General features: G+C 44.2%; 1 long non-coding RNA gene across 2 annotated transcripts; it reads left to right on the forward strand.

Moving 5' to 3' along the window:
• The first annotated feature begins 21532 nt into the window (after positions 1–21532).
• Positions 21533–28681, forward strand: LOC110257548 (uncharacterized). Of its 2 annotated transcripts, XR_014833325.1 has the most exons (3): positions 21562–21684; positions 24504–26994; positions 27510–28681. It is a non-coding gene; the product is annotated as an uncharacterized LOC110257548 (long non-coding RNA). The 2 variants fall into 2 exon arrangements; XR_002340321.2 differs by lacking the exon at positions 27510–28681 and having other exon boundaries at positions 21533–21700; positions 24504–25706.
• Positions 28682–72089: the final 43408 nt, after the last annotated feature.

Below are 72089 nucleotides of genomic sequence, written 5' to 3' on the forward strand. Positions count from 1 at the left end.
CTTAGATCTATAAATCCTCTTTCACCTTTCAAATATCCTGTTAGTTCTTCTCTGAGTTACCGCTTTCATCTTTCTCTTTCTGGTCCACTTGTTTCATTCTATTGCTCTTCACTTAAATTGTTGAAAATCTCTTATATTCCAAGATAATATATAAAACGACTTTTCCCTGAGAATCAAAAGAAAAAGAAAAAAGGAAGAGGTTAGATAAAGGGGAAAGAACTGACTTTGAATTTTGTTTCAGGGTCTTTCTGGAGAAGGCTGAGCTAACCTATGTCTTCGAGTGCTGGTGAGCATCTTAGAGATTGAGTTACAGAACTGTACGTAGGAAAAGTGAGATTTGAGAAACAACATAATTAGAAGAAAAGAGAATCAGTCTGTGACTATGTAAGTTTTCTCTTAGCCATTTCATGTATCAACTTGACTAGGCCATGATACCTAGCTTTTAGTCAAACACCAGTCTAGATGTTGCTGTAAAATTATTTTTAAAGATATGATTCATGTTTAAGTCAGTAGACTTTGAGGAAAGCCTATTACCCTGCATAATGCGAATGGACCTCACTCCGTCATTTGAAGCCTTTAAGAGAGGTCTCTGAGAGTCCTCACTGCAAAAAAAAAAAAAAAAAAAAAAAAAGAATACTTTTTTCTATTTACTTAATTTTATATCTGTATGAGATGATGGATGTTCACTAACTTATTGCAGTCATCATTTCATAATGATATACGTAAGTCAGATCCCCGTGCTGCCCATCTTAAACTTCTGCAGTGCTATATACCAACTACATCTCAATAAAACCGGGAAAAAGGGGGGCTTCCCAGAGGAAGAAAAATAGACTAACTTCAGGCCTGAGACTTCAGCACCAACTCTTTCCTGGGTCTTCAGCCTGCTGCCCTTCTCTGTAGATTTTGGAATTGCCATCCTCCACAAATGCATGAGCCAATTTCTTAGAGTAAATCTCTCTTGTCACGCATATATAGATATAACAGATACAGATAGATAGATAGTCTCTATAGATTATGCAAAATCTACGTGTGTGTGTGTGTTTATATCTGTATCCTATTTATTCTGTCCCTTTGGGAACCCTGATGAGTCAGCCATGGATTTCTTCAAGCTCCTTTTCTAATCGCTCCGCTCTCCCCCTCCCTGTTTCCATCCTTGAAATTGACCATCCTCTGGGTTAAGACTCATTCCTTTTCCCCAGAACTTTCTGTGTCAAGCAATTTCTATGTTCCTTCTCACTTTGTAACAATACTCTGTGTGGTTACATATCAGAAAATTTGCATTCTGGTACATTTTGAAAAATCACGCCCACGTGGTGTGTGTGTGTGTGTATACATATATATTCATATATACCGTCCTATCAAGAAAATGGAAATTATGATAAATTCCATGAATGCCTCACTCAGGATTAGGTGAAAGGATCATTTGCAAGAATATATGTCAAGCAGCTTTTCAGACAAAAACTTTACCGCATAGTTTCTTTTTTCTGCCTTTCTCTATTCTCGAATTCCCAAGGATGCCGCCTCTCTTCCCGAAGAACTGTTCTCCAGTACAGGTAAACCATCAATTCGCTGACATCCAGCGCAGTTCCCGTGGGACTTTGCCTATGCAGAAGCTCACAGACTGGTAGAGGGAAGGGTCCTGTAACCATCTGATCACTCTGGGACTGGTAGATCTGCGGGAAAATGCTTTAGGGGATTTCTACGCAGTGGACAAAGAGAATATAAGATAACAATGATTTCTAGAGAAATCCGAACAGAGGATTTTTGAGGAGGTAGAATACGTGTTTCTCTCTAATTGGATCATAGGAATACAATAAGCAAATATCCAAGGAAAAGACGTTATAAGCAGTTCTAACAGTAACTGACATTCACAGTGTCCTCTGTGTTCGCTCTAGAGGGCTTTTGGAGTGTGTCTCCCTTGCCACACATTATCTCAGTCGATTGTTGCAACAGCTTCGTAAGAGTTCAGAGCCTCATTGTATCGATGCAGAAACGGAGGTCTTAAAGCTAAGTAAATGGTCCAAGGTCACATACTTAGAGCACATGTTTGAATTCAAGATGTCTGATTCCCAAAGTCAAGGTCTTATCTGTCATTTATCAAAACCTTTTCCATCAAGAATTGACAGAATCAGTGCCCAGATGTGGGAAAAGATGGGATGTGGTTTTTATGTTTTTAGCGTAACTGAGAAACAGCATGATTAGACATGATTAAATGGATCCTTATTTTTTTTTTTTTTTTGCCTCTGCCTGCATCATGTGGAAGTCCCCAGGCTGGGGACTGAACCCATGCCACAGGAGCAACCTGAGCCACTGCAGTGACAATGCCGGATCCCTAACCTACTGTTCCATAGGAGAACTCCCTACACGTCTACTTAAAAGTAATATGGGAGACCAGATACTCAGGTATGTACTTCCTGAGACGATATACCTAAAATGCTGACGTAAACATTAAAATAATCCAAATAAGTGAAATAGATTCCCTTTGAGAATAGAGGTCATTAACCTGGAAAGGTAAGCAAAATTCAGAGCTGGTGGGTATTGACTCCAGCAACATCGGCTAAGGCCTGTTGGCCTAGAACTTGTATTTTATTGGTGGATACCAGTTGGAGACAGGGAACAAAGCCTTCAGCTGGAGCAGAGCAATGGATAAACGAGAAACTTCTGCACGAAGGTCGGACTCCTGAAGGGTGATGCTCCTAATGACGGAAGAACAAAACTCCTTGAAAGTTGACAGTAGGAATGAAAGCGAGCAGCACCCTGGAGGCTCCTGGGCACAAAGACTTTTCTGTGCCCCCCATTTCTTGGTAGTCCATGCCCTTCCCAGAGTTCCAAGGGGCAGGTTCAAACAGTTTCTAATCCGGGAAGAGGGGGCAATGCAGAGAGGAGAGGAACAGTCAAGAGACAATAGGGCAATCTTGGGCCAGGCTCCTGGTTCTGCCTCAAGGGATGGACACACAGAACAATATCTTTGAGCTCTTCTGCAGAACGCATCCCCTGCCCCCCAAATGGAAGATGTCAACTACTTGATGAGGCATCCTTCTTTCCAGAGAGAAGGTCATGGTGCGAAGACCTGAAGGACCCCCAGAACCCCATCCAGGGACTGCCTGATGCCAGCTTTGAAGAAGAATGCAAGCTTGCATCTACTCTGATCCTTATCTGTGGCCCCATTTTCCACTCCTAAACTATAAGACCTCTTCAAATGAGGGCACAATCTTTAGAGCATTAGCCTACTGTGACCTCCTTTGCCTGGCAAAGCAATAAAAGCTACTCTTTTCTACTTTGCCCCAAACTCTGTGTTCGCATTTCTATTTGGCACCAGTAAACAGAGGCTAAGATTGGCAGCGGGGATATGTGCTTTTCTTAGCCTTGGCTTTGGATGGAATGCAAAGAATAAAAGCAAAAGACTCTCCTGACGATTCCTAGTCCCAAGCCTGTATTCACGGTTTAGAAACTAGAATTCAAATATCCACAAGGGTTGGGAAACCCCATAGATGGTGGAGAAAACAGTGACTTTGAGGCTGAGAAGCTGAGTGGAGGTTTCAGCGGTTTTAGGGAACTTACCCATAAGATGCGAAACCCAGAAAATATCCCAGATTTTAAATTAAGAAGCCCCAAAAGCTATACTCAAAGAGAAATAATTAGATGATAATAAATTAGCCTTCACAAGCAATAAAACTCACTCCAAATCAGCTCAATATGAAACTACATGGGGAGACCTGCTTTTATCCTGACAAATGCCAACATATACCCTCTTTGGAAGAAAATTACATTATCAGGAACTTCAAATTAGCTCTTTAATTTTTTTATTATAATGTTTGACTTCCATACAAAAATTATTATATGTTCCATGAGACAAAATAATTGGCTAAAAACTAGAAGAAAAATAGACAAAAGAATCAACCCTTTTATCAAAGGATATATTAGAATAGATACAGACTTTAACAGGATGATTACTGTATGTTCAAGACGATAAATAGAGTATTTTAGTAGATAACTAAACTCTAAAGAATGATTAAAGTGGAAATTTTAGAAGAGAAAAAATATAATTAGTACAAGTAAGAACTCAGGAGACAAATTAAGAGCAAAATGTATCAGCTAAGTGGAGGACTGATGAACTGGGAGATGGAGCCAGAGAAAATATCCATACTGAAGAATGGAAAATCAAGAGAAACAAAAACAAGTGAACAAAAAGAAATCCAAATATTGTCATGAGCTATGTAGGACATGGTTAAAAAAAAAAAAAACAGACTCTTGTAGGTTCATGAGAATCTCAGAAGCAGAGTAGGAGAACGTTGCCAATTTTTAAGTGCTACCAAAAATTTTTCAGATTTGTTAAGAGGCATCAAACTTCAGATTGAAGTAGTATTACAAAACACAAGTATAATAAAAACAGAGCAGCAACAACAACAAAAACAAAAGGAAGCAAAGCAAACATGTCAACGTACATCATTGTAAAGTTCCTGGAAATCAAAGACAATGAGAAATATTAAAAATGGCCAGAGAGGAAAAAAGACACATTACTTTCAATAATAAAACACTTTCATTACTTTTAAGACCAGATTCCTTAACAGATTCCTTAACAGAAATGATGGAAGCCAAAAGACAGTTGACAAAAAATAACTGCCAACTTAGAATTTTACACTAAGCAAAATATCCTTTAAAGATGTACTAGAATTCTATATCAGCCAAAATGTTTTCATAAAATGAAGGCAAATAAAGACATCTCAAGCAAAAAAAAAAAAAAAAAAAAAAAAAAAACCTGAAAAAAAACACAAAAAACTTATCATCAGCAGACACACTCTTTCAAAAAAAAAAACAAAACAAAACAAAAAAAACCCTCAAAAACAAAAATAAAAAAAGACCCAAATCTAAAGGGAATTCTTCAGGCAGAAGAAAATGATCCTGAATGGGAAAAAGAAAGATGAAGAAGAAATAAAGAGCAAGCGAAAGAAATATATGCACAAATCTAAATGAATACTGACTCACACAGTATCATCGGTAGTTCATGAAGGAGTTTAAAAACATGTAGAACTAAAGTATAGAACAAGAGGGAACATAATGGAAAGAGGAAATGTGTTTTAATGCCCCTGAATTGCACTGAAAGTGGTAAAAATAATTATTTGAATTAAACTCTAATAAGTCAAAGATGCATGCTTTAATTTCTGGGTAACTATCAAATGAAAAGTAGAAGAATGTATAATTAATAAACTAATAGAAGGTGGAATAAGATCATTTAAAAATTAGTTGATTGCTACAAAATAAGGCAACAATAAAGAAGAGATTTCACATAATATAAGTGGGATTACTAAAAATAAAGCAGTCAAATGGTAGATTAAAACCTAAATATATCAGTAATTTTTAAAAATATAAATGACCAAATATATTGAATAAACCATCAAGACTCAGTAAGTAAGAAAAGGAAAACCACAGTATATGCTGCCTATGTGGGATGGGTTAAGATAAAAAATGGAAGTAAGAAGATATGAAATTCACCACTCATACATTGTCAAAAAGAAACCCAGGGAATTTACTATCATCTAACAAAGTAGATTTATGTCCACAGGTATAATGAGAAATAAATAGAGATTATTAGTAAATATACACGAGTCAATCCAGCAGAAAAATAAAATAATTTAAATGCACAGGGATCCAATAACCTAGCTGTAATATATTTAAGAAAAAAAAATGATAGAGCTAAATGGAAACTAACATTGGCTTTGTAAAATAGCAACAGTAATGTCTAGTTAATGGAGTTCAAAAAAAAAAAAAATCAGTTAGGAGATCCCGTTGTGGTGCAGTGGTTAATGAAACCGACTAGGAACCATGAGGTTGTGGGTTCGACCCCTGGCCTTGCTCAGTGGGTTAAGGATCAGGCGTTGCCGTGAGCTGTGGTGTAGGTTGCAGATGCGGCTCGGATCCCGTGTTGCTGTGGCTCTGGCGTAGGCCCCTAGCCTGGGAACCTCCACATGCTGCAGGAGAGGCCCTAGAAAAGGAAAAAAAAAAAAAAAATCAGGTTATATTTAAAATTCAATGGCTGGAGGGTAGTACAAAGTTCTGAGGTTCTTGCATAATCTGGAGAAGAAAGTAAATTTATAGGTAAATTTAACACTTTACATGAGTTAATACACAAGTTAAAATTTCCAGAGTAATAAAAGAATAGACTAAAAGAATAAACTCTATTGAAAATAACATCCAAACCAAGAGAAGAATAAACTAGAATGAAAGAGGAGGGGTCCTCAATTAATCTGAAATTTTTGGATGAAAGGAACATAAGATAATAAAAGGGGGAAAATCTTCACATTCAGTGTGGTGGCTACTTTAAAAACATAGGAAGTGACAACTGTTAGGGAGACTGTAGAGAAGTTGGAATGCTTGTGCACAGCTGGTGGAACTGCAAGAGCACAACTTTTTGAAAAACAGTATGGCATAACCCCCCTCAATTAATACAACTATCAGAGGATCCACCAGTCCCTCACGGCTGGATATAAATCCTAAAGAACTGAAAACAGGGTCTCAAAGAAATGTTTGCACACCCACATTTACAGCAGCACTGTCCTCAGTAGCCAAGAAGCGAAAGCTACTCACATGTCCACTGATGGCTCCACGGATCAACAAGACGTGGTCGATCAGCCTTAAGAAGGAAGGAAATCCTGTCATGAGCTACGACGTGCAAGAACGTTGAGCACATAATGCCAAGCGAAATAAACCATCCCGAAAAGACAAATGTTGTATGATTCTACTTATAAGAAATGGCTACAACAGTCAAACTCATAGAAACAGAAACTAAAATGGTGCTATCCAGGGGCTTTGGGAGGAGGAAGAGTGAAGGTGTTGATTAATGGCTACAGAGTTTGTTTGCAAGCTGAAAACGTTCTGGAAACCTCTTTTTACAGCAATAGGAATATATCAGTATACAGCTGTATACTTAAAAATGGTCAAGATAGTAAATTTTGTTATGCATTTTTATTGCTGTCGAAAAGAGGGAAATTAAGAAGTATAAAATAAATTGAAAGGAATGCATCCAAATATATTGTTTATCATAATCAGTATAAATGAACTAAATTGCCAGTTCAAATAAAATTGTTAGTCTACTTTAAAATTTAGCCTTGACAAATTGAAAGAAAAAAGAGGGAGACCCAGGTAGTATTTAGTCTTATAAAGACACACAACTGCAATATAAGGACTTTAAAAGATTAAGAGGGATAAAACATGATAGACGAGGTATGTACTGACTATAATCGAAGCAGTATGGACTTATTAATAGCACACAAATAATTTTTATGGCAAAAAGATTTACTAAGGTTTAAGACAATCATCACATAGGAACAATAAAAGCATTACATGAAGATTTACAGTTCTCAAACTGTATGCACATTATAGCACAACTTCAAACATAAACCAAAATGCTAACAGCAACAAAATGAAAACTTGCCAAACTTACTATTGTACAGGGACATTTTAGTATAACTTTCTTGGTAATTAATAGGTCAAGCACACAAATATATCATTATGGATACACAAGATTTGAATAGCACGATTAATAAACTTAACCCAGTTGACACTTGCCAAGTACTGTCTCTCCCGAAATATTTATTCTTATCAAAGCACACATATTAATATTTACCAAAACTGACCATGTGCTTGGCTATAAAGTGAGTTTCAATGGAGTCAGTATTATATTTCTACATAATTATTCTAAATTTCAAAAATTATGGTCATAGTGAAACTACTTTAGAAATTAATAACTCAAAGACAACCTAGAAAAGCCCACATGTTTAGAAATTGTAAAATATTTCCCAAATATCTCTGGAGCAAAGAAGGAATCACACAAGAACTTAAAAATACTTAATTCTGAAAAATAACGAAAATATAAATTCAAAACTGGGATTTAAGTTAAATGAAATTTAGAGAAAATATACAATTACAACTCTAAAGATAAATGCTTCTATTAGAAATTCTGAAAGATAATGAACTACTGATGAATAACAAATCAGGCCAAGTTTAGCAGCTTAACACGTTTATTGTTTACAGTTTCAGTGGGTCTGGAGCATGGAGTGGCTTGGCTGGTGATTCTGGTTCAGTCTCTTTCAGTTTAACTCAAGATGCTGACCAGAGATACAGTCATCTGAAAGCTTAACTTGGGTTGAAGGATTTGCTTCCAAGATGGGTCACTCATGTGGCCATTGGCTGGAGGCCTCAATTTCTTCCCATGTTAGCCTGTTCTAGGGTGATCAACGATTCCAGTTCTCCCAGGGCTAAATTTTAATCAGGGACTTTCAGTTGTAAAACTGAGCAACTCCCAGACAAACTAGGACAGCTGGTCACCTTAACTTCTCCATAGGGCTGTTTGACTTACTCTGGAGTTAGTAATTCAAAAAAGAGCAAAACCGGCGTTCCCCTTGTGGCTCCGTTGAAATGAATCTGAATAGCATCCATGAGGACACAGGTTCAATCCCCGGCCTTGCTCAGGGGGTTAAGGATCCGGTGTTGCGGTGAGCTGTGGTATATAGGTCGTAGATGCGGCTCGGATCCCGGGCTGCTGTGGCTGTGGTGTAGGCCGGCAGCTGTTGCTCAGATTCAGCCCCTAGCCTGGGAACCTCCATGTGCAGTGGATACGGCCCCCAAAAGACAAACACACAAACAATCAAAACAAAAAAGAGCAAAAAAAAGTCACAGTGTCTTTTATGATCTAGTCTCTGAAGTCACACACTATCACTCCTGTGTAACTGGTTCATCAGAAGTGACTCAATGAGTCCAGTTCCTCGTTAAGGGGAGGCCTCTACTTTTTGAAGGGAAGAGGACTGATAATTCGTGGACATATGTTTAAATTGCTGTACCATGTGTCCAACTGGAGAGGTTAGAAAAATGCAATAGAATAAACACCACGTGAACAAAACAAAGGAGTTAATAAATATGAGCAGAAATTAATGCGGGCAAAGCTATTACAGCCATGTTCTGTTTTAACTCTCTCTTCTTCATTACACTTCATTGATACTGCATTTTTCACAAACTAAAATTTTGCGGCAACCCTGAATCAAGCAAGTCTGTCAGTGCCATTTCACCAACAGCATTGCTCTGTCACATTTTGGTAATTCTTGCAAAATTTCAAACATTTTAATTATTATTATTTTTATGATATGATTTGTGATACTACTTCGATTTTTCCATTATGACTCTAGTCAGATGATGGCCAGCATTTTTTAGCAATAAAATATTTTTTATTAAGCTAATTTTTTCAAAGATGCAATAAATACTGTTGTACACTTAACAGACTACAGTATAGAGTAAACATGACTTCTATACCCATTGGGAAAACAAAAATGCATGAGTGATCTGGAGCTAAACTCCCAATACCCCTGAGGTCTGCCTATATTCAATGTCCCTCCACCCCAAAGTAATTTATAAGTTTAAGATAATTCAAACAAAAATTGCAACAGGACTTCAAAATAAAATATGACAGCTTATTCGAATAGCCTCTGAAAAGATACTACCTATGACTAGATAAGAAAAATTTTTAAATAAGACACAGTCTTTTTTCAGCATACAAAAATCTATTTTATTTAATTCAAACTTGTTAACTGTGTCTTGACAATCTTTACATCCTCAATTATTTTATTTTATTTATTTTTTAATTAATTAATTTATTTTTTTTTGGTCTTTTTGCCTTTTCTAGGGCCGCACCTGCGGCATATGGAGGTTCCCAGGCTGGGGCGGGGGGTCTAATCAGAGCTGTCGCTGCGACCTACACCACAGCCACAGCAACGCGGGATCCTTAACCCACTGAACAAGGCCAGGGATCGAACCCACAGCTTCATGGTTCCTAGTCGGATTCGATAACCGCTGAGCCACGACGGGAACTCCATCCTCAATTATTTTAGATGGGTCGATGTACCACAAGCCAAGAGAGGAATATTAACAATCCTTGTCTAAGGCACACTGTGGTGATGTGGAATGACTGGCCAATGGGTGCCTGCTGTACAGCATGGGGCCTCTACCCAATACTCTGTGGTAAAATCTATATGGGAAAAGAATCTGGAAAAGAGTGGCTGTGTGTATAAGTTTAACTGAATCGCTTTGTTGTACAGCAGAAATTATCACAATGTTGAAAACCAACTACTTCCATAAAACCTTAAAAATGAAACAAAGCAAAACAAAATAGCCAAGGAAAAAAATCTGTCTATATTTGAGCTTCTATGGGTTGTTCCTTGTATATCTCATAGATTTCCCCTTATACACTGTGACACTATGTCACTAAGTACGTGGAGTCAGGAGTTACACTTTGATCATGAATTGTAATATTTTGCAAGTGAAACTTCTTGTGTATGTCCTGTTTAATGCACCCTTCCATTGCTGAGATAAAATACTTTAATGCGTATCTGCATACGGTATTTTACAGATTTTAGATTAGATTTTTCTGGTCCAGGCTTATTTGTCAACTCGGGCTTTTCCTTTCCAACTGTTCCTTTTTCAGGTTTGAATAAACTGGAAAGTGGTTAAATTTTTTAATTCACTCGTCCAATGCCTTCACGGTAGGTCTCTTCAGTTTTATACTAATATACTACTTTATATTTGTAGGTTTGGGCTTTTCAATTCTTGAAAAAATACCTCTGTTTGCAGTTTTCAAGTATGTTAGACAAATGTGAATGGGATTTTCTTTTTCTAATATGGTTAATCTTCATATTTTCTCATTTCTAATTTACCGATAATTTATTCACAAATGGGCTTTTTCATTAGTGTTTAGAAAGTACAAGTTCTTAGATATTTTTCTTAATTTTTCTGGTCTTGTGCTTTTTATTTGTTTGTTTTGGCCCTTATCCTTTATTAAAGCTTTCCTTTTATTTAAATTTGGGATTTTTTTCTATTTTTTCCCTAAGTTTTTAAGTAAATATTTAATTCTTCTTTCTTCCTTTCTTTTTCTTTCTTTCTTTTTTTGAAAATAAACATCCTCAGAGTTATGCTGTGATGATTCTTCATAAATTTTGATCTGTAAGCTTTACATTGGAATTATATTTTATTCCCCAAATACTCAGTTATAGTGTTCTTATCTTCTCATTTGATGCTATTGCTCTTTAGGAAATATTTTCTCAAAGTAATTGGAAATTTTTAAAAAAATGTTAATTCATTGTATTTGTATGTATTATATAATCCATTGTTAGACAAAATGTATGCTCTTAAATTTATTCAGACTTTCCTCTGGTCTAATGGTCTGGTATGGATTTTTGTAAATAAGACGTTGAATCTTAAAAATAAGGAATACTCTGCTTTGTAATCTAAAATTAGGTGTAACATGTTCCTGTTGTGGTGCAGTGGAAATGAATTTGACTAGTATCATTGAGGACTGGGGTTTGATCCCTGGCCTCGCTCAGTGGGTGGGGATCCAGTGTTGCCCTGAGTGAGCTGTGGTGTAGGTTGCAGACGTAGCTCAGATCCCGTGTTGCTGTGGCTGTGGTGTAGGCCAGCAGGTGTAGCTCTGATTTGACCCCTAGCTAGGGAACTTCATATGCCATGGGTACAGTTCTAAAAAGCCAAAAAAACAAAACAAACAAACAAACAAAAAATTTTTTTAAAAAGCCAAAAAAAAAAAAGATAATAATAATAAAATAATAAAATTATGTGTAAGTATATTAACTTTACCTTATTAACAGTATTGCTTATAATCAACATGCCTTTATTAACTTTTATTTACGCAATAAATATAAGCATCCAGTGATCGCCCTCAGAGAGGAGAAACTAATATTTTATTTCTAAAGATCCAAGTTTCTTCTTCTCCAGGTGGAGGAGATAATTTTCCATCCTTTTGTATTTCAGAGCTAGAAAGAAAAAAAAAATTACCAGTTAGTCCTGGTTCTCCAAGGTCCTGCAAGTTGAAGAATTTGGCAGGGATTTCGGTGGGGAAAATAACTATGGAGCCTACACAGTTCTTCCTGTGGCTTTGGAAGCTCCCATAGCAGGCTTCTGTGGTGGCACTTAGCACCGAGAATGTGGGACCACTGATCCATTTATCCCTAACTTCCCCATCCCTGGAAGGTTTCCCTTTCATTCTGGAGCAATGAATTTCTACCGACAGAGCTTCTGGGATTTTCATGCATCCTGTCTCTTTAGTTCAGCATCAAAAGGGGTTTTCATAAAGAGCAGGAAATTCTGTCTTCAGAATGCTTTTGTATCCTACTCAGTGTTTGCCTATAGTAGGTACTCAATAAATATCACTAAGTAGGGTAGATGAGTATTAAACTACACTGTGCTTCTGCAGTCCTAGGGCAATTTGAACATATGAATCATGAGTGAGTAATCATTATTTTCATTATTTCCATTATGTTTCATTGTTATTCAGGAATAAATATTAGTCTCCTATGACTCCAAAACAAGGCACACATTTTACAGATGTAATGCTGGTATTTTTTGTGTGTCACGCCAATTGTTTTTTTAATGAGTAAAGCCTGTTATTTTTCAATGGGTGCCTCAAAACTCTGGGGAACTTAGCAACACTTAAATCAAGAGATCTGTGTTTTCTCCGATAACTTTAAAATGTCCTAAATATATTTCATAGGATATGGAGATGCCGATGGAGAATTTTTTTTATCCCGCATTTTTACTTCCAAATTACCAAATATCACCCTTTTTAATGGTACATAACACAACAAATTGTAGAGATTCTTGTGCAACACCCTCTACACTCTTTGAGGGTCAGGCTACTCCAGTGCGGTGCATCCAAGGGATTCTTTCATTTCTTCTTTGAAACCTCACGGGCAGGATTTGGAGATTCCACTCTATGGCTGCCTTCTTAGAGCTGACATATCAAACTGAACATTCAGTGAGACTCTTCCCAGAGTTGTTGACTCGCCCAACCTGGGTTATCGTTTCTCTACTCCCGAGAAAAAGCCCTTGTGCCTCTCACCGTTGATGAGCATAACTGTGCTTGTAGGGAGACCTGTCCTTTCAGGGGTGACTCCTACTGTGGCTTTTGGGTTTGCCTGAGATTTGCAAGATCTCTTCTGGGAAAAGATGAGCAGCGCTATTAAGCCAGAATACCAAGTCGTTTTTAGCGACCTTAAAGAAGTTTCCTTCATCTTGGGAGAAAATGAGAACGGTTTGGGAATACTCTGAGAGCGGTGCAGTGATAAATGCTCTTAGGTCCCCCTCTCCTCCTCATCTAAGGCCGGGGCCAGGCCAGCCTCTGAGATCCACGTGGACCCACAGCAAGAGGGACCCACAGAGCTCCCTCCCTCCACTGTGGTAACTCAGTATCTCTTTACTCCTAACATCAGTCCACTACCTGTGCTTCAAATTACATAATTCTTGTTCTTAATTGGTGACCCTTGTGGGTTTTGTTTTGTTTTGTTTCGATTGGATATTGTCTTCCTCTTGGTAAGGCTCCAAGACTTGTTATGGTTGTTTGTCTTTTTTTTTATTTTTTGTTTTTTGGCCGCCCTGTGGCGTATAGAGTTCCCAGGTCAGGGATCAGTTCCAAGCCACAGTTGCAAACTTCACCGCAGCTGCGGCAACGCCAGATCCTTTAACCCACTGTGCTGGGCTGGGGATCGAGCCTGTGTCCTGGTGCTACAGAGATGCTGCCAGTCCTGCTGCACTGCAGCGGGAACTCTTGTCTATCTTTTAGCGAAGGTTACTTTATTTTGGTGAAGTCTATTTCTACCAGAGTGTTCAGCCTCTGTTTCCAGCACATGGTGCTCCTCAGAGAGACTCAGCTTTAGACGTGCTCACAGTTGTGGTAGAGCTTTCTTCCTCTCTTTCCCTGACCACTCTCTACTGTTCAAGGACACTAATTTCCTTCTGATTGCTCTACTGTTTTCAACAAACCCTGGGGGCACACTCCCTCTACACATTAATTCAAATCCTAGCACCCTGGAAGGAGTAGTTTCTGAGGTCCCTGTTTAGATATTTATTCTGACCCCCGGGCTCTTCCTCACTGTCCTGTTCTCCGCTTATCTCCTGCAGTTTTGCACCCACGAGTCTCCTTCCAATTGCTTTTCACACAGCCTCCTTTGTTCTTAAGAGTACGCTTGGGTCTGAACTTCTCTATGCTCTTTTGCAACTTCTGCTTTTTCAGATCTTAAGAGCTGTCTGCTGTTTTGTCTGCTTTTACCCTCAGATAAATCTCAGAGTCAGGACTCTGGAGCTGGGAAGGAGGACAATGACAAGCTTATCTCTGAGCCGCATCCCTCCTCTAGGGACTAAATGTTCAGTGAAGGGTGGCAGCAGGCTGAGGTCCTCTCAGCATGTAACCACCACTTCTTGAGCTGGGCAAGGATGCCTGGGCTTCTGTACGCCCAAGGTGCTGTGCTCAAGGTAGAATTTCCATCCCATGAATGAGGGTTCCGCTGAAAAAAGGAGCTGCCACCTCTTGCCCATGCTCACCCAGGACTTGGTCTCAGCAACAAGGTCGGGAGACAAATCCTGAAGTCCTGCTTCTTGTAGGAAGAGCGCCCTTGGACGGGGAGCTGGGCTTGGAGGGAGTCCTGTGTTCTTAACTGCAGCAGTTCGGAGGTGAATCCTCGCCTCACTGTGTTGGAGCGGGAGGTAGAAGAGACCAGTCTTGATGCACATACTGTAGCCTCTTGCCTTTCTGATAAAATTCTCATAGATTTTCTCAAATAGATGTTTCTTCTTTTATTGTTGCCTTAACACCATTTCCAGAGGCTTTACCTGGCTGGGTTTTTTTTTTATATATTATTTTTACCAATTTTGATAGGACTTGAGTAGGAAAGTTATACAGGTAGTTGTAGAAGTCCCAGTAGGGGACCAGAGCTAGAGACGGAACGCCAGGGGACTTTGGGAGACACTGTAAGTTAACAATTGCTCAAAAAGCCCATCAGAGTGAAGTAGGCTTGCTCAACTAATAAAAGTACAAGATGTGCTGCAGGTCATTGAGTGAAAGATAAAATGAGGCCTGCATTCAAGTTCACCAAGGCAACGACCCTTAGGACCAAGGGCAGGAGTTTAAGGACCACCCTCCTGCTGATTTGAATAAGCGCCATGACAGGCCTAGTTTGACCTCCTAGGGTCCAATGCTCTCTTACTGGGTATGAAGGAGGAGCTAATGACGTCAGCCTGATGTCTCCTCGAAGAAAGAGTTCTGTGGCAGGAAAGAAGGGACCATGAGCACTGCACAGTCAAAACCAGCCTCAGAGATAAGCAGGGAGTATAACTCCACTATTCATCACCGTGTGCCCCATGTTGAGTAGAGCCCCTATCAGAAAACAAACATTCAATAAATAATAAATAAAGGCAGCAGAAGAAACAAGGTGACAGAAGAGTAACAAAGCATCGTCACGTGACATGGATTTGTTAACATAGTGGGTCTAAGGGCAAGGGGGCTTATGCATCCTGTATTGTGACTCTTAACTTGGGTCGCGGTATACCCAGGATGAAGGATGTGTACCAGGGTCCTGGGCAAGAAGAACTTAAATACGTCCAGAGTTAAATAACTTCCCCAACATCGCAAGATCATTGGCGCCCAACAAAATAGAGAATATGGCATTATAACAGGAAAAGAATTTTTAAAATGTACTGTACAACCAGCAGAATAAAACCGAATAAATCACACATTTTCAATAGAGTTTTTAGCAGACCTAAATCATGAAAATTTAGGAGTCAAAGTTGCCTTTGCACATATATTTCCTGACACTTCACCTAAGAAATGTATCTTTAAGAATCACAGTCTTCCTTTTCTTTTCCAGAAGAGTAGAGACATATGGAGAAACGTCTACAATAAGTGCTACCAAAACGAATAGTAGAGGATAATTCAAGGCACTTGCCTTCCTGGTGGAGTGGCCTTTCATGGCATTGGAATGAACGTCTTGCCTAGCTGGAGTTCACAAACAAATAAATTTTAAATGTGAGAACTCGTCCCGGAAATGATTGCATCGTATTCTGTAGATAAGAAGGTTTTTACATTATCTTCCCATCTTGGCTTACCCAATAACTCTTTAAGGGTTATATTTTCTGTATTTTGCTTGGCATCTGTGTCCTTTGAAATCCAAATTCCCTACCCCCTACAGTCCTTTTGGGGTTTAGTATTATATTGTCTCAGATAACTCAGGATTGGCCATCTGGTTTGTTCTCTCATTAATGGAAGAGGCATTCAGTTGCAATTTGCAAGGTGAGAAGTCAGGCAACTAAATGGCCAGTGACCTTGAGCAGAAGTTCAAAAGTGGGGAAAAATTCTCGAACGGTGACCTTCCCCCACAGTAAGTTCCATTCGTGACCTTCGCCCACGTAGATGAGACTCGAAGGGCAAGTCTTTAGACCTTCAGGATTGTCTTTGAAATAGCAGGTATGTCTAATAAACACAAGGAATTCATAAATAAGCAAGTCATTTGGCTGAATAGGATGGATGCAGAGAGCGACCCAAGGGCAACACGGTTTAGGGGGAGTAGCACAGACTTCAACACGGGTCTCCTTACAATGCTGCCTTCGTGGCTGCACCTATGCTTGGGTCTTTTCTTCCTAATTGAGACCCGATGGGCATGTAGCATTGCATTAGTTTTGGGTGCACAACATAATGGTTTGGTGTGTGTATGGACTGTTAAATGCTTACCACAAATAGCCCACGTCCGTCACCACACATAGCGACAATGTTTTTCTTTCGATGAGAACATTTAAGGCTTTTTTTAAAAGACTTTTGTCACTCTTAGCAGCTATGACATAGACAAAGCAGGACTGTTAGCAATTTAGACACCATACCCTACGTTACACCCCACGACTTACTACCTTACGAATGGAAGTCTGTATCTTTGGACACCTTTGTCCAATTCCTCCACCCGCCCACCCCCACCTCCAGCAACGACCAGTCTGTTCTCCGTATCTATGAGTTTATTATATTTTATAGTTTCCCCACACACGCGATATCATACAGTAGTTATCTGCATCCCCTCTATTAGTCAATAGCCTACAAGCATATGGCAAGGCCTGCCAGCTTTCCCCTGATATAATCTATCCTCTTCTTCCACAGTCATGGTGACAGGATGCATTTTCAGCTGCCCTGACTACTGGCTGTGACCACATGACTCGGTCCAGACCACTGAGACTAAGAAACATAGTCAAGGCCGTCTCGGGACACTTCAGTGAGGACCTCGGGAAGATGACTCCGGCCGCCGGGGACCAAGGGGTGCAGTTAGGATATGGAGCCACATGGAACGGGAGAATCCAGCGTTTTCCAGCTACTGCAGCCACACAGGCGGAAGGGAAAAGGCAAGGGCACCAGTTGTGCCCTGTTCCCTGGCCGCCGAGGACCTGGGCGGTGACAGCCAGATGGCAGGCAGCAGAAGGTGACTCTCTCATTGACCAGCAGCCCTGAGCAAATAGCTCCTGCCTTTTCCTGGAGGCAGGGGCCCAAGGGAGGGGAAAGCAGAAGCAAGGAGACGGAAAGCACCGAGTCCCTGTGGGGCAAATGCCTCAGCCGAGGCAGCTGGCTGGTCAGGCGTGAGGTCGCCCAGGGCCTCAACCGAGGCTTCCGTGGGGAGACCTCGGAGTGGAGGCATCTGGGGTGGGATGCAGGCGTGCGTTTGAGCCCGGCCTGCCTGGGCCAGGAATGGGGATGGGGACGGGAGGCCAGGCCCTTGACGGCCAGACAAGACCTGCAAGACAAGGGCTCCGCACCAAATCCTGTGTGAAGAGGGCGGCTTTCCCCTGGGGGCTGGACAGGAACAGCCCGGCCACCGCTATGACGGGGCCTGAAGGATCACACATAGAAGTGGGGCCTGGGGCTGGTCTCCATAAGTCTTTATTTTCCTCCTTTTCACTAATCCCGCAGCTGCGGGTGTGGCTCTAGCTGCCCTCTCGGGTGTTGAGGGTGAGAGTCTGGGCTGAGGACAGCAGAGGGGTGAGAGGGAAGGAGGCTGTCTCCCTGAGGTCTTGGGGGAGCAGGATCCCCAGCCCAGGTGTGCCTGGCTGCCTTGGGGCTCTCCCTCCCAGGGACCCCAACACACACATTTCTACCTTGTTTAACCACAGTTTCTTCCCGAGTTGAACCTCGTCTTGATGATACCATTAGTTTGAAATGCATGGCCTTTGACAAGCGGCCAAGTTAACCTTGAACTGCTAATTCAACGAATGTCTCTGGGCTTTGCGGTTGGGGGTGGCCACGGTGTATGGCGACCATTTCATGTGCTTGAGAGGAATCTTTCATTGTATGGCTTTTGTTGTTGTTGTTGTTTTGGCTAACCAGATAGAAGGAAAAGGCCCACCATTGTCTTATGATTGAATGCTTCCTTTCAACTCACAGTTTTATTTCACCGTTTTCCATTAGTTTTCTTATGGAAAATATGCCCCTTCCCTGCCGCCTCTGATACGATGTCATGGGGATTCTGAAAATGACCTCTGCCTAAATGGCACTCTCAGTAATGCATAAATGCGCTCTCCCTCCATCCGTGCTGGGTTTCTAGCAAAATCCCTCCCAACGGTGACCACTTTCCCATCCATGAAAGCTGGACAGGCCATTTTCCCACAATCGACAGCTGTTTCTGGTTAAGAAGCTTCATCCTGGAACTGGATCCACCCTCTGTGCTATCTGCCTTTTGGTAGGACTTGGGCCAGCGCTGCCTCGGATTCCTCCAACAGATTCTCTGTTCTGACCGTCTTTCTTCCTTCCCTTTAAGAGCGGAAAGGCCGCCCACTCCCAGATTTTATTCTGCAAGGCCTGTTCACCAGAGAGAGCCAAGTGATTCACGCTCATTGCTGTTGAGGGACCCTGATGGTGCCCAGGTAAGACGCTGTTGCCTCCATGGCTCCTATTTGGGAAATCTCCAGTCACAGGACTGGGCCGGAGTGGGGAATACTGGGACAGGCCAAGTCGCTGCAATTCAACTTTCAACACTTCGTTCTCTGCCCCATGCTGTCTGCTTCATAATGAGTGATCAGTTGATTGGTACCATGCTCCTTTCCAAGGAGAAATTAGGTCTGATTCTTTTCCTGCCTGTGAAGTATTTGGTTTCTGGCGGATTCCGACCACATTTCAGCTGCTTCCTTCACACAGCAAGTGTCCAGAATAACACTTTTTTTTAAGGGGCCTTGATGATGGGCCAAATAATGCCACTGAAGAAAACAAAGTGTCAGCAACAATCACAGTGTCAGTGAGGGGAGCTTCTTCCCGGCCCATTGGGCGAGAAACTATTGCTGTTATAGCTCAGGAATTTGTTAAGAGTAAATATTCTACTCAAGAAATTCCTATGAACCTCCTAAGAGGGAGGTACTGTCCTAAATTCAGGAGTGGTCACAGCTAACTAGACGGTCAAGGTCCCCCAGTGGAGACAGACGAGAAACAAGTAAGTCAGGGATGGGACAAAGCCCCGAGAGGCTGGCGGTCAAGGATGCGGGGATGGGAAGTGAGGAGAGTCAGAAAAGGCTTCCCAGTTCCCAAGGCGGTGCTGCCTCCTGCTTATTCACTGTAGATCTTAACGTAAAGACTGTTTCCTGGGCCTTCGTCTCATCAGTTAAAACAAGTCTCATCTTTCGGCAAACAGGAAATGATTGCGCGGAACACGTCGAACTGATGGTCTCTGTGAACAAAAGCTCCGTAAAGCTGTGGGGGGGAAGCTCAAGAAATAGGCTGCTGTGCTACAGATTTAGCTCTTCTCTACCGCATGGCAGGATCATTCTGGGCACTTGGGGATTTATTTGGTAATTAAACTGCAGTCACTGAAGCGAATAGAGCATGTCTTTCTTTGGGCAGGCAAGGATGGTTGGGTGTGGGTAAGGCAGAATCACATAAATAAAATTTTGAACTGATAAGGAGAAAAATTTGGATTACCCCCCCCCCCCTTTTTTTTTCTCAAATGGTCACACTTGTGGCATGTGGAAGTTCCCAGGCCAGGACCAAATCTGAGACACAGCTGCAGCAACCCCGGATCCTTTAACCCGCTATGCTAGGCCGGGGATTGAACCCACATCTCTGCAGCGACCTGAGCTGCCACAGTCGGATTCTTTTTTTTTTTTTTTTTTTTTTTTGTCTTTTTGCCATTTCTTGGGCCGCTCCCGCGGCATATGGAGGTTCCCAGGCTAGGGGTCCAATCGGAGCTGTAGCCACCGGCCTACGCCAGAGCCACAGCAACGCGGGATCCGAGCCGCGTCTGCAACCTACACCACAGCTCACGGCAATGCCGGATCCTTAACCCACTGAGCAAGGACAGGGACCGAACCCGCAACCTCATGGTTGCTAGTCAGATTCCTTAACCACTGCGCCACGACGGGAACTCCCACAGTCGGATTCTTAACCCACTGCAGCACAGCAGGAACTCCTGAATTACTAACAGCACACAGGTGGCTAGGCTGAGAGTTTGGGTTATAAGTAAAGTTACCATGGGATCGGATGTTCAAGCCGGACCTCTTTGAGGAGTAAAACGGGCGCTATTAACCGTAATTATGCGGAAATAACAAGTGGACAGTGGGCCTGACCTGGGCAGAAACCCCTGTGGCCACACCTGCCGTCCCAAAGTCTTCCTCATCCACTCCAAGGGGGGCTGGAACTTCTTTGTATTTTTTCAGGTCACAACGAGGGCTGTACAAGAGCTAGAACACTGGACAAAGACACAGGAGATTTATTTTCTTCTCTTGGCATCATCTATGCTAGAAGAGCGTGGTCAGCTCATGTTGGGGGCTTTCTACTTTAAAGCTACTCTCCATCCTAAGTTTAGAAACGTGCCCATGGGAGTTCCCTTGTGGCTCAGGGGGTTAGGAAAGAAAAAAAGAAATATGCCAATGTAGGTTCAGGCTTCAAAGTCATGTGGTCCAGTGCCCTGAAGCATCACAAGACTCATGGTAAACTCCCCAAGAACAGGGTCAGTCAGATACCTATGTGCTTCCGTATCAATGGTACCCAGTAGAGCCTGGCACACAGTATGTGCACAGACTGTGTTGGCTGAATTAAGAGGAGCAATAGCAGAGAGCCCTTTGCGGCCAGTATCCATGAGGATGCGGGCTCAATCCCTGGCCTTGCTCAGTGGGTTAAGGATCCAGCATTGCCACGAGCTGCAGTGTAGACCACCAAGGCCACCCCAATCTGGCATTGCTGCAGCTGTGGTATGGGCTGGCAGCTGCAGCTCCGATTTGACCCCTAGCCTGGGAACGTCCATGTGCTGCACATACTGCCTTAAAAAGCTGGAAAAAACAAAACAAAACAAAAAAAAGAGGGACGTATCATGGGTCCCCTGGAAAGAGGTTAGGAAGGTAGGGCGGGAGGTGGGTGTGACAGAGAGGGACATTTCTGGATCCTCTCATGCTGAAACCCATCCTCCTTCAAAAATGAAAAGTGCTGCCGCTCTTGCGTGGCTGCGGCCACGTTGCTGTGTCCGAGTGACCAGTCTCACCAGATCATCATCTAGAACAGGAATCAGCAAACCGTTTCAGGAAAGGGCCACACAGTAAATAAATATTTTCGGTTTTGTAAGCGGTGGTGTCTCTGTTGCAACTATTGAACTTTGCTATGGTGGTAGAACAAAAGCCAGAGAGCAGAGGTCAACAACTGACCCCAGCTGGGTTCCCGAAAACCTTATTTACACAGCCTGTGGCTGGGGCTGGATTTGACTCACGGGCTGTGGTCTGCGGGCCTCTGATCTAGAACAAAAAGCGACAGTGCAGGTAGGGACAAGCTGGTGGTCCTTCTAGCCACCTTCCTCAAGTCTGGCCTTCCTGAGGGCTGCCTCGAAGACAAACCTGGGGCACAAGGCCACAGTGAGTAAACAGAGGTGTAAGTGTCTCTACTGGGAAGAAGCATAGGTGGGGCGGTGGCGGGTGGGGTGTCTGGAATACTGAACCCAAGCCCGGCTGTGTATTTCTACTGGGTCAGCTTTCTGAGATTTTCCAGTGGTTGCTCTGTCTTAGGAATGTTGCACCATAAGCTTTCACCGATTTTTTCTTGTTTTTTTGTCTTTTTAGGGCCGTACCCATGCCATATGGAAGTTCCCAGGCGAGGGGTCCAATTGGAGCTGCAGCTGCCGGCCTACACCACAGCTCACAGCCATGCGGGATCCTTAACCCACTGAGCAAGGGCAGGGATAGAACCCACATCCTCACGGATACCGGTTGGGTTTGTTACTGCTGAGCCACAGTGGGAGCTCCTCCCTGGGATCTGGGATAGAAAGAGCTGGTCTGTGCTAAGAGCTTGAATTTCAGGGAAGAGGGGTGTGGGCTAATGCGGGGGTGCAGGCAGACCCTGGGAGCACCTGCTGTCACGTCCAGAGCATCGGAGGAAGGCGATGGAGAGGAGGAGGCGCAGACCTCCACTGAAAGCTCCTCAAGTGCAAGAGACTTGACCCAAGCAGCAGGACACCCTTTAATCTAAAGCATGTGTGGCGGGGGGCGGGGTGGGGGGGGCAGGACTAGAAACACTGTATTTCAGGATTTTTTTTTTGGGGGGGGGGTCTTTTTAGGGCTATACCTGCGGCATATGGAAGTTCCCAGGCTAGGGGTTGAATCTGAGCCGCAGCTGCCGTCTATGCCACAGCCATGGCCACCCCAGATCTGAGCTGCCTCTGCCACCTACGCCGAAGCTTGCAGCAACACTGCATCCTTAACCCACGACTGAGGCCAGGACTCAAGCCTGAGCATCCTCACAGACACTTGTCGGGTTCTTAACCCCCTGAGCCACAACGGGAACTCCCAGGATTTTCTTGGAATCAATTGGAATTAAATTTCCAATCTCCATCCTACCTGCTTGGTAGAGATATTCATTCTCAGGCCTGACTATGGTTAACTTTTCTAATACAAGTTGCCTCCAGCCCTCTGTCCTCAAGTTACCCTGGTGGCTGTTGAGACCTCCAATTCCTGCAGCTCTGGCTTTTTGGCAGGATTCCTGGGGCCCCGAAGTGTTTGCATAGGCTGAGAGCCCTCCTGCCTTTTGTTCAGCCTTCGTTCAGGCACCCTCCAAGGTCTTGCTGCCTTTTCAGGACGCCGCCACACAAAAGTCCAAGATTAATTTCTCTTTCATCTTCCAGCCGCCCTCCCCCTCCCCGTCCTGTCTGCCTTCCCTGCGCCTCTCACTCTCCTCTCCTGATCTCTTGTCCGTGAACTTCAGCAGTGACGAAGGGCAGGGGTATTTCCAGCGAGACAATGCTTTCTCCTTCGTGCAACAAAACGTCCTTGACTTTCGGGAGTCTAAAGACTGGATTGGGTGTGAGTGTGTGTACACGTGTGGGGGAGGAGATGCAGAGAGAAAATACAAATGAATCTCTGCAAAGTTAATCTGCCACAGCTTGGTGGCTTTATGTAATGACCACCCCAGGAAAAAGATGGAGATGAGACACCTACAGTTTAGAGGGGTTAAGTAACCTCTGGAGGTCACAGGACTTCTTGTAGGTCTGACCTTGGATTTGTCTGCCTTCAGACACCTGACTGCTTCCACTAGGCTACACTGCCTTCTCACTAATTCCTTGGGCTATTGCTCATGCAGCCTGGCTTCCCAAGGGAAATTTCCTTATTCTGTGTTGGACTAATCATAGCTCCTGGTGGCTTAGGCTGTGTCAGCAGCAAAAATCTCATCTTCCTCTACATCCAGATATAAACCTGGTCCCAGAGGAAACTCCTGGCAGAGAAAGCTGGCTGGTGTGGTCATGGATTGAACCAGTTGGGAAAGACTCCAGTTCTTACATGAAATTCATCAGCTGTTAAGTGTCTCCAAATTATTCTCTAATAGCCTCATTAGGGATCTGGAACCTGTCTTCAAAGAAGCAGCATCACTCACCACTGGCTTTTTGAGGGACTGGTGTGCACATAGAGTAAGGGTCAGAGCCAAGTGTGGTTACTTTCTTAATTTAAGGAGAAGAGTAAATGAAGCCCCAACTCTGTTTTCCTAAGATAAGGGGAACTATAAGAACTGGCTTTGTTCACTTCTATAGGTCTTTTTTTTTTTTTTCTGTATGGATCCACAGTCAGTGTTCACAGTAACAGAACAATTCCAAGCAAAGTCAAACCACATTCGACTTACATTTTCCACATATTCCAGGAAGAGGGTACCATATGCACTAAAGGCATGGGAGTGAGAGAAGGGACAGAATGTTCAGGAAATAGTTTGTCTGCTGTGGTTCTAGGTAAGGGTTTGTGGGTGTGGAGGTATAGCTGGAAAAGGAGATGGAAGCCAGATTTTGCAGCACTATACATTTTAGTCCATGAGTAGTGGAGAGTCATTGATGGGTCCTGAAGGTGAGGGTGTGATGAGTTTGTATTTTATAGAATGACAATAATGATAACAAATTTAATACAGAAAACCTCTCTAGTGAGAGTACGGAGGTAGAGCAGAGAAGACGACTCCAGAGAAACTAGTTAGGAGATATGGCAGTAGTGCCTCGGACAAGAGAATAGCAGGTACTTAGTGCTCCCCCCAAAAATCCCCGTGTCCGGACTTTTCAGCCTTCCTGGCAGTTTCATTAGATCTCGTGACTGGTTCTGGCCAATAGTCCATGGGATCTTCGCCTTCCATTTCTAAGCGGCCCTGCTTCCCGCTTAAGGCAGGAAAGATATCAGCCGTCCCTCTTCTTTCTCTCCTCTTTTTTCAGAGATCACAGAGGCCTAGGTTGAGATGACAGAGTCACAGGCTGGCAGCAGGATGGATCCTGAACCACCTCCTGGAGGAAAGCCTCCTGGTTCTGGAGACCACTCAAGCCGTGTCAGATTTAAATGAGTCCATAACAACAGTCTTTGTTATTTTAAGCCACAAGGACCTCCAAGTGTGAAGACTATAGTGGGTAGTGTTGATTCTTTTGATGAATGCAAAGGACCTGGATGGGAGTTCCCACTGCAGCTCAGCAGTAATGAACCAAGTATCCATGAGGACATGGGCACGAACCCTGGCCTCTCTCAGCAGGTTAAAGATCCAGTGTTGCCGTGAGCTGCTGTGGCTGCGGTGTAGGCCAACAGCTGCAGCTCCGAGATTCGACCCCCGAGCCTGGGAATTTCCATAGGCCACAGATGCGGCCCTAAAAAGCCAAAAAAAGGAGGAGGGGACCCAGATCAAGACACAACAGCAGGAAACTGGAAGGAGAAAAAATATTTAAGAGAATAAAAACTGGAGGGGAGCAAGTCTGGTGTTGGGAGTGAGAAATCGTGAGAAGAGAATGATGCCCCCCTGACCTCTTGCTCAAGGGGACGGCAATGCCATGAACTGAGACAGATGTGGAGGATGCCGGGAAAGGAAGAGGTGCGGAGTTGGAACTGTCTGAAGAATATCCAGGAAGACGTTTCCAGCTGGCAGGAGGGGACGTGCGTCTGGCACTTAGGAAATGTGTCACGGCAGGAGACAGGCTTGGGAACCAGTCTCCTGGAGTGGAAGTTGGAGTGAGAAAATGAGAAGGCCAAAGGCAAAGTGTGAGGGTAAAAGATGCAAGAGCAGAAGAGGATGATCCAAGCAGGGGGATGAAGCGGGAGGGATGGAAAGAGAATCGGGGAAAGCAGCGCCGAGGGAGGAGAGAACTTCCACCTGCTGGACAGCAGCGCCTGTGCCATCGGCAACTGGCCACTTGCTTTAAAACGGATGTGCATCGATGGATTAGAACATGAACTTAGGCATTAAGACTAAAGAGAAAGGGGGTGTGTGGTTGTGGAGAACACAGTTATTTATTCTCATTTTTCAAAGCTTTCTGCTCAGACATTACAAAAGCAGAGAGAGAGAGATGTCTTAGAGCTATGGTCTGTGTGTGAGAAAAACATAAGAAACTGTCATCGTAAGCATCATTATCAATAAACATTGAGGCCGCACATAATTGCAGAGCCGCTCCTTCTATCTAGGAACTTCTATTCTACTCCCAGAAATAGATCAGACACATGAAGAATGGCCAAATGGAAACAAGTGTCGGAGGAGGGTAAGTGCCAGAGAATGATTTCAGCAAGAAGTTGCTCCAGGTTTCTGGGCTGGGGGCTGATGGGAGGAGGCTTCCCAGAAAAAAAAAGAATCCTGGGCTATCGTTTGCAAAGGCAAAGGGAACAGTGAAGACACGGAGGAAGTAAAGGAAAGGAGACGCACAGCGCAGGCCGAGGCTCGAAGGAAGACGTGTACGTGGCATTTTCAGGTCCTTGGCATCGCACAGGGCCGGGAAATGACATCCACACTGGAGTTCCCATCCATGGCACCTTCGGGGACTGTTCAACCCAATGGTTCAGTCCGTACCTATGTCAATACTAGACCTGGGCTGGGGATGAGGCCAGATAGGTGGGTGGGTGCCATGATGCGAAACACTTTTTGCAGGGCACCGTGAGGGCGTTTATACTGAACGTGAGGCACACAGAGGGGGTTTCGAATGGAGATATAAAAAGGAGAACTGCATTAGAACGATTCCTCCCGGGAGCAGGGCACAGGACGTCTTAGGAAATCAAAACAAGAGAGAGGCGGAGAACCGGAAGATTCTTGCAAATGCCCAGAATGCGGGTGGTGACGTGTTTGGGTCTATGGCTGGAATATTAGGCTTGGGAAGTAAACGGGCAATAGTTTATAGGATGTCTAAGGCCAACAACTCAAAACGGAGTCAGCAGGCAGGGAAATTCAAATTCAGCCATTGTTTATGGAGACATATGATGGGTTTTGCTTTAGGAATGCTGATTTTGGCAAGTAGGCAGTCTAGTAAGAGACCTCTAGTTTGCAGTTAGAGATACAATACTGAAACCCGGTGTAGTGGCTTGGGCTGCAGATGGAGGGCAGGCGGTGAAACGGTTACTTCAAACAATGAAGATTCAGAAAAAGAAAAGCGGAGTAGAGGCTGTCTTGTTGAAACTGAGTCCTGCTAAAACCGAGTGCCTCTGTGCAGTTTATGGTTGACCTCTCTATCCAAAATGTTATTCCTGGGAGTTCCCGTTGTAGTTCAGTGGTAATGAACCTGACTAGTATCCATGAGGATGCAGGTTTGATCCCTGGCCTCGCTCATTGGGTTAATGGTCCGGTGTTGCCGTGAGCTGTGGCATAGGTCACAGATGAGGCTTGGCTCCTGCGTTGCTGTGGCTGTGGCTATAGGCCAGCAGCTGTAGCTCTGATTCGACCCCTAGCCTGGGAACCTCCATGTGCCGCAGGTGCAGCCCTCAAAAGCAAAGAAAAAAACAAACCAAAACAATGTGTTACTCCCTTTCTTGCCCAAAACATGTTCCCCTCAAGATTGAGGAGTAGCAAAGAAAACCTCTTGGAGTCCCCCATCTCTTGCTCTTAGGAAAAAGGCTTCAGCCCCTTAGACCTTCCCTGAGTTCCAAAGAGCAGATTCAAATAGTTACTGCCTAGGGCTGAGAGGGAACGCGGAAAGGAACAACAGGGCAGGGATGGGGCCAGGTCCTCGGTCCCCCTCCCCGGATGTGCCTAACAATGTGATACCTACCTCTGAGCTCTTCTCTAAGAACGAAGGCCCCCACCTAGGTGGTGGGAGGTAACTTTAGGCTGAGCTCAAGCATGAGGACCCCAGAATGGTTGGAACTAGAAGGCTGATGGTTCCTAGAACACACCTTGGGACCTACTCATCAGAAGGTTACACAGACCTCCCTCCTACTCATCAATGTTTTTTCTTTCTTCTTTTCTTTTTTCTTTTCAGGGCTGCACCTGAAGCATACATGGAAGTTCCCAGGCTAGGGGTTGAATCAGAGCTGCAGCTTCTGGCCTACACCAGAACAGCAACACGGGATCCAAGCCACATCTGTGAACTGCACCACGGCTCACGGCAACACTGAATCCTTAGGCCACTGAGCAAGGCCAGGGACCGAACCTGCATCCTCATGCATGTTAGCTGGGTTCCTAACCTGCTGAGCCACAGTAGGAACGCCTCAAAAATTTTGCCTATAAAAACCTCCCTGAAACACATCAAGGGGTTTGGGTGTTTTGAGCACAAGCCACCTGTTCTCCTTGCTTGGTCCCTGTGATTAACCTTTCTCTGCTCCCCGACACACTTCAGTTTGTCGGGCCTCACGGGGCATCGGACACGTGCACTTGGGTTTGCCAACACTCTGGTGCTGCTGTGTTTGAAAGTCAGAGAAAGAGGTGTCTCCATGAGAGGTGGTGGCCCAAAGGGAAACATCCAAAGAGTAGGATGCACAGTGGATATACTTCAAGGGAGAGAGAGTTTGAAGTGGGGTTAAGTGGCCACACTGCCCATATGCCAAAGAGAAGTTCTCTTGAATTCTCTGATGTCCTCTGTCCTGGGAGCAGTTGTGGAACAGCGTTTGAGAGAGAAGACAAAGGGTCAGGGCTGCCGCTTGCTTCTTTCTGGAAGTGCCTTCTGGAGATGGGAGAGGTGACCTTCAAGCCAGCTCCCTACAGAAAACTGCCCGCTCTGCTGTGAAGCACTCAGACACAAAGTCCTTGGCTCAGAGCTTCCAGGGAGCGAAGCAGATGGCAGCTCTGTCAACTGCAGCTGCAAACAGCTTCATCTTCAGTTTATTTCCAGGAGCCAGAGGAGCTCAGGGATAGTTAACAGCTGTCTACCTGTAGGGACTCAAATGATCGCTAGGCCATCAAACCATCATCTACCAAACAGTGACTTAGCAATTTATCCCAAGGCTTCCTGGAGGCCTGAAAGAACTATCCAAAGGCCTACTTCGTGTGCCCACCAAAGGGATTTTTCTAGTAGAAAAGGAAGAGATATACCTTTTAATCAAGACCTTCTCCAAACAAAAAGACTCTATAAAGCATGACTGTTGGTTGCTCTCTCTGAAAATAAATGCAAATGTTCTATTTGGAGGTTTGTTTTTTAGCAACCTCCCAGGGAAATATTTGTCCTTGTTGCTGTTATTGTTGTTGTTGAAATCTATAGCCTAATCCGGGGTTAAAATGGAGAATATTAACCACCAGCTAGAGTCATTGCCAAGCCCAAGCCCTGCCAGGCTATTGCGGTGGTTTTTTTAAATAAATGTTGGAAGGCAGACAACTAGTGATGGTGAGTAGTTGACATAATGTACATGGTATCCACTGATGTCCCTTCAGACCAGACATGGTGTTAGGTCATTAGATAGAAAACCCAGAGACAGCTTCGCTCTGGAACTCATGTTTGAGTGGGAAGGATTCTGGCAGGAGCTGGACTGAAAGTCACCCCTCCCCATGCCTTGAAGTCCTTTCCAAAGAGAAGTCCTGACTCTTGGTAATCCATCTTGGCTACTACCCTGAAACTGCTCCAAGGATGGGAGTGGGGAGGGTTCATTACAGAATTCAAGGCATTTCCTCCCAACTGTGTTTACTCTTGAACCCTCATGCTCAGCAACGGCAGTCAACATCTTTACCAGTATTTATTGAAATCAATACATGTTACGTGCTAGCAGGATGCCGAGTACATGGCACACACCTGTCTCAGTTGTACTTTTCTATATCAAACCATCCCAACACATAGTGGCTCAAAACAGCAATGTTTTAACACTTATCATTCCATTGGTTGGCAGGGCTCAGCTGGCTGGTCCTTTTGCTTTACCTGGTTTCAGCTGGGTCACATCAAATTCAGTGAGGAGGTCAACTAGGGTCAGAAGGCCCGAGGTGGTGTCATTCCCATGTCTGGCACCTCATCTGGGGTGACTGAAATAGGTGTGGGCTGGCTGGGTCTCTCTCTCTCTCTCTCACTCAGGGTAGTTGCCCCTCTTAAACTGTGGCTCTGGGCTCTAAGAGAGCAAAGAGGAATCTTCTAGTTCTCTTAAGAGCTAGGCTGCAAACTGGCCCTCTGTCTATTGATGAAAGTGCGTCAAGTTCAAGCACAATCCAAATTCAAGGAGAGAGGAAACAGACCCCACCTCTTCCAGGAGGAGAGACGTGGGAGCAGTTGCGGATGTGGCCATCTCTGGAGAAAACCTGTAAAGCCCTATATGTTGGTTATATAAGTGAAAATCATCCCGTTTCCACATACTTTCCAGTGGCCTAAATGCAGGAGATGATGGATTTTCTCAGGGTGCAAACCACATTTATTTTTTATTGTTTTTTATAGTTGTGATTTTTTTTTTTCTTTTGATGGATGCATCTGCAGCATTCGGAAGTTCCCAGGCAAGGGGTGGAATCAGAGCCTCGGCCGAGGCCTACACCACAGCTATAGCAACACTGGACCCTAGCTGCATCTGTGACCTATGCTGGATCCTTACCTCACTGACTGAGGCCAGGGATCGAACCCACAACCTCAAGGACACTGTGTAGGCTCCTGCTGAGTCACAACAGGAACTCCCCATCACTTCAATTTTAAAACAAAGTTAATAACACTCAAAATCTCAAATCGTCATCAGCCGAAGGAGAACAACCATAATAATCCCTTCTTTGGGGACTTTTTTTGAGGAGGAGGGAGCTAAGACTTACACAGTACTTAAAAATTCCTTGGCACAAACTGAGACCTAATGACATTAGCCTCTCTGTTTCCATCCCTCCCTTCACCAACCCGGCATCATCCAGGCAATTTTATCCTGAGCCAAATCCCCTGGGTCCTCAGGCGCGTGAGTGGAGGAGCCGAGGGGAGCCCTGGCAGACCCGGGGCTTTGGAGCCCTGAGACAGCTGGAAAGGCAAAACAAATCCAGATTGCTGCTGTACAGAACAACAGTCCTCCGGAGGGCAAGTGGGTGCAGTTTTTGTTTTTTGCCTTTTAGGGCTGCACCTGCAGCATATGGAAGTTCCCAAGCTAGGGGTCCAATTGGAGCTTTAGCCCCCCACCTCTGCCACAGTCACAGCAATGCAGGATCCAAAGTATCTGCGACCTGCACCACAGCTCATGGCAACACTGGATCCTTAACCCACCGAGCAAGGCCAGGGATCAAACCCGAGTCCTCATGGATACTAGTTGGGTTTCCTACCACTGAGCCATGACAGGACCTCCAAGTGGGTATGTTTTTGAAATCAATATTTTACTCCTGGAAACTCTGAAGTAAAGCCCCTTTTCCTCCACCTGTGACAATTTTTACAGAAGATTTTACGCATCTTTTTCCTCTAACTAAACAAAAATTCCATTGCCAGCAGTGTTGGATGTGAACCTTGCCCACTTTGAAAATTCTTGACGTATGTTTTTAACAATAAAACTTTAAAATAAAATTCGTGTTTCAGAACACTTGCTTGCTGCTGGAAGACAGCGTGTTTCTGGCATCCTGACCCCAACCCCCATCCATTTCGGAAGCTTGATAAGCTCACCAGCTTCCCAAATCATGAGCTTCTTGCCTATTTACCTTTGGAAACTAAACCAGTTATGTCTTGAGTACCCCTTTTTTTCCGCTGTGTTTTTCAAAGGACGGTTCCTCCGCCATCTAAACCACAAAGATGATTGTATTAGATTATTCTGAGAATTGAAAAACCAGCTCAGCACCCCCCAACAGTATGACTGGGTAGACCCCGTGGGCTGATCGATCTTAAATATGAAAAGAATCGGGCTCTTTGAGCATCGGATTGTCGAGCTTTGGCTTGTAACTGAGTGGGAATTCCACAGACCAGTGCAGAGTCCATCCACAAAAAAAAGCAAGGGTCCAGATACCCTCTCCCCAGATTCGTGTGGGAAAAAGTATAGAATGTTTGCATAGAGAGTGTTTCCTGCCCAAACTTTGTAAATGTCTTGTGCCTTGTGCTCAGTAAACCCTAATCGCGCCACACATCACTTGTGCAACCTCAGCTATTTGTGGGGGTTGGGAAGGAAAACTATCATTAACTCCAACAGACATTCCTGGCTTCAGACCTCTGAGAGATTCCTCTTTCCTCAGTATTTACTCCCCTTGAAAAAAAAGAACTGTTTCTATGGAGAACACACGTACACACAGAAAAATCTCCCTCAAGAGCGTTCCACCAAAAAATAAATAAATAAAAAATTGCATTTACAACGAAGGACATTCACCACATAATTAAGTATTGAATTGTATCTAAGTATCCGGTGTCCATAGAATGGAGTGGAAAAACACAATGGTTGTTAAATTATAGCATGCACATGCAAAACAGGAGATCTTCAAAATAATGTTCGCTGGTAGAATTTCTTCGGTGCTGTTCCATGAGGTTCGTGGAGCATTTCAGCAGAGCAAAATAGGCCACAATAAATATCTGCTGTGTGCTTATTCCAAGGGGAGGACTAAGTTGTGTGAGCGGGGGCTGTTCCCTCTTCCATGTAGGCCTCCCCACACTGGGCTCCAAAGATGACGCTCCTTCAAAAAACATCATATTTATGGACGTATTTCAAACTTCCATGACCTGACGATGGCGGCCACACAAGATACCAACTTGGAGGGGCCAAATCTGGGGTAGAGGACTTGGCCTGCTGGTCAATGCCCGTTCAACGTCTCTCAGAAACAGCTCATTCGCTCTCCAACATCAGGACCCCCAAGGCTGGGAAGTGACTTGTCATCAGTAATACGGGTGACCATAAGGGATGACTCTAAATTTCAGTGACTCGGTCCAACCAAAGTCCGAGGTGGGCGAGGTGGGCCGGCTTCTGGCTTGTAGTGATAGGATACGGAGCACGTGGCCCCTGAGGTTGTCACAAGAGGGAAACAGAAGTATATGGACGAGCCGCACTGTCTGAGGTGGAAGGAAACACCTCTTGCTTTATCTTAAAAAAGCAAGAACTCAATTTTGCCTACCATCTCTGTTCTCGCTCTGCTATGACCGCTTCCAGCCTTTCCACCCTGCTCTTCGTCTTCTTAGATAAAAGAAAGGAATAAAGTTCAGGACCGTAGCATCCATGTGAAACACATCATTGATAAAAACACAGGTATTTACATACTCACAATTTTTTTTTTCCATATGCACCCAAGGCATATGGAAGTTTCCAAGCTAGGGGTCGAAGCAGAGCTGCAGCTGCTGGCCTACGCCACAGCCACAGCCACGTGGGATCCGAACTAGGTCTGCAACCCACAGCTTACAGCAACACCAGATCCTTACGCCACTGAACAGAGCCAGGGATGGAACCAAAATCTTTGTGGATACTAGTTGGCCTCTTAACCCGCTGAGCCACATGGGAGCTCCCATACTTGTTAATTTAAAACTAGAAAAACACCTGTAACAAGGGCCTTTCCTCGAAGGCAAGGACTGCCTTTACACAAATAAAAACAGTTTGACTGGAGGGGTGGGGCGGGGTGGGGCCATCCCCCACCCTACCAGCTTCATAGGCAATCCTATCAGGTAAACAGCAAACACAGTGGCTTGAAAGGAGACTTTTCCGCACTGAGTGAGCCAGAACCCAGGGCAGCCTGGCCGTGGGGGAACCACAGCTCCTCTTTACGGTAGGTGCATGGCTTTGGGCAAGTTGCTTATCTGCATCACACATTCCTTATCTTCAAAAGTCAAGATAACAGAAGTTGCTGCCCTTTCGGTTTTTTCAGATTTGAATCACAGAAAGTACTCATTAGAGTGCCTAACACAAAGGCATTAAGATGGACCGACATCATCTAATTTCATTTTTATATGGTGAAGCGTTGAAAATGTAAGGGATGCCGTGCCCGTTGTGGCGCAGTGGTTTACGAATCCGACTAGGAACCTGAGGTTGCGGGCTGGATCCCTGGCCTCGCTGAGTGGGTGAAGGATCTGGTGTTGCTGTGAGCTGTGGTGTAGGTGGCAGACGCAGCTCGGATCTGGCGTGGCTGCCGCTCAGGTGTAGACCGGCAGCGACAGCTCCCATTAGACCCCTAGCCTGGGAACCTCCATATCCTGCAGGAGTGGCCCTAGAAAAGGCAAAAAGACAAAAAAAAAAAAAAGTTAAGAAAATGTAAGTGATGATTTTAGTCGTACGCTATTGAAAATTTAGAGAGTGCCTACAGCAAATCAGACTTCTTACATAAGTGACAGACAACATCCTAGCTTCTGAACTGATGGGCTTAATGTAGAATAATTGGTAGAGAAACAAAGTCAAGATCTAAGAAAATATGGGAATGAAAACCGTTATCAGTAGAGAACAATTTGTTTCCAAAAAATACTCCTGAATGATGCCTCCTATTAAAAAAAAAAAAATACAAAGGGCTTTTTGCTAAAACTAACTCAGAGAAGCCACAGGTTTCCTTCCCTCTTAGATGACACCTGCTGGCACACTAACGGCTCCGATAGGTCTCCACAGAGAAGAAACAGTTCTACGTGTTAACGTGTAGACATAAGTTCCATCTCTTCTTCTGTCTCGTACACTCGGTCTTCTGGCCCCAGCCTCATACCCCCACGGCTTTATCCAATGTCGCCTTTAAAATTCTCAATCTTAATTTAAGTTTTGTTTTTAATATGGCTGCACCCACGGTTTATGGACGTTCCCAGGCCAGGGACTGAATCTGAGCTGCAGCTGTGGCGACACCAGATCCTTTAACCCACTGCACTCAGCCAGGGGATGGAACCCGTGCCTCCACAGCAACCGGAGCAGCTGCAGGCTCTTAACCCACTGAGCCACAGTGGGAACTCCCTTATCGGTGCTTTAACACAGGGTTTCTTAGCTTATTTCATCACGTGACCTGAGGACAGGGAGAATATTCATTTTGTGCCCAGACATGCCCCCGTCAGTACTGTGTAGTAAATGCTCCACAAACATGGTTGAATGTGTTTTCGAGGAATACCAGGAGAGGGTTCCGGAAGTGGAAGTGTGCTTGTGCTGACGGTGATTTTCTCTGGAAACCAGGGCTTTGCAAACGGATCACATTTCGTCCCAAGCCCCCCACACAGAAGATGTTGGGAGGAAGGTCTTCAGTCAACAGTGAATATTCTCTGACGCGCGGCAGGAGTCGGGGCCCTTTGGTGTTAAGTAGCTGATTCTATCTTCAGCGTCCTTAGCAGGAGGTTTCTGTAAGATCGGTGGCTCAGCAGGAAAACTCCCACGTCTCTTACAGCATTTTGCTGGCCAGAGGCGGGTGAAATCTCAAGTGCTAAGACGTCAAAATCGAAGAACAATGGCAGCCAACAGACCCATTCATTTTTGTCTTGCAGTAGAGGTTGTCTTAACAGCTTCCTTAAAAACCTCTGCCAGGTGGCACCTTAAGGGAGGAGAACCCCTCCAAAGACGAGAAATCAGTGGTGCCAAAAAAGACTGCAGGGCTGCTGCCTCGGAGGTTTGCCTATGCACAATGACAGCCACAAGCGCTAACGCAAAATCCTTGCTTGCAGAATTACCTTGGCTGCTTCGCCACGGAAAATGGGAAAAGGAAACAAGTCACTTTCCTGATACATGAGCTCAGCACTTATCTGAAATCTGTCACACCCCGCAAAACACCCTCTTTTACCCCCTGCCTGGGGACTCCCATTAGTCTCCAATGCAATTTCACAGCTAGCGCTTGGGGAACTTTCCGGAAGCCTTTTGGGCTGAAATAGTGAAGTAGAGGGTGGCACGAGTCTGGTTAATTTCAGAATATGGACGTGTTGGAATTACAATGTGATGACAGGATTCATCAGAAGGATTTATTTCTTTGGGCCTGTGGCCTAATGAATTGGAAAATATTTTCCTGTGTCTTCTCCTTCAGCTCTAAATTAAAGTGACACATTTTATTAAAAAAATGTCATTTTTGCATATTAATGTATGAATGATGGTATGGCACATATGACAATAATGTCATCTGGGTGAAACATTCTAGTGATCTCTCGCATTGATTTTCATTTCACTTGGAAGTGAGAACATAGAAGGAAAAAGATCTACGGAAAGCTTTATTATGTGTGTATGTTATCCACACACACTGTGTAAATGTGCCGGGGTTTTATGGGACGGCTCATATATACATCTGCCGAGGCCGTGTGCTTGGGGATGTCACTGTATGAACTTGTCCTGCGCTGCAAGGAAGAGAGAAGAGAAGCAAAATAAAATCTGTTCCATTTTCAGTTCAGGGTCAGAGCAATAAAATCATCCAAAATGGCACAGTTAATGGAAATTGCAGGGCCACGGACCGACCGTGGAGACACGCGTTCACTCTAATTTTGCGTAAGTCTGACCAAAGAACGGTGCTGAAAAGGTTTTCCATGTTCCTTTCTCAGCGACACTTGGGAATTCTGCTACGGGTCATTTTTAGCACACCACGTCCGAATGACATTGCTACAGAGCCTACACACATCTGCAGTTAAAAGATCCTGTCAATAGCATGAGTCCTGCTCCCTGGATAAGCAGAGCTAGCACTGCTGAGACAAATACGTGAGGAAGTTACCGGAGGGCGGTAAACGTGTTCCCTTTGGATTAAAAACGCACAGACCGAAAGGTGAGAGCTAAGACTTCAGAACGGGGAGCTCGTGATGGTGCGGACGCTGGGTTCTGTTTCTGTCCAGAGTATACGAGGGGCTACGTCCCTGCCTTCGATATCTCTGCCTGTGTTCATTTGCTAGATTTGGCTGTTTCTGCCACCAACGAAGAATTTGAAAGCTTGACCGACGTTCGCCAGACGGCTGTTACAAAAAGAAGAGTCATCTGTAATGGGCCTGTTACGGTCCTGTTTCACTCGTGTTAGTGAGATCAGTGGTGTTACCAGCAGTATCAAATATCAGTGAGTGTTGCCTGGACAATGGTTTAGACCATTGAAGCGGGTTCCGAAATTCATGATTGTACACTCAGTGGCCCAGATTTGGGACTTCACTACAATTTCATCCTCCGTCCTACCTCTTCAGATACGATGCGCTCGGATGGGGGACTGCATTCACCAAGTCAGCTTCTAAGGGTGGGACCCACCGGGTGGGACCCACCCTCAACCCCTGGCTTTACAACCGTCATTCCTTCCCAGCCCGGATCCTCTTCTTCACTGCACGTATCTATTGGGTACAACTATTTATCACCTGAAACTACACTTCTCATCAGGATCTCAGCAAGTCCAATAAAACTCTCCCCACATTGCTAACGTTTGGCTCCTCCCTCATCTGTGGTTCTCGCAGTATTTCTGCAGTTAAGGACACTCTTGTCTTCGCAGCCGCCCAAATTGCCATCCCTCAGCGCTCCCATCCAATAGCTCATTAAAACCTCTCTCTCCACCTCCTGCAACTTTCGAATACATTCCCTCCTCTCCATCTCCCTGCCAGAGCCTTAGTTCAGCACTACTTTCTATCTTTAATCTAGAATATTGTAGCAGCCTCTTTGCCTTCCTATTTCTACTTGCTACTATGTTAGTCTGTACTTTGACTTCCTTCAAATATTATCTTTCCAAAAGACAAATCTAATCTTGTCACTTCCTTGCTTAAAATCCTTGGGAGGAAATCTGTTGCAAATCATTTGCAATCTCTCTGCCCCCTTCTTTTCCACCTCCCTCTCCCAAGTACCCTGTGCTCCATTCACTCTTAAATGCTTGGCTCTTCAAACTTCCGGGCATTACTCACCAGATTTCCCTGCTTGGAGTGGGTACATTTTCCCTTGCTGGCTGACGGGTGAATTTCTCCTCCACCCAATTTAGATGCTGGCCCCTCTGTGCCATCCTCCTAGGCTCTTCTTCAAAGAGAGAACTCCTCGTTCTCCTGGGTTCCTAATAGGGTACCCATCACACTGAATCGTCTTTCCTCATGACCACCTCAGGTCAATGAGCCTACTTGTTGGGGTGAGAGGGGTCTCAGATGCCCATCTCAGTGCCTGGTACCCAGTGGGTCTTGGATAGATGTCTCTCCAGTGAAGGAATGATCAAACGGATGAACTTTCTGCCCGTCTGGGTCTTTGAGATGATAAAGGAGGTAGCATACATTTAATACTGTATGTTAAATGAAACAACGTCACATTAGGGAGCAGTCCAAGGCAGATTATTGTCCAGGTTGTGTTTTGCCTTATGAAAGATAAATCAATGCCTCCACTGTGAATTAGTGACAAAAGGCATCATTACCCAGGTCTTGAGTTGAGTGCCTCATGACATGATTTTAAACTCCACACGTATGATTTTTAAGACATAGTCTAAATTCAATGATCCCATTTCATCTAACATAGCAGATTTTGACGTCTTTGGGGACCCCAAAACTCTTAAAGTTTGTAACGTGCTTGGGCTCTGTTTTATTGCCATTAATAGCAAGATAGTAGTTAATGTCAGGGAAAAGCGGGTGTGAATGAATTGCCATAAAAGAAATTACAAAAATTTTTAGAAAAACATTGTAAAATTATTCTTTTCACTTCTTTAGATTTATTTTCATCCATTACGGGAAATAATTTCTTTAATGAGGGTCGTAATTTTTCAAACACACAAATGAATACTGAAAAGCTGATCTAATAAGAATGAAAAAGAAGGAGCTGTATTAGAGTCAGTATACCAGTGACCTAGCGACATGTCCACTGTCTCAGCCTGAATATGTTACAGGAAACACAGCTGGTAAGTGTATTCTGCAAAGAAAGAGCCCTGACTTTGTCTGGAAGGTTATTAACTTCAAATAGAACCAGGCGGATCCACAGTTCAGAAGTACAGGATTTGGTTTGCCCCATAGGGAAGTATTTGCGATCTGAAAGGCGTTCCCACATGGCTCTTCTCTATCAGTGACAGAGGGACCATCTTCAGTGTCAGTTCTGTTTATCTAATAACGTCATTAACTGGTGAAGGACAGCAGCGTGACCAGTCCAGATGTCCTGTAATTACACAGGAGAACTTTGAGATGAGCAACTCTGAGCTCTGTCAGATGGAAAGGATATTTGGACATTGGAAATAATTTTGGTAATTCTTTTTTTTTTTTATATTAAGTCACAATAGTTTAGTTAACAGTATTCCCTCATGTCATTCCAATTTTTCTTTCCCTTCTATCTCTCGGAAGTGGCAATAGTGATTTTTCTTCAATTTTTTTTTTTAATCAAATGCTGATTTTTAGTTAAAAAGAAAACACTTTCCTCCTTTGGCTATTTTCCATGTTTCTATTCTTTCTCATACTTGTGGTTCCCGTCTTACTCTTTTAAAGTCTTGACTCTAGGCCTGCTCAAGTAACTCAGTGCCTTCCATTCTCTCTCTCTAGTTTTTTGTTTGTTTGTTTTTGTTTTTGTTTTATGGCTGTACCCATGGCATATAGGAGAAGTTCCAGGGTCAGGGATCGAATCCGAGCCACTGCAGTGGCAAAGCTGGATCCTTAACCCACTGAGCCACCAGGGAACTCCAATCTTCCATTCTAAAGCATCCACCATGAACATATCTGCCCCTGTCAGCCCTGCCCCCTTTTAAGCTTCACAACCCTTTGCTTCTGGAACCCACACTCCAATTCTAGAAACTTCCTGAGAGGTAGTATAAGCTGGATTTCTGTCCAATTAGTTTTCTTCCCCCACCCCCATTTATTAGTATGTCTGAAGACTTCTTGCTACTAACACCTGAGAATATCCTTCCCTCCTCTTTCTTACATCTGTTTCTTTCATACAGTGAACTAGGACCTATGCTTCTAGTCTCTTTGCCTTGAAGACGTCAATGAAATCACTACCCTACCGGAATTCTATCAACAAGAGTTCAGTAACCATGTAAGTGGCCCAGGCCTTGACCTTGAACTTGATTACGGGTCATTCCTCAAGAGAGAGTCAAGGATTAAGGGAACACAGGCCATGTCTGGCCTGTTGGGTTAAATGTGTGGCACAGCAGACATCGTGGGTGACCTGCCCACATCCCCTTGGCACTTATGGCTACACAACCAAGGCTACTCACCTCCATCTCCAAAGGGTCTCTTTCCTGTAGTATGTCAGTTCCATTGATATTGGTACAAGTTCCACAAAAACAAAACGAGCACGAAAGATTCCTGGTCCAAAATGTAGGGGGACTCTCTGAGGACATCCTTAGCGTCAGACTTCTTAGAACCTACTTAGTACTGTGAATCTGTAAGAGAAGGACAAGTAGGCAGTTTCCCAAACTTATTTGGCCTGAGACCTTTTTTCCCCCTGAACAGGATCCAAAGTGACCAGAATATCATGGCATGATATTTTTTGGAACTTGTACCGATATCAATGGAACTGACATACTGCAGGAAAGAGACCCTTTGGAGGTAGAGGTGAGTAGCCTTGGTTGTGTAGCCATAAGTGCCAAGGGGATGTGGGCAGGTCACCCACGATGTCTGCTGTGCCACACATTTAACCCAACAGGCCAGACATAGCCTGTGTTCCCTTAATCCTTGACTCTCTCTTGAGGAATGACCCATAATCAAGTTCAAGGTCAAGGCCTGGGCCACTTACATGGTTACTGATTGCTTGAAAGGGCTGAACCCAGTCATGTAAAATCCGGAAATGGCTTAATTTTTTTTTCCCCCATCACTGCCTTGACATTCTTCCTGCCCATGGTCCCTTCCATATCAAGTTGGCAGCACTGGGGAAAGGTACTGACACACTCCAATTACTTTCAGGTTTTATAACATCTGGCACAAACTAAATTCTTAGAAATCAATCTTCCACTTAATTTAAAAGATTATCCCTCTCCACAATTCAGGTGTGACCTGAGATTTCGCTGCACCTGAGGTAGGGAGGGGAGACCCCACCTGTCCTTTCCTTTCCTGACTCCCGTCACTACCCTCTGGCTCTTCTGCGGTGGGGGGAGGGAGGGAGAAGGTGGCTGGTTGGAGAAAACAGGCCAAAGGCTTCTTGGGCATCTTCCAAGATGACTTGAGCCGACACCCTCTCTGACCAGGTGAAACCTCCTATCTTCTCACCACGCCAAATTCTGCAGCCCACTGCTCCCAAGAACGGTATATCCCACCTCTGCCTCAGCTTCCATGAAGGAGAGGGAGAGACCCGTCTTTATCTTCACATATAACCGCCAAACCTGGGCAAGAGTCCATCTCTCTCTAATAATTTCTCTCACTTGACTCTGGCTGGAGACCTGAGGACATCATTGCTCAGCAAGTATCCAGCCAGCAGACAGATACAAACCTTCCCTCCCACAGACCACCCAATGGCTAACTCTCCAGGAGCCCCCCTGCTTGGATTAAAGCTTGGGAGGTTCCAGGGGGGAGAAACAGAATGTCACAGTGCTCTGCATTCTTCTGGATTCTCTTCAAAGACATGGCTTCTCCTCCACTCTACTGAAAGCCTCCTGCTCTCTTTAATAGACTATCAGGCGAATTAGGATGGTTTAGATACTGCTTAGCGAGCCCTGTGGGGAGAAGCTAATCTAGTGCCTCCCTTTGGAATGTAATGGTACTTAAAAAGCCATTAAGCTAAGCTTGAGGCTTCACTTAAAATTCCCAGACAAGAGGAAACAGTCCATCCATAACCTGTTGCAGAATCCAAGAGCCAGACACCTCCTACTTGGCCGTCTCTGTACCACTGTTTTGTGACCCAGCATCCTCACTAGCCGATGGAAATGGGCCTGGGCATCATTTGAGGAGCCAGACTTCTTTCCTCCTCTAAATGGCTCAGAAGTAGCCCTGCAAGAGGATGGTCCATGACTTCAGGGAAGGAAGAGATAATTCTGAGCCAGAGAAGTAAAAAGCCACCAGCATGGATTGCCTAGCTGATGGCCAGCTAAAAAACTTCCACTTTTCCTTAGATGGATGAGTGCTGATTCTTGCCATTAAAATATCAATGGTAGGCAATTGCCAGGACAATCTAGAGTGTTCATCTTCTGTCAGAAATAACAATAAAAATTATCATTGAATGGTCATAGAACCAGAAGGTTACAGGAATTTACATAGGAAGTTACCCAAGATGTATTTCCTCTTAGGAATTCCAGGCACCCTAGCATTTCCCAGGAAGACATATGGCCAAGGCCATGGCCAAGACTGTGGTCCTTGACATGAGGGCCATGGCTGCTTTTGACAACACAGCATCCCCAGCACCAAGGAAGAGCTCAGTAAGTACTGCTCGGTGGATATGTGATTGGTTTCTTGGTATGGTTTCAGAAGAAATATATTGGGAGATTTTGGTGGTTACCCCTGAGATTTTTCTTTTTTTTTTTTAATGAAGAAAACAGGAGCTATAATAAGCTATAAATCTTCATTGCATTTTTTCCATTTATTACTCTGTACATAATTACTCACATATTTATGCCAAACATGTTGGAAGGCCCTGAGGACGTAAGAGGGAAAAGTAAAGCCCTATTTCAAGGACCTTACATCTTAGAGGCGAGACAGGCAAATGAGTAACCAAAATGGGCAACTGTAACCAGTATAAGGGTTGTTCACTTGAGAATAGCTGGGAGGGAGGAGGCACTAAGTCTATTTCACAGAGGAAGTACCTTTTGAGCTAAGATGTAAATGTTGAGGCAGATGTCCTAGACCACAGAGGGGAGAGAAAGACAGCCCATGCCTGAGCTCAAGGGAGCCAAAGCTTTTAAGTGGTGTGGGAACAGAATGGTGAAGACCACAAAGACATTTCCTTGACCAACATTAACTGGGGCTTTGCCGGTCACCTCTCTGATGAAAACAGTTATGCATTTTTACTGAAAATCAACCACTGACAATGGCAGCTTTAGGATGCAAAGGAAGTAATTTCCATCACTAACATTTAGGGAGGAAAAAAACGATTGTCCGAACCCATGGCCTCTTGAGCACCTTCTGAGGCTTAACTCTTTGCTCAGAAACCATAGCATGAACGAAATTCAGTGGAGAAGCTGCAGCCCAGCCTCCAATCCCACCATAGGAGCTGATCAAAGACTCCCTGGCTGCCGCCCTGCCCAGGATCTGACATTATAACAAAAAGTAGGATGGACACTACAACTCAGATGAGAGAGAAAATGCTTCTGAGAGTCTGGGTTTTCAACACAATTCCAACCCTTTGAAGTTTGAATTTAGCCTTTTAGCCTTGGCCAACTCTTTGGTCCAACAAGCAAAATTAAAAAAAAAAAAAAAAAGAAAGAAAGATAATTTGAAAAGTTTAACAGACTAAAAGGCCAAAGAGGCTTCTTGGACCTAAAAGTGTCTTGCTCATGGCATTTGGATGGATTCTTCATAAATTAATCAAAAGCACAACAATTAAAATTATTTTATTTCTATTAAAATACTCATGATTGTAAATCAAACAAAAATGTGTTTGGCATTTGATTTTGCCAAGGCCTAAGTATTTACGTATGACTTTGAGAGACACAGTCACAAAACCAGAGCAGGGGCATCCGTGGAAGACCCTACATGGTAAGTGGAGCTCAGGTCTTGAGGGCTGGTTCCCCAGCTCAGAGGACGGTCCAGATCCCTCGTGGGCATCTTTCCAAGGGATCCCAGAAGAACTGGATGACCTACCACGAGCTTTCACTCCCTCCAGTTGGCAGAAACAGCACCTCTTATAAGCTAACGAAAGGACACTCGAGCAAAAACTGTTTTCTCATTCAAATCCAAACCCTCAGTAAATTTGATTTCGTTTTATTTTTTCGGAAAAGCCTTTCTAGTTAATATGTTGACTGGCCCGTGAAAACTAAAGCAGAAAACAACTCCATACATGCTGATCAGGTTTCACTTGAATGCAGCCTCCTCTTGGTTACCTTCCTATCAGATACTCGCTAACATATACCATGGGTTGTAACTCCAGAAAAGACAAAAATAAATCTTAAAGGGCATAAAAATGCTTGTTGCGATGAAGAAAAGAACCAAAAAAAGACCTACTGTGAAAAGACAACTATAAATTGTAATGATTTGGCTTTAGAGTTTTCATTTTTTCACTTTGGCTTGTAGCTAGTAAAGTAGACATATGAATAATCTCTAAGGCGTTCAGATTTTTACAATAGGTTAACAATCTCCAAACAATGAAGAAGAAATACAGAAAAAAAAAAAAAATTAAGCAAGGGCTCCAGAAGGATACAGGAACGGATTTAACTCCAGGTTCCTGTCAACTGCGTGCTCTGGAGCAGATTGCTTTCCAAGTATTTTGGGACTTTCCAGCTATTGTTCTGTAACCGATTTTTAGTTTAATTCTACTGTGGCCTGAAGGCACACTTAGTGTGACTTCTAGTTTTTATATATATTAAGATACGTTTTATGGTGTAGAATGTACTCTATCTTGATGAATATTATACGTGCGCTTGAGAAAAATGTGCATTCTGCTACTGTTGTTTGAAGTAGTCAATAGATGTCAATAGCATTCCGCTGACTGACAGTGCTGTGGCGTCAAATATGTCCTTCCGTGTTCCCTGCCTGCTAGATCTGTCTGCTTAAGACAGAGGGAAGGTGAAGAGTCCAATTCTAATTTTTCATTCACTTATTTCTCCTTGCATTTCTATCACTTTTTGTCTTATGTAAGTTGATGCTCTATTGCTATAGGGATGTACCGTTATGTCTTCTTGGGAGAATTGACCCCTTTACCATTATATAATGAGCTTCTTAACCTGAATAACTTCCCTTGCTCTGAGATATGCTTTATCTGAAATAAAAATATCTACTCCTGCTTTGTTTTGATTAGTTTTAGCATAGTATATCTCTCTCTACACCTTTAGTTTTAATCTGTATGTGTTTTTATAGGTAAAGTGAGTTTCTTGTAGATAACATATAGTTGCATTTTGCTTTTTTGTCCAGTCTGACAATCTCTAGCTTTTAATTGACCTATTTAGACAGCCAGTGTTTAAAGCCATTATTGATATCACTGGATTCATACCTACCATATTTATTACTGTTTTCTGTTTTACCCTGTTCTTTGTTTTTTCCTTTTTGTCTTCTACTCTTTATTGGCCATCTCTGCTTTTTATTTTTTTCTTTTTACATGTGCACCTGTGGCATATGGAAGTTCCCAGGCCAGGGGTCAAATCAGAGCTGCAGCTGTGCTTTACACAGTGATCCGCAGCAATGCTGGATCCTTAACCCACCAAGCGAGGCCAGAGATGGAACCTGCATCCACATAGACAATGGCAGGTCCTTAACCTGTTGAGCCACAATGGGAACTCCTGGCCTTTGCTGCTTTTAATTGAGTATTTTATATGATTCATGTTCTTTCATCTCTTTGCATATTACAAATACTTAAAATTTTCTTAAGTGACTGCCCTAGAATTTACAAAATACATTTATAGCTCACGGAGTTCCCGTCGTGGCGCAGTGGTTAACGAATCCGACTAGGAACCATGAGCTTGCAGGTTCGATCCCTGCCCTTGCTCAGTGGGTTAACGATCTGGCGTTGCCGTGAGCTGTGGTGTAGGTTGCAGACATGGCTCGGATCCTGTGTTGTTGTGGCTCAGGCGTAGGCTGGCAGCTACAGCTCCGATGAGACCCCTAGCCTGGGAACCTCCATATGCCGCGGGAGCGGCCCAAGAAATGGCAAAAAAACAAAAAAACAAACAAACAAACAAAAAAAAACATGTACAGCTCACCCAAGCCCATTTTCAAAGAGCGGCTTCACATATCCTATAAGTATAACAGAGTATTTCAAATTCCTCCCATCTGCTCCTTATAATATCACTGTTACTCATTTCACTTATCCCTAAGCTATGATCAGTAACACACATCGTGGCTATTATTATTATTATTCAGAACTCAGTGTTATCTTTTAGACCAATCAAGAATCTTTAAAATATAAGATTTTATTTTGTACTCATTTATTCCTTACATAAAGCTCTTCCTTTCTGTAAGTAGGTCTAAGTTTCTGACCTATATACCATTTACCTTCTCTCTGAGGTTGTCTATTTAGAATGCCAAAAAAAAAAAAGACCACCAACCTAGAATTCTGTATCAAGCTGAATTACACGTTAAAGTGAAGGAGAAATAGACTTTCTTAGACAAACAAAAATGGAGGGAATTTGTTGTCAATAGACTCAGCTTGCAAGAAAGTCTATTTCTCCTTCACGTTAAAAGATAATTTAACAGTACAGAATTCTAGGTTGGTGGCCTTTTTTTTGTTTACCACTTTAATGGTTTATTCTCCTCTGCTTGCAGAGTGACTGAAGAGAAGTTTAATGTAATTCTTACCTTCGCTCCTCTAAGGGAGCGTTTTTTTCCTCTGGCTTTTCTCCAGATTTTCTCTTTCTAATTATTGGCACTTTGAACGTGATACATCAGGTGTAGGTTTTTTGGTATTTACCCTGCTTCATTTTCTGACATTTCCTCTTTTCTTTCTTCTTCTTCTTCTCTTTTTCTGGTGTTCCTGGTATGCATATGCGACACTTTGCGTAATTGCCCCACAGTTCTTCGACATTTTCTTCTGTCTTTGTCATCTTTTTCCTCCTTGTATTTATTTCATATTTGGCAGTTTCTCTTGACCTCATGTTAAGCTCACTGAGTCTTTCCTGGGCTGTGTCCAGTCTATGATGCCTCTGTCAAAGGCATTCTTCATCTCTGTTATAGCGTTGATGATTTCTAGCATTTTCTTTTCACTCATTCCTGGAATTTAAATCTCTCTGTCCACATATTTTTGCATGTCGTCTACTTTATCCGCTAGTGTCCTTAACACATTAGTCATTGCTGTTTTAAATTCCCAGCCTGATGTTTCCAACATGTGTGCCCCAGCTGAGTCTGGTGCTGATCTTGGCTCTGTCTCTTCAAACTCTGTCTTTGAATCTTTCAGTGCCTCGTGATGTTTTGTTGAAAGCTGGACACGATGCCCTGGATACAAAGTAAGCAGGCCTTTCATGTGCGTTTTCATGGTTATCTGGCTGTGAGTTAGATGGTGTTTATTATTTGCTGTAGATGCAGGTGCCAGCGACTAAAGTCTCCACTGGTGTCCATTGTTTTCTCTCCTCTATTGTGTTTGAGTTTCCTTAGAGACTTCTTAGGTAAAGTCTGAGGTATGTACTTCACACACTCATAATCCCCTGCTATTGCACAGGAACCCCACTGACGTGGTGGGGAGGTGGGTGGGGAGGGAAGGTGGGACCAATCCCACGATTTGGTCTTAGAGTTTTGCTGAGCCTGTGTCACCGGACGGTGACCTCTGCAAGTGCTCCTCAGGTGCTCTTTCCCCCCAGGTGAGACGGGACATTTAGAGGAAGCTGAGCTGGGCATTTCCATTCCCCCCAGGTCAGTTAGTCTCAACAAAACTTTAGTGGAGGAAGGTCTGGCAAACAGGTAAATCCTGAGGGCAGGTATTGTCAAGGAGAACAGAACACTCAGGACCTATTTTGAAATGTACTTTTCACCTCCCCTTGCCAGAAACACGAGGGAACTTTTCTCTGACTTTCCCTGTTGGAAGCCAGGAGAACGCCAGGGGGTAAAACCCATGATAGTATGGGGATCCTCTTAAGACTAACTCCCTCTGTGGGGTTTTTAATTCTCAAGCCTGTCCACACCAAGACCCTAGCAGTCAATTGCAGTTTATTTTCCTAGTTCTGTGTTAACTACAGAGGCACCTGGGCTGCTTCTCAGGTAAGCTGTGATTCTCTGTATTCATCTCTATCTTGCCCAAGTTTGAGGACAGCAGTTTGTCTTATGACCTTATCCTATGATGGATTTAAGAGGAGCTGCTGGCTTTCATTTGGTTCAGTTTTTTTCTTGTAAGGATGGGAGTGAGATGCCTTACAAGCACCTTACACACAGGACCAGAAGTTAGAAGTCCACTGTGTGTTTTTAGTATTGTCATTTTGTTTTGGCAAAAATACTTTTTTTAAAAAAATAAGTGCCAATATCTTCTTCTCCATGGGGGCAAAAATGAATCCAAGGTTTCTTATGAGTGATTTACAGTTTATAACAGGAATAAACATTTTAATTATGAAATCTGCCTTCCACAGTAAAATGCTAACTTATCTCAGGCTTCTGCTCATTAGATGAGGTTCCCCAGTACCTTGTAATTGAGAAGCATATACCGCTTTTACAGGCATCAGAGCTTGTAGCCCACGTAATAACATGCATTAAATATAGCTTCACACTAATTGAGCCATGGTTTATACATAAGCAGCCTCTGCAATTGTTCAGACAAATTAGAATTAGGCTGGTATGTGGGCTATAGATAAACACTTTTCCCTGAATAGATGGATTTTTTTTCTTTTAAATAATCTTTGCAAACAGCCCGCTTGATTAGTATTTCTAGTGAACTGAGTGTTTCACATTTGAATAAATTTTAATCTTTATAGTGGAGACTATTTTCAGCGGTTAGCAAAATTCTTGTGTGTGTGCTAATAAAAGAAATACACACACACACAGACACACACATACATATATGGCTATATCTCTTTACACATTTTAAAGTTGATATCTAATTTCAAATTAGATTATTTTCATCGGGTTTTATATAATTGAAAAGAATGTAGTTTCTGAAATATTGGAATTTTAAAACAAAATTACCTTGAGGATTATTCAGTGAAATAGCATAGCAATTTAATATCCATTATCAGTCATTTAAAAATAAAGGAAAAGAGCTTTTGTTTTAAATTTCAAAAATCTACATCTTTCCTTTTTCCCTCTAATTGCATATTTCTGTACCACTTCCCCCATACATTCTATTAAAATATGACTTTTTATGTTTGAGAGTCTTTATGCATCACCTATCATATATCATTGACCCAAAAAAGCCTATTATTTTAAATTTTAAATGTTATTTTGAGCATACAAATTCCATACTTATGATTATAATTAATAGTAGACAAATAATCGGAAAGATAAATATACATTTTGCTAATTACTAAATCTAAAAAGCAAATCTTACTGAAACTGTCTCTCTTAAGCAGATGGATAGAATTATGTCTGTGGATGAGTAATGCTGATCATTAGAATGTGACAAGGGTTCACTATAATTTCTTTTCCTGATTTCCTTTTGTGAGAGCTGTAATCTCTGAGAAACTTGGATCATGTAAAGAGTATTTGAGACTAGAAGGAGTTTTGTTGAAGAAATGTCACTTAATTCTTTGAACTCCTTCCAAATTATATTTTTAATGATCTAATATCAATAATTGCATTAGGTCCTCCTCCTTCAATTTTGTTGACAGCAAAGATTTGGAAGCTGCCTGACAAGCACAGGAATCTGTTACTCAATCACAAGCATTATTAATTTTCTCAACACCTACAGCAATATTTTGAATTTCACTTAGAGATTAGAGGTTCGAATTTCCTTAGAGATTCCTGTTCCTTGAGGCAAAGCAACTAGTAAAGAATCCACCCTGGTGAAAGCATTTTCTTATGCGAAGTGAGAGAAGGGCAATTGTGAAAAGGAGTTGAGGAAGGAGTCTAGAGGAGAGTTGGCCTTGACCCTAGGCTCATTGTCGGGTAGGTCAATTTTAGGAAAAATATCACAGAGAAATTCAGAGTGTAGCAACTGACTTCATTAGGAAGTCTCCATATCTAGGCTACCCTTGGAAAATCTTCTTACACTCCCTGCATTAGCATAATTTTTCCCAGGTTTCTCGGTTTGGGTTTATTGAGAATGAAGCATTTAGGTAGTTTTTTTTTTTTTTTTTTTTTTTTAAGAGATAACACAGAACCACAATTTCACAGATCAATATGACTAATAACTCCAGTTGCAAAAGTCCTAAATCCCATGCTAGATAACTAGATCTAACAGTATATTAAAGGAAAAATAAGGGGTCCCTGGTACCCAGTGTTGTCCCTGCTGTGCTGCAGGTTTGAGCCCTGACCCAGGAGCTTCCACACGCCATGGGCACAGCCAAAATAAATAAATAAATAAATCTGTTCTCTGAGTTTGTGAGTCTGGGTTAGTAGATGCAAATTATTACATTTAGAATGAATTAACAAAAAGCAAGGTCCCACTGGAGTTCCTGTTGTAGCTCAGCAGAAACAAACCTGACTAGTTATCCATGAGGATGCAGGTTCGATCCCTGGCCTTGCTCAGTGGGTTAAGGATCCAGTGTTGCCATGAGCTGTGGTGTAGGTCACAGATGTGGCTTGGATCTGGCATTGCTGTGGCTGTGGCGTAGGCCAGTAGCTACAGCTCCGATTAGACCCCTAGCCTGGGAACCTCCATATGTCGTGGACGTGGCCATAAAAAAAAGACGAAAAAACCAAGGTCCTACTGTATAACACCTTGAACTGTATCATTTCTGTGGGAATCATACCAAACATGCATGGTCACAATCATGCGAAAATACCAAACTCAAATGGAGCAAGATTTCCCAAAATAATCTAGAGATACTTTCCAATGGTGTCATGGTCCAGAAAGACAAAGAAAGACTGATAAACTAACAGCTTGGCTGAGACTAAATGATGTTGGATTCTGACCTGGGTCACTCAACAACAGCAACAACAAAGACGTGAGCTAAACAAAACAGAACAAAACTGATGGACTCTGAATAGAGCTTGAGTCAATGGTAGTTATTGTGCCCACGCTAATTTCCTGGTTCTGATCAATGTACTATGGTTACATAAGAGGTTAACAGTGAAGGAGGCTACGAGAGGGCATAGATTGTGCTACTTTTCAACTTTTACATCTAAAAGTAGTTCAAAGTAAGGTTACAAAATAAATGTAGTGCCAGGATCTTATATACAGTGATTTCCTCAATATGATAAGGGACATTTTCTTTTTTCTTTTTTTTTTTTTTTTTGTCTTTTTGCCTTTTCTAGGGCCGCTTCCTGCGACATATGGAGGTTCCCAGGCTGGGGGTCCAATCGGAGCTGTAGCCACCAGCCCACACCAGAGTCACAGCAACGCCAGATCCAAGCCGCATCTGCAACCTACACCACAGCTCGCGGCAACGCCAGATCCTTAACCCACTGAGCAAGGCCAGGGATTGAACCCGCAACCTCATGGTTCCTAGTCAGATTCATTAACCACTGCACCACGACAGGAACTCTGATAAGGGACATTTCTTAGCCTGATTTTTAAAATACTGCAGTTACCACAAACCAAGGGGCAATCAAGGCAATCAGGTGCTTATGGTGAAATACCAAAGACGTTAAAATTCAGACAAGTATGCCTCCCATTACAACAATTACTCATGGTTTTTATGAAAGATACAGTTCTTGCAAAGCAAGAAAAAGTTCTAAGAAATATAAAGTTTGGAAGAATGAGATAAATTGTTATTTATAGACGATATGATTTGCAACCTATAAAACAAATCAACTTTTGAAAAGTAATAGAATTAAGGATAATTTAAGAAGGTAGTGAGTTATAAAATAAACATACACAAACTGTTTTCTATTCCTTAATTCAAAACTGTATTGAATGAAATAAACTTAACAATGTCAGACAAAATATAAATCATATGTCATTAAGATTAATAAAGTTATTTAGTACCCATGTGAGAAAAGCTAAAAACTCTTCCTAGTGGCATAAAAGTGATTTGATTAAATGAAAACATAATATTTTCTTTCATAGGAATGCCAGTTATTGAAAAATGGAATTTTTCTTTGAATCTTATAAATTTAATGCAATTCAAATGGAAATTGGAATAAAAATATATTTTGAAACTTGAAAAAGTGATTTTCACTGAGAAAATTTTTGAGGAACAAAACTAATGAGGAAAGATGTGCAATTTTTAATATGAAAATGTAGCAAAAGTTACAATGGAAGAGAAAATGAGGCAAAAAAAACCGTTCTATATCTAAATATCCTACTTTGATAACTGTGGCCTTTTTAAACTAGAAGGTAAAATGAATTACTTATTCAAGTGCTGTTAGAAAAGTTGATAAACCATTTGGAAAAAAAAATAAGCGAGGTCCCTTATTTCAAGTTATACATGAAAAGAGATTCCAGATGGGTTAGAGAATGAATCTATAGAAGAAATGAGGGGAAACAAAGTGTATTTAACTGACTCGTGCAAGAGGGGATGCCCCCAAGGGAGAAATAATGCGGACAACGTTATCACATGCGATTACATGTAATCATACTCCTCGCATCAAAACTAGCTGACAAAGTTAAAAGTTTAAAAAACCAAAAAATGTGAGAAAACTAAATGCTAGTACCTTTAAAACATAGAGAGGTCTTGGGAGTTCCCGTTGTGATGCAGCGGAAACGAAGCCGACTAGGAACCATGAGGTTGTGAGTTCGGGCTCTGACCTCACTCAGTGGGATAAGGATCCAGGCTCGCCATAGGCTGTGGTGTAGGTGGCAGACACGGCTAGGATCTGGTGTGTCTGTGGCTGTGGCGTAGGCCAGCAGCTGTAGCTCTGGTTAGCCCCCTGGCCTGGGAGCCTCCATGTGCCTGGGTGCAGCCCTAAAAGGACAAATAGACAAACATATATATATATTTTGCATATATATATATATATATATATATATATATATATATATATATATACACATACATACACACACAAGAACAAGGATGAACTCCCAATAGAACCAGAGGCTAGAAAACATAAATGGTCGATAAACACTTGGAAATTGCATATACAACCTACTAGAAAACAAAGCAGGATCAATTAAAACACAAGAGTGAAAAACCGTCATTCATCTATTGGACTGACCACGTTTTTTTGCAGTTTCAAGAAGTCAATGAGATGGACTTTACCACACACTGTTTAACTCACTGTAACCTTCTGGAGGGCAGTAAATCAGTAGCTTTTAAAAGGCTGGCTGGCATTCCCTGTGAATCCAACAACGCAGATGACCAGCCATCGGGAACTGGTAAGATTCTCTCCGCGGTCCATGGAGCACCATGTCATTATTAGGCTGGCCTCTAGTCCTTCCTAAAGTGAGAAAATGGGTTGTCCATCAAAAGGGTCCAAGGTGATCTTTAAAAATACGTACTTCTTTTCCAGTCCCACATAAATTTTCCCTGATTCTTCAAATCTGGTGCAGGACGTGGGAGTCAGAGTTTTTACATAAAATCCAGGGAAATCTGATGATTAAAGTGCTGCTAGAAAAGTGCTCTATCTTGAAACATTTGTTCTGAAATAATATCCAACACTCTTGGAAACGACTCTCGGGACAACATGAAATTTAAAATACAAATGTATTTACCTTACTACGATCCTAATTGTGCAGTTCATAGAGCATAGTATATTTGGGGGGAAGAAATTTTTATTTTTTTGTTCTTTGTTTTTCGACTGCACCCACGGCATGTGGAATTTGGGGAACTTCCCAGCCGGGGATCAAACCCGTGCTGTGGTTGTGGCCTGCATCACAGCTGCAGCAACGCCACATGCTTAACCCGCTGCACCACAAGGGATCTTCTCATGGAGTGTAGTATTATGTGTGCATTTAGTTTTTTTAAAATGCTCTTTATACTTTTTCAGGATTTCCAAGTTTTCCTTATGAACAGCCCTTGGGAATAATCACTAATAGTGATATTTATTTAAAAAATATAGCAATGTCCATTTAAAAGAAAAATTTTTTTAAAGGAGTTTCTGGAGTTCCTGTCGTGGCTCAGTGGTTAACAAATCCGACTAGGAACCAAGAGGTTGTGGGTTCGATCCCTGGCCTTGCTCAGTGGGTTAAGGATCTGGCGAGCTGTGGTGTAGGTCGCAGATGCGGCTCAGATCCCCAGGCGCTGTGACTCTGGAGTAGGCTGGTGGCTATAGCTCTGATTAGACACCCTGGCCTGGAAACCTCCATATGCCCAGGCTGCGGCTGTAGAAAAGACAAAAAAACAAAACCAAAAACCAAAAACCGAAAACAAAACAACAAGGAGTTGCTGTGCTCTTCTTTCCCATCTCTCGCTGCTAGATACCTACCCACCCTCGGCCTCTGCCCACCGAAATATGCCAGGTCCTCAGAGAGCACCTCACGTTTGCCCCTAGACAACGCTGGCATTATTTCCATGTGAATACTGGGAGAAGAAAGGGAGAGAGCAAAAGAAGTAAAACATTGTGCGCCAAGTGAAATGTAGAGTTTAGCTATTATCTAAATGAATTTGATCACGGGAGGCAGCCCATCTTGATAATTGTTTTAAACGATTTTTTTCCCTCGCTTGCAGCCTCTGAGGGTGCGGTGGGGGTGGGGTGGATGCTGGGACAGAGGTGGTGGTGTCAGGGGAGCTAAAACAAAGGAAAGCTCTCTGGAAACAATAGCAACGACCACACAGCTCACACGCACAAAACCAAAACCCAAACGTCTCCTGGGCTCTGCCTCAAAGGCGAGTAAGAAGAGACCTGAGTACTAAGACAATCCTGGAGTCTTTGGACTGTATGTGTAGATTCGGTCAGCATATCTCTACGTTATGCTATGTTCCTAGAAAGATCCAGAGTTCCTCCTGTGTCGCAGTGGTTAAGAACCCAACTGCAGCAGCTCAGGTTGCTGCGGTGGTGTGGGTTTGATCCCAGGAACTTCCATATGCTGTGGTGCAGCCATAAAAAAATAAATAAAACCACATTTTAAAAAAGAGAAAGATTCAAGGCATTTGAAAAAGAAGGTGAAATATGCATTTATCCTTAGAGTGCAATGCATGCATTATACCAACAGTCAAGTGTAAACCTCCCCTCAGCAGGCTACTCCGATGCCTGAGAAAATGAATTAATTAAAATTTTAAATTATCTCATTAATTTGCCCCATATCACCACTTCGTGACAAGGCTGAGGCTTGTCTGAAGGTTTGAGAGATGTACTTGAACCATATGAATGGCTCTGCCTTAAATTTTGTCATCCAGGAGTTCCCAGTGTGGCTCAGCGTGTTAAAAAGCCAACTAGTATCCATAAGAATGTGGGTTCGATCCCTGGCTTTGCTCGGTGGGTTAAGGATCTGGCATTGGTGTGAGCTGTGGTATAGGTCACAGACACACCTTGAATCTGGCATTGCTGTAGCTGTGGTGCAGGCCAGCAGCTATAGCTCTGATTTGACCCCTAGCCTGGGAACTTCCATATGCTGCAGGTGCAGCCCTAAAATACAGAAGGAAAAGAAAAAAAATCTGTCCTCCAGTCTGGGCCGTCTCTGAGAATTCAAGGGAGCTGTAGTAACAGTTCTGGAACTTTCTTGGGCACGTGGAGATTTCTGCTCACCCCAGCGGGGTGCTCCCTTTCTGCAGCACACACTGAAGGCGTGGTGAAATCAGGCTGTCCTGAAGGCAGAAGGCCACACATTTGTCTACAAATCAGTAAGTAATAGGACAGAGCTGGGCTGAAAAATCCGAACCCATGCCACCCCTGATACGCAGGGGTGTCCTGACCTGTAGCACATTCTGAAAGGCTGTCACGGAGAACTGGAGGTACGGCTACAGCAGTCACTAAGGTAAGGACGGCCCCAGCTGACTCGGAGTTGATGCTGCAGCTGAAGACACAAATAATGGAGCTGGGAGAACACACAATAGAGTGTGAAAAAGTGGTGAGCAACAGTGGAGGCACATCTGACCAGCATCCATGAGGACGCAGGTTTGATCCCTGGCCTCGCTCAGTGGGTTAAGGATCTGGCAATGCTGTGGCTGTGGTGTAGGCCGGCAGCTGTAGCTCCAATTCGACCCCTAGCCTGGGAACCTCCATATGCCGCGGGGACGGCCCTGGGGAAAAAAAAAAAAAAAGACAAGTTGTTGGATGTATACAATTCTCAGCAAGTGGTTTCAACTGTGCAAAAATAGTGACACATTTATAGGTGATTTTGATGCTACGGTGATTCAGTCTTAGACTGGTTTTTAAATTATTTATTTTTCCAGACACTAATATCTCTGGTAGAACCATAACAAAAAGAGTGAGATTAGACAGGCTATAAAACAGGTATATTTAGTAGGGGTTTGGAGAAAGGGGAGCTAACTTCCTATTTATTCAGTAGTTGAGCTAAAAAGATGTAGTTTGCTATACGTGCCAAGAAAACCTGATACAAAGGAATCCCAAATGCCAGCCAGAGGGTACATGCCCGGCTTGCCTCAAACTTGTCTGGAAATCCAGAATCCATGTTTGTAGCTTTTTCACAAAACTATTCCATTTCAACTACTTGTTCTCATGTAATTAGGACGCCTTGCAAAAGGGAGTGGAAGAACTCTTTTTTTTTTTTTTTTTATCCTTTTAGGCCCGCACCCACACCATATGGAGGTTCCCAGGCTAGGGGTCAAATTGGAGCTGTAGCTGCCCACCTACACCACAGCCACAGCAACAGCACATCTGAGCCGCGTCTGCGACTTACACGATAGCTCACGGCAATGCCAGATCCTTGACCCACTGAGTGAGGCCAGGGATCGAACCTGTGTCCTCATGGATCCTAGTCAGATTCATTTCCCTTGAGCCACGATGAGAACTCCCTGGAAGAACTCTTTAAAGAGGCTTTGAGATCCCAGAAAGAATGGAATATTTCTGCAACCTCTATGTCACCACAGAGGGGAAAGCACGCGTGTTTGCTGCTCAGTGTGTCTAAAACGGCACTTGTCCCAAAGCCCCCATCCTAGGCTGAAGGACAAGGCAACCAGAAGGCAGAGGAGGAGGAAGAGGAGGCCCAAGAAGAAAGCTCCGTCAAGAACACACCCTTGCACTTTTAAGAAAATTTTGGACGTCGGGAGCCCATTCAGAGTCTGTTCTTAGAACAACCGATGAGAACCAAAGTCTCCCCAAATCTGCCTCTGTTTCTGCTTTCTGCTTCCATCTGATTCCTGGCAGGGCCCAAGGGAGCCCCTCGGTAAGCTGATGCTGGAGGGAATGGGCCTTGCAGAGCCTGAGCGCGTCCTTTGACTGTGTGGCCCACCCCCGCCCTGTCCCCACTCAGATTACAGCCCTGCAGTCTGCATTGTCCCCACAAAGGAGCAGCGGCTCCCCTCTGAAGACCGCCTGGACCACAGCCACCCGCTGGCCGTCCACCTCCAGCTCCCGCCTCCTCCCCTTCTGCGTTTCTTGGGTGAATCGCTGAGAAGCCGGTCAGCAGGCAGTGGACTTCCCAGGGCCACGCAGACTGGGGTCACCCAGCTCCCCTCCGCCTCCCCCAAGAGGCTGCCCTGTAATTTCTGTTTCCTCCTTTGTGCTTTTGGGGAGGGAAGGTCCCTGCCCTCCTGGGGAGACAGGGCAGAAGGAGTAGACTTCGCTTTTTTATTCCTCTATTTTTCTTTTCCTTTTCCTTGTCTTTTCTTTTTAACCATTGTATCCCAGCTCTTGCACAATCGTAAATTTCTAAACAAAGGCTGGTTGAGTGGGTGGTGCCAGGGAGGGATACTGCCTGGTTTTATTTGTTTATTTATTTATCATATTGTATTTCGGGCCATGCCCGCGGCATGTGGACGTTCCCAGGCTAGGGGGCAGCTAGGGCAGCTGCAGCTGCTGGCCTATGTCACAGCCACGGCAACTCAGGATCCGAGCTGTGTCTGTGACCTACACCACAGCTCACAGCCACGCTGGATCCCTGACCGAGCAAGGCCAGGGATGGATCCTGAATCCTCATGGATACTAGTTGGATTTGTTTCCGCTGTGCCACAACAGGAACTATGATGCTGCCTGATTTTAAATGGAGATGCTTTTAGATCTTAGTACAGTCCTCCCTGGATACTCTGGGGACCTGGTTCCAGGACTCCCGCAGGCACCAAAATCCGTGGCCACTCAAGTCTCTTACATAAAATGACACAGTATTTGCAACTCACCTGTGCCTCCTCCCATACCCTTTAAATCACCTATGGATCACTTCTCATACACAACACAACGTAAATGCTAGGTAGAGGTGCCAGCACATGGCAAATTCAAGTGTTGCTTTTTGGAACTTTCTGGAATTTTTTTCCCTGCATATTTTTGATCCACGTGTGGTCGAATTCGTGGATGTAGAAGCGATGCGGGCCGACTGTGATAATAATTCAGTGCTTACACGTCAGGCACTGTTCTAAAAACTTCATCTTGGAGTTCCCTCGTGGTGCAGCGGGTTACAGATCAGGCATGGTCATGGCAGCAGCTCGGGTTTGATCCCAGGCCCAGGAATTTCCATATGCCATGGGCGTGGCCAAAACAATTAATAAATAAATGCATAGTAATACATCAAAATCAGAACTTCGTCTCTGTTTAGACATTCAATCCTTACGATGACCCCACGAGGTGGGGTGTTTATTCCTCAGGTCACAGGTGAGGAAATACGTGGAGAGAGGTAAAATGACGGTGTGCTGCCCCCCAGGCGAGCCGCAGAAGCTCTGGTCATCGGGATTAGGGGAGGCGGTGGGTGAAGGAAGAGGGGAGGTGGGGAGAGAGAGGGAGAGAGGAAAAGGCAGAGGTGCTCATTTGTCTCGACCAGCGTTCATCGGAATGTCCCGGGGGGTGGGGGGCTCCAACGCGCATCGCTCTCCCCACTCTGAGCTGCTCTCCCCTTTAAGGAGGTCCCGGGTGGGGCCGGAGAATTTCCATTTCTAATAAATGCCCAGGGGATGCCGATGCTAGTGGTCGGGGAGAGATGGGGGGTCACGCTTTGAGAAGCACTGGTCTGGGAAGTCACTTGAGGTGACACCTTTTTGGTAATCACTCCATTTATTTAGCGTCACACCCTTCTGTAAAACAAGCTATAAAAGGCCCACGCGAGCTCTGGTCACACATTGTTGTGTCGTCAGTACCTTGGCCATCTTGGGCTATAAACCATTAAAGGTTAGACAATGTCGAATTTAGAAGGTTTAGCAAAACATGCTTTGTGGGGACAGTTAATGACTATTTTTGCAGAGAGGAGGCCATTAGAGCATGGGATTTAAGAGCATGGAACTCGTTCACTTGGGTTCAAATCCTGACTCTAGCTGCTACCTGTACAGCTTCCTGGGAATTACTTGATTTTTCTGTGCTTGGGTTTCTTTTGTTTTTCTTCCAGTTATATTGCGATATAATCACTGTACAGCACTGTACATGTTTGAGTTGTATAGCATAATGTTTTGACTTACAGACATCATGAAACCATTATCAAATAAGTTTAACGAACTTATCCATCATCTCATACAGAAACAAAATTAAAGAAATAGGAAAAAAATGCCTTTTCTTATGATGAGAACACTCAGGATTTACTCCCTAAGCAATCTTCATATGTGCCACACAGCAGTGCTGATTATACTTATCCCATTATATTCCTAGTACTTGGGTATCTTGTAACTAGAAGAATGTACCTTTTAACTGCCTTGCTGCAGTCCCTGCAGACCCACTATGATCTGGCACTTTTAAACCTAGATTAAGGAGTTCCCATTATGGCTCAGTGGTAATGAACCCGACTAGGAACCATGAGGTGGCAGGTTCGATCCCTGGACTCACTCAGCGGGTTAAGGATTCAGCGTTGCCATGAGCTGTGGTGTAGGTCACAGACGCAGCTCGGATCTCGCATGGCTGTGGCAGCGGTGTAGGCTGGCAGCTACAGTTCTGATTGGACCCCTAGCCTGGGAGCTTCCATATGCCGCACGTGTGGTCCTCAAAAGGAGAAAAAAAATTAAAATTGAAAAAAATGTTAAACTTAGATTAAGGATGCTCTGGGGGGAAACCTAATACAGATGCCTCTCCAGAAGCTTCTGTTCCTCTTTCTGCCTTTTCAGGGGCTTCAGACCCCTTTGCACATTTTGAACTGACGTCTAGACCCATTTGCATGCTTCCAAACCACTGCAAGTGAGAGGGCTGTACCACCTTGCTCCCCTGTCCTGTGGATCTTAGGGCGAAGCTAAGCTGACAAAAATCCTTCCTATGTTGCCCTCCCCCCGCCCCGTGACTTCCATGCAGAATGTCTTCGTAGGAAGAAACCAAGGGGAAAACAAGGCCGTTCAACCAGGGCGTTTCCATCATCGTCCCACGCTCCCCTTAGCGCACACCTAGGACGCGTCCCCACAGAGGGTCTCTTGCAGCCCATCAAAGTCGGAGGACTACTGGCGGGTTAATTTCTGGCTTAATTCTTGTAACTCACAATAATAACAATACAATGAAGGGAAAGATATTAAGGCTAAAGTAGGTTCTAATGAAAGAGAATCAAATGGAGGGGCGTTATTTCAATCGCCATGTTGTCCTACTACCTGTCTTGGCAGAGGGCAGGGACTTTAAAGCCAAGAAGCTGGGAAAAGAGGCACTGCAATCTTACACGGTGCCATTGGGGAGAGCTGGTCCTTTCAGGGGAGCGTATGTGGAAGAGCAGGAGCACCTCCGAACTCTAGTTCAAAGAAGAGGTCGGCTGTGAGGACGGAAAAGTACTCAGGTGAGGAACTCGCCCTGGTTAGAATCTTTGCTATCCCCCCTTAACTGTTGCTCCAAAGGCCGTATTTATTCTTTTGCCACATGTCGCTTATGAGAACTTTGCTTGTTCTCTCATCAACCAAGACAGAAAATTCGGCCTCATTCCCTCCGCAAGGCTTTTTGTTTGTTTGATTGTGCGTAGGAGGAACTCATGTTAGCATAAGTGGGCTTACCTCAAAACATGTGCGTGGAACAGGCCTCGGCTCCCTCCATCCCAGTGTTCCCCTCTGACTAACTGCAACCGAGGGAGTCTGCAGCCTGCAGCCGCGCCATGTCTGGTTTATGTACCAGTAATGTCCCCTGACTGTGCAGCACAGGCACAGGCAGAGCGCGAGGCCCACGGCTTTGCAGGGCCCTGTGTAATTTTCAAATCTTCCTGTGTTTTTGGTAATGATCTGGCAATCCAAACAGTTGGGTTTGAAAGCTGTTCCAGGTCATCTTACCCCAGGCCGCCTTACATTATGGAAACCAAGAAATTGCATCACTAATGTTATAAAGGCCTTCGAGATATGAATGTAAATACAAGACATGTATTTTTATAGAGCAGTGGCTTCGGGAATTTACAAAATTATAAGTCTTGGTGTTCTGGACAGAGTCACTACCACCCAGATTCTTAGCGGAACCCTCTTAAAATAAAACATAGCACTGAACACAACCGAATGGCAAGATGGAGGCTTTTAAAGCATGGCGCCCACAATTAGCTGAGTAATCAGACCTCCTTCCGAAGAGAAAGTAATACTTCCTTAAATTTAACCTCGTCACCTCCTTTACCTCCGCACACTACCTTTTTCCATTTCCAAATAGAATGTTATTTATGACCAAATCATAGAGGATAAACATGTTTCATTATAAAAATTATTGGAGTGTGAGACCCCTGGCCAAAGGTTACTGAGTGACAGTACTTTTCAGAAATTTTGTCATTTTCAGCTGTGATCATGACCAGGAGAGAAAAATTAGAAATGGATTCGTTTTTTGAGGAACCTCCGTACAGTTTTCCACCATGGCTGTACCAACGTACATTCCCACCAACAGTGTAGGGGGGTTCCCTTTTCTCTACACCCCCTCCGACACTTGTAGATATTTTTAAATGATGGACATTCTGACGAGTTATGGTGGCCAAGAGGGAAGTGGTGTGGGGGAGGGGAGGGTTGGGAGTTTGGGATTAGCAGATGTAAACCACTCTACATAGAATGGATAAACAGCAAGGTCCTACTGTATAGCCCGGGGACCTATATTCAATATCCTGTAATAAACCATAATGGAAAAGAATATGAAAAAGAATGTATATGTCTATATATCTGAATCACTCTTCTGTTCAGAAGATATTAACACATTGTAAACTAACTATACTTCAAAGAAAGAAAGAAAGAACGAGATTAGTTTTTACTGGCTAAGAATCAATCCCTAACATGACACTTAACTTGACCCAGAGCCCGAGATCTTTTGAAGATCAAACATGTATTATTATTCGTTTTTGTAAGGAAATGTTGTTTTGATATTTGGTAAGGAGAATGGTTAAAACATCAAGTATATGTGAATAGCCGTAGTAATAGTCCTTAGACTAGTCCAGAATGAATTGAAGGTGGCGTTGGGAAACAGCTCAAAAAGCAGACCTGAGAGACGGCATGTGATGTAGAAACCACTTAGCCAAAATCTCATGCGTTCAATTCCCTTGTTAAAATGTTTTCTTGAACTCACACGGCTCTCAGGAAAATTTTTAGAATCGAGCCATTCTGTTCTACGCATCTTGGATCCCTCTAAACCCCCTTTCCCCTCCCCATCTCCCTGCTCTAGCCTGAGCCCGTTATTCTCCGTAAGCCTGGGGTGCTCTTCATCCCCCACCCCCTCCCGCCCTCCCTCGAGGTTTAACGCCAGTGACCTCAGGAAAACCTCCCTCCATCCCCGACTCCAGGCCAGTCACTTCCTGAGATACTTCCGTGCTCCAGACTCCTGCCCGGCACTTGTCGCAACTGTACTTGCTTCTTTCGAGACAAGTGTAATAGGTTGAGCGGTGCCCCCCTACACACACAAACAAAATAAAGATGTGTCCATGTCCTAAATCCAGAACCTGTGAATGTGGCCTTATTTGGAAAAAGGGTCTTTGCAGATGTAATTGAGTTAAAAATTTCAAGATCAGCTCATCCCGAAATTTGGGTTTCCTTAAATTGCAGACAAGATCCAATGACAGGAATCCTTAAAAGAGAAAGACAGAGAGAGAGATTTGAGCCACAAACACAGAGAGCCACAAACACAAGGCCATGTGGCATCCAAGGCAGAGATTTGAGTCATGCAGCCCAAGCCAAGGGCCACCTGGGGCCACCAGGGGCCACCAGAACTGGAAGAAACAGGGAAGGATTCTTCTCTGGAGACTTCAGAGAGATGGAGAGCTCTATTGACCCCTTGCTTTTGGACTTCTGGCCTCCAAAACTGTGCCAACAAATTTCTGTTGCTTTTAAGCCTCTGAGTGTGTGGTAAGCTGTTACACCAGCCCTGGGAAGCTAATACAGCCAGAAAAATATGTCTTCCTTGTTAGACAGCACCAGGAGGCTGAATGCTGAGCCTGCCACGTAAACAAGCAACATGGGAATGACCAACCCATGAGATGGCTAATTCTCAGCCACGTGTAGACAGCCCTGGAGTCAAGGGTAACCCATGTTGATTGGAGAGATGGTCCTTCAGACCAAGCAGCTCGAAGAACGAGTCCTAGCAGCACTGGGGTCTCACTGTGGGACCACACAGATATGAATATTATTGTTGTTTCTCAACTCTACTGGAAGCTTCTTGTTAATAAGGAATCACATTTCATTCTTATCTGTATTCCTTAGGTTAGCGCAAAGGTTTTTGTTGTTGTTGCTTGATAATAAATTAAATATTTGATTGAAAACAACTGGTTTTCATGATTTATTCCCTGAACACAAGCTGATTTTTGTGAAAAGCCAGAGTTTGTGGGGTAGATCATTTAAAAAAAAATTACTAAGACTGGGAGTCAGGGACAGTTGATAAACTGGTGTAATTTTCTAACAGAAGTTTCAACCGAGTAGCCTGGAGGTTGACCTACAACAGAAGTTGTAATTTAGTATCTGCTTTCTTCAATAACGGCATAACATATAATTAGTATTTGGGTAGAATTCAACTCCTTAAATACTTTCACATCTTTTTGTTCATCGAGCTACGATAAAACTTATCTGAGACAATATAATAATTCTTTGAGATTAAAAAAATAAAACTATTCAAAATTTACAAGGCGTCTTTGGATTACAACTATCTCTCCAAGGCCATTTGCTCCTGAGTTTCGAGAGTGAGAGTTTGGTTAGTGAGAGGTAACTGCATGGTCTTCTCTCGTTTTCACGAGCACCTGGCCAAGTTCACATCATAACATAAATAAATTCAGACCATGAGACAGTAAACGACTTTCTCCAGGTCACACGCTCATTAAATGGCTATCTTAGGATTGGAACAGTCCTAAATTCATGTTTCTCTTTCTTTTTTTTTGGTCTTTTGTCTTTTTAGGGCTGTATCCATGGCGTATGGAGGTTCCCAGGCTAGGGGTCGAATCGGAGCTGTAGCTGCCGGCCTACACCACAGCCACAGCAACGCCAGATCCGAGCCACGTCTGCCACCTACACCACAGCTCAGGGCAACGCCAGATCCTTAAGGCCCTGAGCGAGGCCAGGGATCGAACCCGTAACCTCATGGTTCCTAGATGGATTCGTTTCCGCTGCACCAGGACGGGAACTCCATGTTTCTCTTTCTTATCACTTATTCCCGTTGGCATTAGGGATCCCATTTGCTCATAAGGAGATAAGTCTGGAGAGGCAATTCATTGCAGGGAAATTCAGGGGGCAATAAAGCTGGCAAAACAAATATGGAGTAAAAAGGCTGTTTGAAGAACAACTGGTTCTGGGTTAAGGCTCTTGTGTGAAATCACTTCTCCTGGTTGCCAAGGGACGCGGGGACCACTGGCATGGATGGGTCTGGGGCCTTGTGCCAATTTCACCCAAGGCCGTATTGATTTTAACTACTTGGTATCACATGGATCCTCCTCAAATATTCCTTCAAGAAAAGAGCCAACGCCTCAAATACAAACAAACAAAACAAAATACAAACACAAACACATAATCTGCAAGCCACACACTCAGCCCCTCATTTCAAAGATGAAGACACCCTGCGCTGGTACAGAGCCAGGATTAAAACTCAGGCTCCGCTCCCCCAGCCCTCCCTGCACGGGCTACCCATGGGCGCCCGTGGTCCAAGGGCAAGGCCCTCCCAATCGCCTCTTGCTTCTCCCTCCCCACAGTCTGGAACCATTAACCCTGGCGGGGAGAGACAGTGTCACGGCAGCCACCGAAGTCCGTGTCTTCTGGTCCAATCTGCAGTGTTAGGCTCAGCTGACATTCCCCAGGAATGTAGCCAGGGAGGTCTGGGGGAGGATCTGAAGGGCTTGCCTTGCATTCCTAAAGTAGGCATTCTGCAGATTATGGGGTGGCCCCTGTTTCATCAGCAGAGCAGCCGTACCAACAAGAACACTTCCACCGGGCCTCCTCCACGCCCCGCGGTTTATCTTTCACGCCAGCAAGTTCTAGGACTGGACCAAGAGATCAGGAAAGAGAACAGACCCTTCTCCCTGCTTCCTTGTTCTGAAGATTGTTTGGCAGCTACCTTAAGGGGAAAGATAGGCCAGACAATAGAGGAGGGTCACGCTTATTAGAAGGATCATTTAGATGGGTCACACGTGGGCTGCTCCCTTGGAATTCGGCCAGGATGTCCCATCGCTTCTGAGAAATGCTGGGGGACCTTGAATGGCTTCATATGGGCCCGCTGAGACGTCCTGAGAGCGATTTGCCGTGATGATACAGGACATTTTTCCCCACTGATCTTGGATAATATTCACCCAGACACCTATTGGTGATTATCAAAATTTCCGACCAAACAAAGGATAGAACCCATTAGAAACGCGTGAGGGTCTTCTGCACTATTCCTGTGATTGGAGGATGCAGGATGCTGGCCTTAAGGAGATGAAGAGCCTCTGTTTAATCCAATGACAAGCAGTGGGAAGGCGAGCACAGGGTTTACAGCAAGTTGTCATGGAAACAATACGCATTCTGACACTGAGGCTGCTTTCTATTAAATCTCATATTTATCAGCATATTTACATCAGAGTCAGGTTTCTTGTTAAGCTTTTCTTGAACTCCTTGCATCTTTCATTTTTAAAAAAAATTCTGCATTTTTAGGGCCACACCTATGGCATATGGCAGTTCCTAGGCCAGGGGTCCAATTGGAGCTGCAGCTGTCAGCCTACACCACAGCCACAGCAACGCCAGATCTAAGGCACATCTGCAACCTACACTGAAGCTCACGGCCGCACCAGATCCTTAACCCACTGAGTGAGGCCAGGGATTGAACCTGGATCCCAGGTGAGTCACACTGGGAACTCCACGTCTTCATATCTGATGCTGCCGAGGACCTCTATCAGAAGTGATATTTTTTGCCCACATTTAGGACTTGCTGGATTGGGTAGCTAGCGAGAAACCCTAGAAGTGAACATGTGCACAAATGAACAAACTGAAGGCGTCTGCTCCCTTGACAGCAGCGAAAGGACAGCTTCCTCCCCGCCCTCCCATTAGAAGCGCGCTGTTCCTTCGCCCCTGTCTGCCTCACTAAGGAGGCAACTCTCCTTAAACAAGATCTAACATTTGCTCGAAACCAACAGTTTCCAGTAAAGGGTTTTGAGGATAAATGCAGGCTTACTAGTAAATATTGGTTTAATCTTCAGGGAAAATTAAAAGCTTGTGGTTTGGGATTGACGGCAGAAGGCAGACGTATAAGGACTGGGGACCGAAGGCTTGGTAAAATCCCCAAATAATGTCCTCTTCTCCAGCTCCAGGCAAAAGAACCAGCACATACCCATTCATTTTCTCCTAAAGGGAAGAATTATCCCAAACCTAGGAGCGCCGAGTGAAAATTCAGTCAGGCTTTTTCAATGCTTTTGCTCAGTGGTGCTATATGTTAAGCTCTTTTCATAACGAACCCACCCAAGGGTCTGGTGGAATAGAGATCACGGTAATTTGTGCTACTTTTCGTGGAGACTGTGTCTTATAAAGTGAGCATCATAGCGCGTTGTGTGACTCTGTTTATTGCCCAATTATAGCTCACGTGGGCATGTTTAGCTGAGGAGCATATTAGCTGCTTTGCCTTCACACACAGCTTTGCTGGAACTTTTCGAAAACATTTTGCTGATCGCAACTTGGTAATTGCTCATGTCTTATTCCATCCACTCATCATAAATGCAAGACTTACCTCATCTCCCATCAGCTCCTGGTTTCTTCTGCTGTTGCTTCTTTGCACCTTCTTTTTCTGTACAGCATTCGCTTTTTCAGAAAGAACACAAAAGAAGAAGCCAGCAAGCACCCAGCTCTGCCATATGGGTATTGTCTGAAATGGGATTCACCCCTGATGAACCAGAGGTGAGGTACAGCGGTTAGGTGCCCCCCGACACCCTCAAGGGCCTCCTCCTGTCCTCCTCCCTCCTGACCAGAGAGGGGGACAGGCACTGTCCCCAGAGATGAGCACATGGATGCACCATCCATGCGTGGTAGGAGGTTTGTTCAGCCAACCACTCACCCGGAAGAGGTTTTCTCTCCTCACTCGTCAACGAGGTCCTGTGGTCAGCAAAGCATGTGAGACGAGAGCCTTCTACAGGGAAGGGTTTCATCATCACTGTTGGTGGTTCCATTTATGGTCTGGTCTCCCTCTGTCAAAGCGTCCACAGATAAAATGGGTTAAATGCCATACTATGGCTCCCCAAGAGCCCATGAAACAAGGCCAGGCAGAAGGGCCTTTCACAGGGAGCTTCCATTCCTTGCAGGAAGGCTTAGAGTTTCTGTGTGCCTTGGAGGCTGTGTGTTGGGGGCTCTCTGATGCCAGGGAATCCTTTGGGTTGTTGCAGGATGCCAGAAAGCTGTGTCTTTCCACTGCTGCGGGGGCGGGGGGAGGCCTCAAGTTACGACTTCCAACAGTCACCACATAAGGTGGTTCCTGGACAGATACGTCTGCCTTTGACGTTGCTGTTAGTCCACAGTATAAGAAAGCCCTGTTTTGGTATGGGGAGTAGGCTGAGCGCTGTTCCCAACTGAAATAGGCTTTTTTGGCTTAATGGCCCTGCCTAACACCAGGTAGAAGGGAGAGAATTTAGACTACCATTAACCGAATAAACAGCTCCATACATTCGGAGAGACAGAACACCCAGAATCACTCATTTTTAATAACTGTGTGCATATTGATTTTACTTTGTTGGTTGAATTATGTATTCACCACCACAGCAGGAGTGGATGCCCAGAGATTCCACTTCTGACCCCTCAGATCTTGCTTTTCGCCCAGCTTGCCATCTTCTTCTCTGCCCAGCCAGGACCTGGAACCTGGAAGCTAGACCCCATCCCAGTCTTTAAGAACACATCTTAACCTCAGTGAAACGGATTTAGAGAAACTCGGCCAACCTCGGACCCTCAGTCTGTGTACTGATGTCTGGCCTTCTGCCTTGACCTTCAGACCCCGTCACCATGTAGTTTCCCAGTCTTGGCCACAAATATCCTCCTCATTCTCTGTGTCAAGGCCGTCTCTGAAATTACCCTAGTCCTTGCAGAGTGGAGGTCTGCCCCCGAGTCCCCAGGGCTGCACTCTGGTCTGCTGCTCCCGTCACAGACTCGCCAAGGCTGCCTGTTCTTCTGAGCACCACCTACTCCAGGACTCCCGATCCTGGGTGCACCTCACCTGCAAGGGGACCCCTTTCCTGCCAGAGGCCTGGTAACGCTGCTCTTTGCCTGCCTGCTCTGGCCTCGCCCTGCAGCCACTCTCTTCCGCTGCTGTGGGGGGTCTCCTCCCAGCATCTGTGCTGAGGCTTCATGCAGATGAGACCCCTCACTCCGAGACGGCGTCCTGCCCCATCCTGGCCTTCCCGTCTCCTCTAGCTACCCACGCTAAGTTCTGAGGCAGGGTGTGGGCTAGCATCACCTGGAAAGGAACAGCTCTGTAAATCTGCAGAAGGGCGACCCCAGCGATGCTTTAGACAGACGAGAGGCTCAGGCAGGCATGAGAGAGGCAGCTGCCCCCAAGGCAGGTGCCCGGGGACTAAGTGGGGAAGATGGCAGGACGCTCCAGGAAAGAAGGAGCCATGCGGTGTCTGTTGGCAGAGCCCAGGGTCTCCCAGCACATGAAGATACAGAGAGTCCCCTCCCCTCTGCGGAGCATGTGCCCCAATGTCAAAGACAAACCGAGTCCCCCTGGAGCTGGTGAGGAGTGTTGCTGTGGGAAAGGACACTCATCAAACCCAAGATAAATTATGCCCGGCATCGTATTCTTATTCACCAAGGTCTCCACGGAAAATCTCTGGATAAAATTCCACCGCTCAGACTTTAAAACATAATAGCCACCAGTAATTTTAGGCTTATTATGTGCTAAGATCTAAGATAAATGCTTTACATCTTTTAGGTTATTTAATTTCCATAAAACTCTTCAACGTAGGTATCATTACACTCCTTGTTTTGAGAAGGAAACCAAAATTTAGAGAAATACATATCCTTTCCAGGGTCCCATCACTCGGGAGTGAAAATTTGGGGTTTGGCCTCAGGGCTTCCCCCTCTAAATAATGCATTGCAATTCTGGCACAGTGAGAGAGATACTAGTACTGGTTTTCTCTTCAAGATGTTATAGAAACATTTAGAATGTTTCAAAATACTAAGGTAAGCTTGAAGCCAAATACTCCAGTTCCTGCTGCTCAAGGTTGTGTGGCTATAATGGCAAAGCATATGCAATGTCAGAAATCAGAAACAGGAAAAGTGAAAACTAGCTGCAACAACCTTACGAGAAAACGTAAACATCATTACCTATTACCACCAAAAAGTAGGCGTGGGGTTAATTTTTCGCCAGAGCCAAAGTAATATTTTCGTCACGTTTCCTGTATCCGAATTGTTCTGCATGTCCCCAGCTTTTCTATACTGCCCTTTGTTCTTTCGACATTGTTATTTTGTATATAATAAAACCCCTCGTCGATATTACTGCTTCAGGGGTTTTGGGGTGGAGAAAGGAATCATTTTCTTAGGTTGCCATAGTTAAAACCACGTGATGGAGAGAACAGAGAGGCTTACTCTATCCTGTATGATTTTGACAGTAACTGGGAAAAAAAAAAGGGGGAGGAGGAAGTCAAGATGGACACAAAAGCCTTCAGAGGGAAAGTCTTGGTTTGGTTAACAGAGTATCAGTGGAAGCGGAATCACATGGGCCCGGAACATAGATGTGGAAAGGAGGTTGGGACCCGCTAGAGGTTTCACCTCTGCGGCACGAGCAGCTGCAATAAGCCAGCTCCAACAGCTTTGGCGAGATACCCATCCTGGGCTCCCCAAGAAGTGTGCGTAGGGTCCTAAGAGCGAGTGACTCAGCCCAGGGCCACAACATCAGGGCAAAGTAAATGGAAGCGTAACTTCTGGGCAAACTGGGATGCCCAGGAAGTGGGGCTGGGCAGCAGTGGGCGGTTTTCTGGGAGGAGGAGACGTAGTGGCTCTGAGATACCCGTGATGACCGAGCTGGCCATGAAGCAGTGGCTGGGCGTGTCAAGCTCCGGGCTAAGGGCTTTGCCTCCTAGCCCCGTGCAACACACAAGGCTAGCTCCTTAAGGGTCCCATTGTACAGATGAGGACACAAGGTTTCAAGGAAGTAAGTAATTTGCCAGAGGTTGTGATCTCACAGTCTGAGAGGCTCTCCTGTAAGTCCCTCCTGGAGGGTAGAACAGGGCAGGATGGAAGAACATGCCTTCAAAAGTTGTCACCTTTTTTTTTAAGTGATTTTTGTGCCCCACATTTACTACTTTGTTGTTGCTGTTTGTTTTGTTTTCTACATTGACTACTTTTTTTTTTTTTTTTGTCTTTTTGCCTTTTCTAGGGCCACCCCCATGGCATATGGAGGTTCCCAGGCTAGGGGCCGGCCTACGCCACAGCCACAGCAACGCAGGATACAAGCCGCGTCTGCAACCTACACCACAGCTCACGGCAACGCCGGATCCTTAACCTATTGAGCAAGGCCAGGGATCGAACCCACAACCTCATGGTTCTTAGTTGGATTTGTTAACCACTGAGCTACGACGGGAACTCCTACTACTTTTTTTTTTTTCCAAAAAAAGTATATTTGATTTCAACATTGTGTTAGTTTCAAGTGTGCAGCAAAATTATACACACACACACACACACACACACACACACACACACACAATTTTCAGATTCTTTTCCATTATAGGTTATTATAAAACATTGACTAGAATTCCCTACGGTACACAGTAGGTCCTGTTGTTTATCTATTTTGTATATGGTTAGTGTGTATCTGTTCATCCCATACTCCTAATTTATCCCTCCCCATTTTCTCCTAGGGTAATCATAAATTCATTTTTTTTTTTTTGCCTTTTTCTAGGGCTGCACCCTCGGCATATGAAGGTTCCCAGGCTAGGGGTCGAATCAGAGCTGCAGTTTCTGGCCTATACCACAGCCACAGCAACGCCAGATCTGAGCTGCATCTGCGACCTACACTGCAGCTCATGAGAATACCAGATACTTAACTCACTGAGCAGGGGCAGGGATAGAACCAGCAATGTCATGGATTCTACTTGAGTTTGTAACCTGCTAAGCCACAGTGGGAACTCTTGTTCCTGTTTTGTAAATAATTTCATTTGCATTATTTTTTAAGATTCCATGTACAGATCGTCAAATTTATCTTTGACTTTGTTCACTTAGTGTGATAATCTCTAGATCCATCCATGCTGCTATAAATGGCATATTCTCTCATTCTTTTTTATGGCTGAGTGGTCTTCCACTGAGAATATGTACCACATCCTCTTTATCCATTCGTCTCTCAATGGACACCTAGGTTGCTTCCATGTCTTGGCTATTGTGATTAGTACGAAAGCTGTCACTATTTACAGAGAGAGCATTGCTATGAGCCCAGTACTATTCCAGATCATTCTGGGGGGTTCTCCATCTGCAGAATCTTTGGAGAGAAGCCGTGGTTGGGAGGTCTCACCGTCATTCATCTTGCAGTGGGCACCACTGTGAATACGGTTGGAAGGGGCTGCACAGGTAAAGAGACGCCTCCTCTCTCCCCAGGGCATTCTTTCAGAGACGACCTTCTGATTTTTCTCGCCTCATTTGCTCAGCCCTTGAGACTGCTCTGTGACTTCCCTTTGTGACATCCTCTGCTTCTGTGTGGCACTGTGAGGGCAAGGAACATTTGTAATGTAATCAGAGGAGGACCCAGCAAAGACATTAAAGGAATATAAACCAGCTAAATGAACCTAATCAGAGGAGAGAGACGGATGCACTGACACATGATCAACTGCTGAGAAGCAGCATTAGAGGTTTTGGAGGGAGAGGATCTGGTCTTGCACCTGCTGATTTTGAATTACATATAAGCGATGTCTCTTTCCTCCTGTGTCCTATAAGCTGTGATGCTTCTTCTTCTTCTCACATCCCTCTTCTTCTGAAATGAAAGAACTCGGGCCCTGGGGTAAATACCATTTTTAAGTGGTATTCAAGAGGCTTTACTATAGGCTTTAGCTAATTTTGCCACAACTCCAGCTTCGTGTCAGTACAAACCTGTTCTCAAGATTGTGCCTTCCTTCCTCGCCCCCTCCTTTCCTTCCATCCTTCCTAGTCCTTGTCACACTTTCTTGAGCTGATACAATGAGGTTTCCATGTGAACGTGAGAAAATCCTTGGGAGCTCAGCGTGTCAAGCAGTGCCCACTTAAGACTTCAAAGGCTCTTGGATTTCTTTTGCCATGCTCACCTCGTAAAGTTTGGGAAGAAGGCTCCTGGGAGGGAAGTATTCACCAGAAATGTAACAAAAATGTTTTCTGTTACTCTTAAAGGGAGCATACAATTTTCTCTGCCTCTCATGGGAGAGCTTTTATCCGTCCTGAAGAGATTGTAAAGGGGATTGTTGGGGAGCAAGCTCCAAACCTAAATGTATACAAAGCCAAAACCCTGACCACTAGCAGCGGCTGTGCCCTTGATTAGAATGTGAAGTTGGCCAGATGCCACCACAGGGTTCAACTCCTCTCCTTAGAGGGCCCCAACTGGACAAGATTCCCAAAATCCTGTTTACCTCTCCCTGCCAGAGCCACTCGCAAGATAAGGTAAAAAAAAAAAAAAGCCGAAGATCCGGTCTTTAGAAAGGGCTAAGAATAGCAGGGAAAGTAATATTTGTTAAGGGCAACCAACCCATATTCAATATGTGATAAGCTCTATATTCGCGTAAATTAACCTTCATTAGATGTAGGATGGGTGTTGCCATCCCAGTTGAAGCAGACAAGGAAGCTTCTGGACTGAGAGGTTACATGCTCACCTAGGACACCACGCTGGTGAGGCGGAGGCATGGACTGAACCGTGTGTCGGCACTGCCTGCCTCCACTCAACGTCAGGCGTTATCTTGTCCAGGGCTCCGCATGTGAGTGCAGGACTTGAAGCTGTGGATGGCCAGGCACAAAAATG

The sequence above is a fragment of the Sus scrofa genome, chromosome 18, assembly GCF_054392235.1.
Source record: "Sus scrofa isolate SSC_HxYL_T2T_F1_AM1 chromosome 18, Sscrofa_HxYL_maternal_Yorkshire_Landrace_v2.0, whole genome shotgun sequence".
NCBI classification, from domain to species: domain Eukaryota; kingdom Metazoa; phylum Chordata; class Mammalia; order Artiodactyla; family Suidae; genus Sus; species Sus scrofa.